This window comes from Monodelphis domestica, chromosome 4, assembly GCF_027887165.1.
Source record: "Monodelphis domestica isolate mMonDom1 chromosome 4, mMonDom1.pri, whole genome shotgun sequence".
NCBI lineage: Eukaryota > Metazoa > Chordata > Mammalia > Didelphimorphia > Didelphidae > Monodelphis > Monodelphis domestica.
The window spans coordinates 417,196,700-417,264,693 of record NC_077230.1 but is presented as its reverse complement, the minus strand read 5'-3'; the positions used below and the strand labels follow the sequence as shown (position 1 = coordinate 417,264,693).

The following is a 67,994-nucleotide window of genomic DNA, read 5'->3' as shown; positions in this document are numbered from 1 at the left end:
AACGTCCCCACGATCGGTATGGAGAACGTCCCCATGATCCGTATGGAGACTGGGGAGCTGGGCGTCCCCGAGCTCGTTCTGTGGATGCCCTGGATGACTTGGCTAGACCCAGCTCCGTTGAATCAGGAAGGACATCCCCTTCAGAAAGGAGCCGGAGCAAGGCTTATGCACCTCTCCGAAGCCGTAGCAGAGATGACCTCTACTCCAGATCTGGGGACCCCCACTATGAAGACTTCAGGTCCAGGGGCAGAGCCCTGGATGACTCCCGAAGGGACCCTCATGAGAACCACAGACGGTCCAGAGACCCAGAGTATGATGGGAGATTTTTGGAAGAGGTGATGAGAAAAAAGGGGGTAGGGGAGAGGAGGAGACCCTACAGAGAGGAGGAAGAAGAACCCTATTACCCCCCAGCTCCACCACCATACACTGAAACTGACTCCCAGGCTTCCAGAGAGAGGAAGCTTCGGAAGGTAAGTGGTTGAGGCTTAGGTGGCTGCCCACTTTGCCCAATGGGAAGATGAGAAAGAGGGTGGCCTGGAGAGTTGGGGGGAAGGGAGCAGGGCAGATCCAGGGAAGGGAGCTCCCAGCCCTCACTGTTCTCCTTGTTTTCCACAGAACCTAGCCCTGAGCCGGGAAAGCCTGGTGGTCTAACTCGATGAGGTGCTCATCACTTTTGTAGTTTTTGTATGTTTTGTAAGGTGTGTTGGGGGTGGGGGGGGTTACTTCTATTTCTGCTCAATAAAGTTTTTAATCACTTGGCTCAGGTCTCGGGGTGTCATATCTTGGGAGGCTGGTGGGAGGGGGGTGGCGAGGGCGACGAAGGTCACTTGGGGATCGACTGGCTGCTTGGGGGTTCCAGCTCCCTGCCGCTGGCTGCGATCCTTGCCAGCCCCGGCCTCTGAGAACGTCCCGTTCCGGCTTCGCCCCGGCCCCGCCCGCTGCGTGCGCGCTCCGGCCCCGCCCCGACGTGCGCATGCGCCCCATGCCTACCCTCTCAATTCGGCACCCCCCCCCCCCATCTCCGTGAGCCCGCGCGCGCGTCCCCAGACCCTCTAGACCGACCCCATTCAAGCCTACAACCTTTTTTCCCCTCCCCAAGCCCTTCGGTCTCCTCCGGCCCTCGCCGCTGACAGAGCGTGTGCAGCCTCGGCTCGCAGCTGCCACGACGTTCCACCTCGGCCGCCTGCCCCATTCCATCCGGGCCCGCGTTCCATCCGTGGAACGTAGTGTATCGTTCTTGCCCCCGGTCCCCGGGTCCCCAGGCACGCCCAGACCAATCCCCTGCCGCGCGGGGCGGGAGCGCGCTGCGGCTGGCAGCGGGGCCCCGGCCCAGGCCAGCGCGCGCCCAGCCCGGCGGAGACAGGCCGAGAACGCGCGCGCGCTCCCCAGGGCGGCCTGCCCCCCCTCCAGCCCCCGCCCGCGTCGGCTCCGGGCTCGCGCCGCCGCCGCCGCCGCCGCCGCTGCGCGCGCGCAGCTCTTGCAAAGAAGGGGAAAAAGGGGGAAAAATAGAAAGCGGCGCCAGCAGCAAGGGATCGGCGGCCGCGCGGGGCCGGGGCCGGGGCCGGGCGGGAGCAGCCGGCAGTGAAAAGCGAGAGCGGGCGGCGGGCAGCGGGCGGGTGCGGGAGGGAGTCCAGGCCGCGGCCGCCGCTTCCCCGGGCCTGAGCCGGGCCTGAGCCTGGGCCGGGCCGAGGCTGAGGCCAGGCGGGTAGCGGTGCGCGGAGCAGTGGGCGCAGCCGCGGCCCCAGTCCCGACAGCAGCAGCAGCAGTAGCAGCAGCTCCAGCAGCTTCGGCGGCGGCGGCGGCGGCGGCGGCATCTCCTCCTCACATGACCCCACTGTTTGTCCCCGTGATCAGCGCGAGCGGCTCCCGTGTCTCCTCCGTCCCCTCCTGCCGCGCGGCGTGAGCTGCGGGCTCGGGCCCCCCCGGCCCCCCGCCCCTCCCCCTTCCCCCTCCCCCTCCCCTCCCCCCGGGCCCCGCGCCCCCCCCGCCCCCGCCCCCCCCATGGACATGCTGGACCCGGGTCTGGACCCCGCTGCCTCGGCCACCGCCGCCGCCGCCGCCGCCGCCGCCAGGTAAGGGCCCCCGGGCAGCAGCGGGCGGGCCCGGCCCGCGGCCATGATCCGGGGCGGGCGGGCGCCGGGGCAGGCACAAGATGGAGGCCGCAGGCGGGCGGGCGAAGGGTGCGGGGAGACCCTCCGAGCTCAGTAGGGGACTCTGACCGGGCTCGGCGGGGGCGCTCCTTCCCCTCCATTCGCCCCTTCCTCCGCGGGGCCCGGCCAGGGCCCGGATCTCAAGGGGCTGGGAGGGTCCTCGCGGGGCGCGCGCCGTCCGGGCCCCAGCTGACCGCTGCCTCCGCGCCCCCGCAGCCACGAGAAGGGAGCCGAAGCGGAGGAGGGCGTCGAGCTCCAGGACAGTGAGTGGGGACCCCCGGGGGGCGCCGGGGGGCGCGGGGCGCAGGGAGGGGGGCGCCCGGGGCGCTGAGCCGGCCTCCCTCTGCCCCCAGCCGGGGAAGGGCCTGGGGCCGAGGAGCAGACGGCGGTGGCCATCGCTAGCGTCCAGCAGGCGGCGTTCGGAGAGCACAACATCCAGTACCAGTTCCGCACAGAGAATAATGGAGGACAGGTGAGGGAGGGGCCGAGGAGGGGAGCAGGATGGGGGTAGGGGGGGAGCGCCGGGGCTCCGAGGGCCCAGGGGTCCAGTTGTCCCGGGGAGCTCTCTTCGGCAGTACTGACTCGGTGCCCTCTGCCGCCCCCTGCTGCCCCCACAGGTAACATACAGAGTGGTCCAGGTGACGGATGGCCAGCTGGATGGCCAGGGAGACACCACCGGGGCTGTCAGCGTGGTGTCCACAGCAGCTTTCACAGGGGGGCAGCAGGCCGTGGCGCAGGTCAGTCCGAGGCGCTGGGGGCTGCAAGGGGTCTGGGCTTCAATCCCCGAGGGAATCTGGCCAGAACCTGGATGGGATCCTGAATCCCCGTTCTCTGTCTCCTGCCTCCAATCAGGGTGGGCTCTCCCCTTGCCCTTGAGAGCACCGCATCCAAGGGGCAGGGGGGGAAACAGAGGCAGTGAGACATTGAGCAGAGCTGAGGAGGGACTGGAAAGGAACAGGGAAGCCTTGCCCCTGCAGCCCGAGGTCCATCCTCCCTCTCTCTTCTTAGGCTGTGATCCAGAACCCTTTCAGCAATGGGGGCAGCCCAGCCGCTGAGGCAGTCAGTGGGGAGGCCCGCTTTGCCTACTTTCCAGCATCCAGCGTGGGTGATGCCACAGCAGTGTCCGTGCAGACCACGGACCAGAGCCTACAGGCAGGAGGTGGGGAAGCACAGGGGATTCTGGGCAGGGGTAAAGAGACCCAGGGGAGTGATAGGGGAATGGAAACATCCAGAAGGGCTTCTAGTGAGTGGGGGTGGAGACGGAAGGAGGTGCTGCTATTATTCCCATTTTACAGGCAGGCAGAGATGAAGTGACTTGGCCAGGGTCCCACAGCTAGGAAGTGTCTGAGGCTGGACTTGAACAGGATCAGAGTTTTCTCCAAGCTGCCTCATGGCTGTACCACTAGGAGAGATCTCACAGACTTAGGCCTGGACAGGTGTGACCTCTAACCCTGACCCCAACCCTGCCTCTCCTAGGCCAGTTCTATGTGATGATGACACCCCAAGATGTGCTTCAGACGGGAACGCAGAGAACTATTGCCCCTCGGACCCACCCGTATTCTCCGTAGGTGCAAGATGCTTGGGCCTCCAGGGCGGTTGAGGCTTCAGGGCCAGATTCTTTGAGCCCAGAAGTGAGGGCCTGAGGAAGGGCTAAATGCAAAAGGGATGTATCTGTTTTGTCTCTCTTCCACTAGGAAAATGGATGGGACAAGAACCCCCCGAGATGAGAGGAGGAGAGCCCAGCACAATGAAGGTGAGGGCGAAGGGTCCCTCTCTGTCAGGTTGTGGACTGAGGTCACCCCTCCTCACTGCCCGTCCTGGGTGCTGGGGTAAGGGGGAGTGGATTTTGTGTCACCTGGAGGGGGGGAGCTGGGGAATGTGGGAGGGCTGGGGTCATTCTGGAAGGGAGAGTCCAGTGAGCTGGGGTAGCATGGGTAGGCCCCCCCAGCCTCTGTTCTCCTGTCCCCTGTCACTCTGGAGGTGCTGGATGGACAAACTTTTGAAGCACTGATTCCCCCATAGCCAGTCTGTGTTGGGCCTCTCATCAGACCTCACCCTGCCCCAATGCCCTCCCTCCCTCGAGGATCCCTTTTATAGCTATGTGGCCTTAGGAATTCTCTTAGGCCCAAATGTGTACGCTGCCTACAGACAGACAGAAACAGGCCAGAGGGATAGGAGAGCCCTTAACTACCCCACTGCTGCCTGCTGACCAAGCCCTGGCCTGGTCTCTTAACTTACCCAATTCTCTCCACCCTTTGAAGCCCAGAGTTCTGCCACCTCTTTATGACCTCCCCCCTCCTTGTGCTTGGAAGCCCTTGTGGACAGGAGCTGTCCAGCCTGCCTGTAATCCTCAGCTCCCAGCACCTTAGGGGCTGCTTAGGCTCTAGGGGTTTGGTGGCCTGGCATGGCGGGGTGGGGGCAGCAGATTGTGTCTCTAATGGAGTCTCATAGAGCTCCCTGGGGGTGGGGAATTCCTTCCTCCTTGCAGTGGAGAGGAGGCGAAGGGACAAGATAAACAACTGGATCGTCCAGCTCTCCAAAATCATTCCAGACTGTAACACTGACAACAGCAAGACAGGAGCGGTGAGAGCTTCTGGCCTGGCCCAGGCCTCACTCCCCAGCCCCTCGGGGCCCTTGGCTAGCTGGGCAAAGCCCTTTCCAAATAGGATCTCCCCCAGCCCCTCAGGCTCCAAGTGCTGGCCCTTGACCCTTCCTCTGAGGGCTCGGCAGACACTGCTGACCCTGACCGACCGCAGAAGAGGCCACAGGGAAGGGAGGAGTGAGGCTGCCCCCCAGGGCAATGACAGTTGGGGTGAAGGGGAAACACTGGAGCTCGCTTGGTCCAGGAAGGGCTTTTCTGATTGCCCTGTTGCCTTCTTTTCCCCTTCTTGCTCTTCAGAGTAAGGGAGGGATTCTGTCCAAAGCCTGTGACTATATCCGGGAACTCCGCCAGACCAACCAGCGAATGCAGGAGACTTTCAAGGAGGCCGAAAGGCTGCAGATGGACAATGAGCTCCTGAGGCAGCAGGTGAGATATGCAGGGGGTGGGGATGGGGATGCCCAGGGGCAAAGACCCAGGACGGGGATTGTGGAGAGGCTGATGGGAAACAGGCTAAGCCGGGGTCTTGGGGCCTGGGAGCCAACTGCCTGCCTCGGCCTCCCCAGATAGAGGAACTCAAGAATGAGAACGCATTGCTTCGAGCCCAGCTGCAGCAACATGGCCTGGAGATTGTTGGGGAGACGTCCCGGCAGTGACACCCCTTCCTGCCCCCCTTCCCTGGGGTCTTTGCTACCCCTGTCCCAACCCTTAGCACAGAGAGGGAGAGAGTCTGCCCCCTCCCCCAGCTGCATTTTTTATAGTAGATTTTTAACAAAAATGGGGAGAAAAAAGCATTTCCATGAATACAGCACCCCACCCCCAACAAAAACCACCCTACCCACCACGTCCACCTTCTCCCATCTCTGTGTGTTGTCTCTGACTCTCTCCCTTTTCCTCTACCCCAATTTCTCCACTTTAATTCAGTCATGACACCTAACGGCTCCCTGCTGGCCTTCCCTTTCCTGCCTTCACCTTGGTGGAAGGAAGGAGGCAGGACACAAGGAAAGAAATCCTTCCTTACCTTGACCCCTTTATGCCAGGCCTGCCTGCCCTCTTTCTCTTTCCCTGGAGGTACAGAGACAGAGCTGCTCAGAAGGGAGGAAGCCATTGGTGGGGACACCCCCACAGCTAGGGGCTGTTTGGACTTGTGGCCCCGGCTTCCCACCTCCTCAGCTCACTTCCTGACACCCTTACCCCTTCTTTGGGTGTGTGTGTGTGTTTTAATTTCTTTATGAAAAAAAGAAAAAAGAAAAAAAAAAGAGAAAGGTATTTAAACTGCAATAAACTGGCCCATGTGGCCCCCGCCTCAACTGTTGGTTCTGATGCCTCCCTAGAGCCATCCCTGGGTGGAAGAGCCTTTCCTATTTATGGGAAACAGGGAATGAGGGCAGGGGCTTTGGAGCGGGAATTTGAGGGCCCATAGCTGGGCCACGTGGGGGCAACAAAGTTTGTGTATCGGGCTGGTGCATCTCTGAGATCCTGGCACTTTGGTTTAGCCCCCACCCTCTCACCCAGTGGCAATAACGATAGCCTTGAGCTCTCTGCCTTACGGAAAGGGGAGGGAGAGGATGATGCCCAGCTTGGCCCGTCTGGCTGTCGCCTAGGGCCCCAGCCCTGGCGCCTCCACAGTGACCCCTGCCCCGAGCCCTGCTGATGATGAAACCTGTCCCGAGGTGGTGGGACAGGCCAGACGGGGAAGGGGCAGCTTCTGTCAGCACCCCTTATTTGATGCTTCATCCTCAGCCATGAATCTGTTTCCCATCCTTGCTCTCCCAAACTAGTGTCTACCATCATCAGTCCTGGAGTGTCCCGTGACCTCTGGGTTATGTCGCCTCCCTCCCAGGCCCGTGTCCCTAGGGTCATTGCCCTAGTCCTGGATGGCTGGGGAGAGATTCTGGCGCCTTCAAGTCTACCTGGCTGGGGGGAGCTGGAGCCAACTGGAGTAAACAGGGGCAGGGGTGGGGACTAATCACATTGACCTGTTCCCTTTGGGGGTCTGGGCAAAGACCTCTTGCTCTTCACTGCGTCCCATACGGGATCCTAGATTTGGATTTGGAGGTGACCTTAATGACCACTGAGTACGACTCCTTCATTTTCACTTGAGGAAATCGGCCACCTCGGGAATGAGTGGCAGAGATGGGAGAGGGGAGGAATGAAGGCACAGAAAACTTCCTTCTGGAACACCCCAGCACTCGGACACTTAGCATTTAAGTTTGCAAAACCCAGGAGCCTCTGGGAAGTAGGTAATGGAAATCTTACAGTGAGGGTCGGAGACATCAAGTCAAGCCACAAAGCATTTATTGTGTCAAGTGCCAGCATGTGTCCAGCCATCATTTTTCTTTTGACCAGGCCTGCGCCCCCCTTCCCCCCCAGCACCCAAGAGAGAACTTGAGTCATTTTAGTCATGTGTGACTCTTTAGAACCCCATTTGGGATTTTCTTAGCAAAGATACTGAAGGGGTTCATTTCCTTCTCCAACTCATTTGACAGATGAGGAAACTGAGGTAAACAAGGTTAAGTGACTTGCCCAGAGCCACACAGGTAGTGCTTTGAACTCCTCATGATCATTTCCACCAAGCTTATTCCTCTTCCTAACGTCCCTATTTGTCTTCCATCTTTCCAGTCATTCCAGTTTAAGACCTTGGAGTCATTGTCAGCTCTGTACCCCATGTCTCATATCCAATCTATTGTCAGAAATCCATTAGACTGTAAGCTCCTTGACGGCAGGGGCTGTCTTTTGCCTCTTCTTGTATACTCAATAATACAGTGCCCAGAACAAAGCAGGAATTTAATCAATGCTTGTTGGCTAACCATTGGTGGTCTTGGGAAAAATCACTGGCCCTCTCTTGGCCTCAGTTTCCTTCTCTATCAAATAATCAGTTGAGGATACCCTCCTGTTCTAAATCGGTTTCCGCTCATACAGCCACCTCTGGAGTTTAGGACCTCATCACCCCTTGCCCGCCCAGCCTACTACAACAGCCTCCAGGCTCTTCTCTCCAAGCCACCTGGCCACCAGACCCATCTTCTTGGCTCACACCAGGGAGTTCTGGTGGTCTCCTGCAGCCTCTAAGACACAATGCCCACCCCTCTGGGACGCCAAGTTGTGAAGGGTTCTATAGAGCTTTCCCAGAGACCCTGCATCACGCACACCCCTTGCTGCTGGCATACATTCTACTTCCCAGGCAAAATAGTCCACTTGTTGGTCCCCCTACAAGGGCTTCTACCCCACTGCTTAGCAGAGACTGGCTCCAATGCTGAGAATGGCTTCTTTCTATCTTCAAAACAAAACTAAACTCAAACCCCTTATTTTCTGTCTTGATAACAACTCTCAAGATGAAAGACAAGGGCTAGGCAAACAAGGTGAGGTGACTTGCCCAGGATCACACTTGTAGGAAGTATCCGAGACCACATTTGAACCCGGGACCTTCCATTTCTGGCCAGGCCCCCTATCCACTAAGCCCTCTACTTGCCCCGAGAAAGAGGTTTCTTTCCTTCTACCTCTGGGAATCCCTAGAACCCTTCAAGGCTCAACCCAAGGGCCACCTTCTACAGGACAAGGCCTCTGCTCATCTTGGAAACTGGCTCTCCATTTCCCTGAAGCCATTTTGGGGTTCTTTTGTGTGATTGTGTTGTTATCCGTAGAACATGTAGAATATAAACTCTGAGGATGACGGGGTTTTCGAACACTGAAGTGCGTGCCTAACATCGCTGCATCCTCCGTATAGCTTACGTAGTAAACAGAATTCCATAATATAGTAGATGCTTTATCTCTCGAATATACTTACGTACGGCCGAGACATACAGCGTAAGGGCTTATTGGTGCCTGAGTTTAGCAGCTAGCAGATGTCAAAGGCACCAGGAGCCCTTCATTCTTTCAGGCAGTCACCCTATGGGCTGCTCCCAGGGACAGCAGAGAGAGGGCTGGTATGGGGGCTACAGAGGAGGAAGTCGTTTTCTTATTGGGGGGGGGGGGACGCGAGGCTGGAACAGCCACTCTGTCACTTGGAAAAGGCTCTTTGGAGGAGGGACCACCAGAGCTGAGAAGCTCAGCAAAGAGATCTTGTGGGCTCTGCTCCTGGGCTGAAACAGGCTTCTCCATCCACCCCAAACCCTTTTTGCAGATGAGAAAACTGAGGTCTGGGTCCCTTCCTTGAGGCAGACGGGAAATAACGTTCGAGAAGACACACGTGTGTCTCTCTTTCCCAGAAGACTCTGGCAGGGTTGGGATCTGAACCTGGGTCTAGAGTATGTCCTGCTGTACCCTGGGGGAGCCTGTGTGTCCGTCTCTCCTGTCCCTGGGTCATGTGTGTGACCCTGGCTGCCCCACCCCCTATACACACCTCCTGTGGGCTGTGGGTGACACAATCATTTGTTCCCCAGAGCCATGTTCCCGCTTATCTCTCCCTCACCCATTGACGACACCTCCTTCTTGGAAAGTAAGTTGGGCCAAAGGGGAGGGGGCTTGGACCTCATAAAAGCGCCGGGCTCAGGACGCCAGACAGAGCCCGGGCTGAGCACACACGGAGACGCACAGAAATGGCACCGACCACCCGAGTCCAGGCTGCTTGCCTCTGCTTCCTCCTGCTCTCTAGTTGGGTTTGCTGTTCTGTTCTCCCAAGCAAGGTAAGACCCCGCGGATGCCTGGGCTCCCAGAGCGCCGGGACGTATCTCTGAGGGAAGTGGGGCGCCCAGAGGCGTGGACAGGACGGCCTAGGAGAGAAGAAAGGGGGCTGGTAGGTGTGTGTGTACTAGATGGGGGCCTGAGGCTGAGGGGTCCCCCCAGAAGCCTGGGCTCCTTCCTCAGGGCTGCTTCTCTCTCCACAGACACAAGACCTCGTGGAGACTCCCTTCCAGGAAGCGGCTCCAGCGGCTCACAATGGCTTGACGGTGAGAGATTTCTGCAAGGCGGGCAGCCCATTTCTCCATCATTCTGCCCCTACCCCCATCAATCCACTGACCTGTCTCTTTCCCTGCAGCCCCTGCTTCAGAGGACAAAGAGGTTCAACTCTCACTTTCCCATCTGCTCCTTCTGCTGTAATTGCTGTCACAACACAAACTGTGGCATCTGCTGCCGGGTATGACCTGAGCCCATCATCTCCTCTCAGGCTCCCCTGCCCCCTTCGCTGTCTAATTTATTCCCTCCCCTCGCCCCTTCCTGTGGTGATTGTCTCTAAATAAAACGGAACGCTTTCTCTGGAAATCTCCAGCATTTTCTCGTCTTTCTTGAAAACGCCGCCTCCATTTTGGCTCCTCTCACCTCCCCGGCCCCCATGGGAAGCCTGGAGCTTCCTTCCACCTGCACCTGCCGTCTCAGGAGGGCAGGGTGGACCCAAATGGCATGTGGAAATCCCGGCAGGAGGGCTGGGAAGGGGGGGCAGCTCTTCCCCTATGACTTTTGGGGACGAGGTCTTTCTTCATATCCGCGTGCTGGGAAATGGGTTGCCTGGTGGAAGCAAGGACCAGGATGAAGCAGGAGAAAGATGCACGCCTCCGCCTTGGGCCCCAACTACCTCCAGCCTCCTGGTCCCTCCACCTTCTCCTACTTCCTCAGCTTTCTGGATCAGGGCACTCCCGAGACTGCCCAGGCTTCCACCTGGGGGCGACCGCCCGTCTCCTCCTCAATCCCCCTTGCCCCGCTGTAGCCACTGTTTCTGTGTGGCTTAATTCACAGCCATTTCCTTCTTTCTCTTTCACCTTCTGTCTCCACGGTGTAAGGATCAGGGATTTTCTATGGTTTGTTAATGATGGAGAAGAGGATCTACAAGCTCAGGAATATTTTGGCCAGGAGGGTCTACAAAAGAAGTCTTCCTAGGCCCAAGCTTGGTGGTCCTAATCTTTTTTTTAATCCTCACCTCCTGTCTTAGAATCAATACTGTGTATTGGTTCCAAGGTGGGTAAGGGCTAGGCAGTGAGGGTGAAGTGACTTGCCCAGGGTCACACAGCTGGGAAGTGTCTCAGGCCACATTTGAACCCAGGGCTTCTTGTCTTCAGGCCTGGCTCTCAGTCTGCTGCCCTCGGGCCCAGTCTTTTTGAGTTGGGGTTCCCTCCTGTCCTCGCTCCAGTGGTCAGGCCTTAGCCAGAAAGGAGAGGGGACACCATCTTCATTTCCCAAAAGCACTCTGCTCGTCAGGCCAGGACCCGCTGGACTCATTCCCTTCTAGCTTCTTCTTCCCGTGAGTCAGTCAGGAAGTGGGCTTCACGGGAGCCCTCCAGCAATCTCACTGGGGATCGGGGTGACTCAAGGTTCCCCAAGGTTGTGCTGGGGGAGCCTGGACTCTGCTTTGTCCTCCTGAGCTGGAAAAGGGTTAGATGAGGCCCGGGGACCGGCTGTGCCTCTGTCATCCCAATTCACAGTGCTGCGGGGGAAGAGGCTCCTCACCAGAAGGTGGGCGCCCAGGGGGTGAAACTTGCTTGGCTGCAGCAACCACGGAGATAAAAATACCCAGGGCCCCCCGTCCACGTCGGGCCTGCTTCCCCAGCAGAGAGCTCTGAAGGGCCAGCTTCGGCTTAGCAGCACACACCTTCCTTGAGGCCATTTGCCAAGGAGGGGGAGGGGCAGTGAAAAGAGTGGGGGAGTCTGGAGTCAGAAGGCTAGGGTGCAGAAGCCCCTGGATGACGCGCTTCCCTGGGCCTTCTGGCCTCAGATGAGGACTTTATGAGCTCCTCTTCCTGGGCCTCTACTGTCTCACTGTAAACAGCTCGGTAGTATCTGAGGGTCCTTCCTGCTCTCCTTACCTGGGCAGCTGACTTAAACCCCGACTCGAGGGGCAGTGGTGGATAGAGAGCCAGGTCTAGAGACGGGAGGTCCTGGGTTCCGATGTGGCCTCAGGCGCTGCATAGCTGGGTGACCCTGGGCAGGTCACTTGGCCCCCATTGCCCAGGACTGACTCTAAGATGGAAGGTGAGGGCCGAAGTCCTATTAGGTGGCAAACTCCGCGAGCGCAGATGATCTTTGCATTTTACTGGGAACGTGCTGCCTCTGCTTCCTCCTCCTCCACTCCAGAAAGGAGCTGCCAACCGGGTGCGGGCAGAGGCCCCGGCGGCTTCACTTCACAGGTGAGGAGACTGAGGCCAAGGGAGTGCGAGCCACATGCTCAGGGCCCGAGGTTGGTAAGGGCCTAGCTGGGACTCGGTCCTGACTTCAAACCCAGCAGCCACCTCTGTTAACGCTGCTCGGGTGCCGTTTCTCCAGTCGGATCTCCGTCCCTCCCGGGCCCCCGTGGCCGACTCCGGGCTCCTGCCCACCTCCGTGACCCAGCCCGTGACCCCCTCTACCCTTCTAGGCCCCGGGAGTTGTCCCCAGCCCCTCCCCAGTTGCCTCCTCAATGGGTCTTTGTCTCTGACTCGGGGAAGGCACGGGCAGCGTCTGACATCATGGAGCCGGAGGTGGGGGTGGCAGACCCAGCACCCCCCATCTCCTTTGCCCCTGGGAATTCCCCACCCCTCACTCAGGGATTCCCTCCTGAGGAGACGGCACCCCTCCTCCCTCCCTGACTTTGGGGAAAGATCTCCCGGGCGGGCTGGCTGGCCACTAGGCTTCCAGTCCCAGAGCCTCCTCCAGTGATAAGTGCCTTTGGAGATGCCCCCATTTGCTGGTGCCTGGGAGGGGGCTGGTACCTGCCAATGTGCCCATAACAGGCTCCAGTTGGCTAAGCACTTCCTGCACAAAAGAACCACAGTCCTGGGAGGGAGCTCCATTTTACAGATGGGGAAGCAGAGGCTCAGAAGCAGGATTTGAATCCAGGCCCTTCCTACTCCTCCCCCAGTGCAGGAGTCCCTGCCAGGTCCTGGGCATGGAGGATCCCGGGCGCTGGGACCTGCCCAGGCTGCAGCTGGGGAGAGGGAGGGGAAGGAGCGAGGGGGAAACAGGAGAGGCCTCTGGAGCCAGCATCAGTCGCCTCACATCCCTCCACTAAGGCAGGACCCGAGCATCCGGCAGCCCGGCTGAGCCCGGCCTGACAAGGGCCCCTTTGTACCCCCACCCCGGGCAGGGAGGAGCCGGGTGCTGGAGGCAGGCGGCCCCTGGCACCCTGGGTGTGTGTGTATGTGTGTGTGTTTGCGGGGGGAGGGGAAGGGCTGGTCCTCGAAGGCCTAGACCCTGGGCCAGGGGAGGGGGAGCTGGATGGGCGAACAGGCTGGAGCTGAGGGGACAGGAGGCAGGTCAGCGCACTGAGCCCGGAAGGCAAGGGAGCAGGGCAGGGGCTGCGGGGCCGCAGGAAGCTCAGGAAGGTGTGAGGAAAGGCAAGGGGGCAAGAGAGGAGGGGGGTGGCGGGGGGGGGGTGTTTCTGTCTCCTCTGGGACCTGGCCTGGGGGCTGGTCTGTGCTCGGGGTTCCAGGAGTGGCGCTGGGGGAGAGCTGGGGTGCCCACATTCCCTGGGGTGGATGCATGTGGATGGAGGAGCCCAAAGAATGGGGGGCTGAATTTGGGCCACTTACGGTCTCTGGGACTCAGTTTCCTCTGGGTAAAACGAGGAGGCGAGGCTTCAGATCCTCTGATCCCGGCCTGGCGGGCTCGCACTCCCACCCCCAGGGGGAAGAAGGGCCTTCTTTCTTGCACACCTCCTATCCCAGAAGCCCCCAGGGGGAGAGGGGGCAGCTGAGCCCCCGGATGGAACAGCACTCCTTTGTGCTGGGGCCAGGGGCCAGGCAGGGGCTGGGGGGTGGGGACCTCGGGGTCCGTGGGGGGGCAGGAGGCGGCAGGAATGCTCCCGGCATTTGGGGAATGTCAAGTTGGTGAAACAGAGTCATTGACAGGATGGTCTCCATGGACCCAGGCCCACCTCACCTCCCACCATGGGAGCCCGAGTTCCCACACCCCCGAGAGGCCACCCCTGGGAGCTGCAGGGTCTCCTGGCCTCCCGTTTCCTCCCAGGCCACCTCTCTCCCTTCCCTCCCACCTGAGGCCTGGTCGGACCCTCCTGGTGTCGGGGCTGGGGGGGCTGTCATGATGCCGGGCGCTGTTCCACCCCCTCACCACAGTCCCAGCAGCTGCCAGCCCTGGAGAGGGAATGTGTGTGGGGGGCCGGCGTCCGGGAGCACGGGGCAGCCAGATACTATGGGCCAGGGGAGAGGTAACTGGCCGTGGGGTCCCAGCTCCGGGGCTTCTCCTCTGTGAGCTCCTCGCTCTTCTTCCAGTCCAGGCTGGAATAAAGGATCTTCTCCACCCGCGAAGGAGGACCCGCGAAGCCCTGATCTCTGAGGCAAGGTGTGCCCCCGCCCGGCTGGGCAGCCACAGCTTCCTTTCTCTCTCTCTAGCCCGGGGCCTCCTATGTAGACAGTAGGCGCTCAATCAATGCCTGTGGGGCTGAAGGGAGAGCCCCGGCAGGCCTTGACCTTCTGCTCTAATCCCCAGCTGCTGCCCTCCCAGTCCTTCCTGGGAGCATCATGAGGTACCTCACGGCTCTGCCCCTTTCTGATTATGATTGCAGGTACCTGGGGAGGCGGGGCTGACGGGATGGCTGGGGGGCTCTGAGTCCTGGTGGGGTGGGGGATGGAGGCGATGGGGCACACAGGGCCCCTGAAGAGGAGGAGGGTTGGGGGGGTGCATGCGTGTGTATATGAGCATACGTGTGTCTGTGCGTCTGTGTAACTCCAGGGCGAGGATGCCCAAGTCCTAGAAAGGGAAGATTTGGGGCTTGACTGCCCCCAGCCTGGCTCTCCTTCCTCTCCGTAAAGCCTCAAGGGGTGGCCAGTGGGGGCTTGGATGCCCTCGTCCATCTCAGCCTTCGAGAGGACTTGTCGTCCATCCCGTGCCGATTTGATTTTCCCGATGAGCTGCGCCCTGCCGTGGTGCATGCGTCTGGTACTTCAACAGTCCCTATCCCAAGAACTACCCCCCGGTGGTCTTCAAATCCGGACCACGTCGTCCACGAGAGCTTCCAGGGGCGAAGCCGGCTCCTCGGAGACCTGGGCCTCCGCAACTGCACCCTGCAGCTTACCCACCTCAGCCCCGAGCTCGGGGGGCAAGTACTATTTCCGGGCAGACCTGGGAGGCTACAATCAATACACCTTCTCCGAGCACAGCACGCTGGACATCATCAGTGAGTACGCTGTGTGGGGGAGAGAGAGAACGTACACGCAGGAAGGCGCTGGCCATCCGGGCTGGGCGTCCAGGGGACAGAAGTCAGAAGGAAATTCTGGGGCGTAAATAGTCTGTGTCCTAGCAGGGAGATGCAGGGAGGCAAGAGGACCTTTGTGACGTTGAGGCTGGGGAGAAGAGATGGAACGATACCATTCCCATGACTCTGAGCTTCCTTTTAGCTCTGAAATCCTATGCACTATGACTTCCTGTCACTCCTGACCCTGAAGGTTTGGTTCAATCAAATAGTCACAGTAATAATAACCAATCCGTGTGTGTGTCGATAGAGGGAGAAGGAGACAGAGAGGAGAGAGGGAGAGAGAAAGAGGGGGAGAGCGAGGGAGAGAGACAGAGACAGAGAGAAAGAGACAAAAAAGAGAGAGGTACAGAGACAAAAAGAGAGAGGACGAGAAAGGTGAAAGAATGAGAGAAGGGAGCAGGAGAGAGAGGGGGGTCAGAGAGTAGAAGGAGGGAGAGGGAGGACGAGGGGAGAGAGAGGGGAGAGAGAGAGAGAGAGAGGAGAGAGAGAGAGAGAGAGAGAGAGAGAGAGAGAGAGAGTAGATAGAGAGAGAGAGAGAGAGAGAGACGAGAGAGAGAGAGAGAGAGAGAGTGGAGGGAGGAGAGGGGAGAGAGAGGGGGGGAGAGAGAGAGAGAGAGAGAGAGAGAGAGAAGAGAGGAGAGAGAGAGAGAGAGAGAGATGAGGAGAGACGAGAGAGAGAGAGATGAGAGAGGAGAGAGAGACTGAGAGAGAGAGACAGAGATATTAGAGATGTTAGTGATCATTTAAGAGAAGAGAGAGAGAGGAGAGAGAGAGAGAGAGGAAGACAGAGAGAGAGAAGAGAAGTGTTTGGTTGCTTTTGGTTTTTTGGTGGTTATGGTTTGTTGTTTTATTGGTTGAGAGAGTTCATTGAGAGAGGGAGAGGAGAGAGAGACAGGAGAGAGGAGAGAGAGAGAGAGAGAGACAGAGAGACAGAGACAGAGAGAGAGAGAGAGACAGAGAGAAGGAGGAGCAGAGACAGAGAGAGAGGGAGGAAGAGAGAGAGGAGAGGGAGAGAAAGAGAGGGAGAGAGAGAGAGAGGAGAGGGAGAGGGAGAGAGACAGAGAAAGACAGAGACAGAGAGAGAGAGAGGGAGAAGAGAGAGAGGAGAGGGAGAGAAAGAGAGAGGGAGAGAGAGAGAGGAGAGAGGAGAGGGAGAGAGACAGAGAGAGACAGAGACAGAGAGAGAGAGAGAGAGAGCACAAGCATTTTAAGGTCAACAAGTCTTTTGTATACATTCTCTCAGCAGCCCTCACTCCTCACTCACCCACGTACTGTTGGCGGTAGATGCTATTATTATCCCCAACAGAGACACAAAGAGCTTGCCCCTTCTGTATCTGTATTCCAGTGTCCGTCTTGGACTGCAGCTTGGGGTCCCCCTTCACACCCTGTCAGGGAGGAAGGTGGTCTGTGTAATTCCTGCACCCTGGCCTGGGCTGTCATGTGTAATCAGACTCAAGGAGATGTTGGTGGCAGGGTTTGTGTTGGGCTGGTGCTGGTGCAGAGAGCAGGCCAGGCAGTCACTAAAATTCGCTAAGGCTTGCTATTGCAAGTATGGTGCTAAGCCCTGAGGATATGAGAAAGGCCACAGACAGAGTTGGTAGGGGGACAGGAATAATGAAAGTCAGACTGTGGTCTCGACTGGTCCTCAGTTAGTAAAGATGGGGGGTGTAGCTAGGTGGCTCAGCAGAGTCAGACCTAGAGACAAGAGGTCCTGGGTTCAATATGGCCTCAGACTCTCTCCTGGGCAATCATTCACCCCCATTGCACTGCCCTTACTGCTCTTCTGCCTTGGAATTCATGCATAGTGTTGGTTCTAAGATGGAAGGAAGGGCTGAAAAAAAAAAGAATGAATGTCGGGGTTCCAAGAGAGGCCTTCCTGTCCTCCAAGCCCAGTGTTCTCTGTCCAAGCTCCTTCTCTGTTTCTAACTACAATAGTCCATTCTCTGGCTGTTTCGCCTGTTCCCATCCAACTCTCCAGCCTCCAAGCATTGCTTCAATTCCCGAATCTCAAAAAGGATGTGTGTGGGGTGGAGGGAGGTAGAGAATTAACTTATCATGACTAAGCCCTTAGCCTGAGCTTGGCTTCTAGGGTCCTGTGTCCAGATTTCTGGGCTTCCTGTTTTGCATAGCGCCATCATCACAGTCCCCAGGGGACCCAGACTTCTAAGACTCTAGCCCAAGAATCTAAAGACAATTTGGGCCCAAAGGGGAGGAGATCACACAGAGCTGCCCCTGCGTTGGGCTGCTGTGAGGGGGGACGTCAGCTTGCAGCCTAGGGCAGACATGCTGCTACCAATACAGACCTCTCTCCAGGGCCAAGAAACAAGTGGGCAGTGAATGAGATGGCTAAGCTCCCCACGTTAGAGGTCAGTGTATAAGGCTGGCTAGGCCCACAAATGAGGAAAGACGAGCATACCTGGGGACACTCGTCAGGCTAGAGGGAGACAAACCACGGGTGGCTCCATCACTGACTCCCCAAACCCGGACAGACACCCCCAGTATCGTGGTGCCCCCTGAAGTCGTGGCGGGCACAGAAGTGGAGATCAGCTGCATGGTGCCCGACAACTGTCCTGAGCTGCACCCAACGCTGAGCTGGTTGGGCCATGACGGCCTGGGGGCTCCGGCTGTGCTGGGCAGGATGCGGGAGGATGGGGGGACCTGGCTGCAGGCCTCACTGCTGCACTTCGTGCCCACTCGAGAGGCTAACGGGCACCGGCTTGGCTGCCAGGTCACCTTCCCCAACACCACCTTCCAGTTTGAGGGCTACGCCAGCCTGGACATCAAATGTGAGCTTGGGGACAGGTCGCGCAGGTGGGGAGGGCAGACCGGAGGTACCCGTCTAAAGAGGGAGGTGGAAACTTTCCCCTGACTCCCAGGGGGGGATTGAATGTGTAGGGTGAAGGTCCCTGGGATCTGGGAGAATAATGGTGGGGTTCCCAGGGTGAGTGTCTGGGTCCTGGGAGGAAAGGGGGGCCTTTGGGAAAACGTGGGTCTTTGGATAACCCCCCACATGCTTGAGTTTCCTGAAACTTCTTGGTGTCCCTGCTCTCAGACCCCCCTTTAATTGTGGAGATGAACACGTCTGTGGAGGCCATCGAGGGCTCCCAGGTGAGCTTGCTCTGTGGGGCAGACAGTAACCCGACCTCTCTGCTGACCTGGATGAGGGATGGGGCTGTACTCAGGGAGGCTGTGGCCAGGAGCCTGGCCCTGGAGCTGGAGGACCTGACCCCTGAAGAAGATGGCATCTATGCCTGCTTGGCTGAGAATGCCTATGGGCAAGACAACCGCACCGTGGGCCTCAGCGTCATGTGTAAGTCATTCCCCCTAGATCTAGGGAGCACGCGCTCCCCCATCTCCCTCTCTCCCTGGGGATGGGGCGGAGAGATAAAGAAAAGAGGGCTAGGGAGCTACTGGGCTCATATCTTGGGGGTGGGATGGGGACTGACTTCTTGAGCTCATAGATTTCTCAAAAGAAATTAAACAGGGGCAGCTAGTAGCTAGGGGCCTCAGGGGATAGAGTGCCAGGCCTGGAGTTGAGGACTTGGGTTCTAATTTGGCCTCAGACACATCCTGGCTGTGTGACCCTGGGCAAGTCATTTAACCCCAACCGCCTAGCCCTTATCACCCTTTTGCCTTGGAACTATTACTTGTATTGATTCTAGGACAGAAGGAACGTTTAAAAAAATTAAAAGATGAGGCTGGAGTTGAGTTGGAGCTAAAATCACAATAGTTAGAAACAAGAAGCCAGAGACAAAAGGATTCGAATTTAGGGCCAGGTTTCTGAACATCAGCTTAGGTTTACAGTTGTCCTAGAAGGCGGCGTTACGTCGGCATTTGGGGCCTGGACACTGGTTTCCAGGACAGTGTGGATGGCTTTGGGGGAGGTCTCTCTGCTCTCCACCCCCTACTCTTTCTCCTCCACTCCCAGATGCTCCCTGGAAACCTTCAGTAAATGGAACCGTGGTGGCCGTGGAGGGCGAAGCGGTGTCCATCCTGTGCTCCACGCAAAGCAACCCGGACCCTATCCTCACCATCTTCAAGGAGAAGCAGATTCTGGCCACGGTCATTTATGAGAGCCAGCTGCTGCTGGAGCTGCCGGCCGTCACTGCCGAGGATGACGGCGAGTACTGGTGTGTGGCCGAGAACCAGTATGGCCAGAGGGCCAGCGCCTTCAACATCTCCGTGGAGTGTGAGTCGTCCCTCCCTGCCTCTATCCTCCTCCCCTGCTCCCCGGACAGTCCAGGCAATCGGAGAACTCAGGGAAAGGTGACTGGCTGGAATGGCACTGCAAGCAGCCCAGAGGCTTGGGTGCCGCGCTTATGGTGAAAAGTAAATAAGAGGTCCTTTGGAGGGAGAGACAGTACTAGCAGGAGAGGAATCCGGTACCCGAATGGGGCTGAAGGAATCTAAGGATTCTAAGACGTTTAAGAAAAAGCGCCTTCCAGGCACGAAGGACAATCTGTGCAAGGTAGTCTGGGTTATGGGGGCTACGTCTGAAGAGGCAGGGTCAAGGCAGGCTGGGAAGGGCTTTAAATGCTGAGCAGAGGATTGCAAGTTCTATCCCAGGGGCAACAGGGAACCAGTGAAGTTTCTAGAGCAGGGGAGTGACTACATTCCAAAGGTAAACCAAGGCGATTGCTTCTGTCACTGTCTACCTGCAAATGAGCACAGCGAGCTAATATTTGTTCTGACTTCCAATCAATTGATCCATCGGTTCATGCTAAGGCCACACCGTGGACACCTTTAAGAACAGTTTGGACCTCTCTGAGCCCATTTTTTCATATGTAAAATGAAGGGGCTGGTTCAGATGACCTCTGAGGTCTCTTTCCGGCTCCAAGGCTGACTTCTCCTCGACAATAAGGGATCAATGGAGCCTCTTCAGCAGGAGACAAAATAGGGGCAGGGCAGTGTCTTAGGAGGATGAATCTTCTTGGTGGACTGGGCAGGCTAGCCTGGGGTGGAGAGTCTCCACTCGGCCCAGGTATGAGAGGGCAGAGAGAAAGGAAAGGAGAGAGGGCACAGAGGTGCTTCTCCATCCCGGCTTTCTTCCCTCCTTGCCAGACTCACACTGGGTGGGAGGGGGCTCTCCTCCAGGAGACGCTTCTTGGAAAAGGCAGGATTTGGGGGTCCCCTGGGCCGAGGGGCAGCTGGCGCGTGCCGAGCATTGCTACTGTGCCACTCTTACAGTTGCCCCTGTGATCCTCCTGGACTCCCACTGTGCCGCGGTGAGAGACATGGTACAGTGCGTCTGTGCCGTCAAGTCTAACCCGGAGCCCGCCGTGGCCTTTGAGCTGCCATCTCGAAACGTGACCGTAAATGAGACGGAACGGGAATTCGTGTACTCGGAACGGACAGGGCTTGTGTTTACCAGCATCCTCACTCTTCGGGGCCAGGTGCAAGCCCCCCCCAGGGTCGTCTGCTCTGCTCGGAATCTCTATGGCACCAAGACCCTTGAGCTGCCCTTCCAGGGAGCCAGTGAGTAAGCCAGATGTGGCGGCAGTGGGAGGAGGAGGGGGGTTTCCCCTTTGGCCATTGTCCCTTGTCCACGAGGAACCTCGGTCTCCTGCCCATTTGCCCTGTCCAGTGACCAGAGGCCACCGTGTCTTTCCGGGCCCCATGCCTCTTCCCAAAGGTTTCTTCCCTCTCCTACCTAAACCTTCCCCACACCATTCCTCCCCCTGATGGGCCTTGCGGCTGTCTGGTTCTCTCCTGGCTCTAGACCGACTGATGTGGGCAAAAATCGGGCCAGTGGGAGCAGTAGTCGCCTTTGCCATCCTCATTGCCATTGTCTGCTACATCACCCAGACGCGCAGGAAGTGAGAGTGCTGGGGCTGGGGGGGGGGGCAAAGATTCAATGCCCCCTAGGTCTTGTCCAGGGCAGGGGGAGGTGGCTTCTGGGAGGCTGGCTTGGGAGTGTGGGGGACATGGAAGGGATTTGACTTTAATGGAACAGAGGTAAATTTTCTTCTGAAGGCCCCTCTGTGTCCGATCCTATGCTGTACGTTAGGAGGGAAGTAGAGGAAGGAGGGAAGAGAGCCCCTGTCCTTAGGAAGCCCCCAGGAGCAGGTCAGGACGTGAACAAATGGCGTCTACACAAATAAATCCAGTCAGAGGGAACACAGCACCCAGTGACCCCCAACTGTCTCTAATGCACGCAATCGACAAGGTCTATGAATAAGCACCCACGATGTATAAAAGCAGGTGCTGGGCAACAGGGACCCAGCGCCCGAAGGAAAACCTCTTTCTAGCCTCCTCTTATGAGGAAGTTGGGATAATTTGAGGAGACAAAGAACCCCAACAAAAGCTTCTTGGTTCATGCCTTTTTGCCTTTGGAATCATTACCCTTAAAACCTTTCCATCCTGGCCTGGAGAGAGGAAGTCCTGGGCTCAAATCTGACCTCAGATACTTCCTGGCTGTGTGACCCCGGGCAAGTCACTTAACTCCCATTGCCTTACCATTCCTCTGCCTTGGAACCAGTACACAGTTCAGATTCCAAGACAGAAGGGTTTGAAGAAAAAAACAAAGAACCCGTCCTATCAAAGGGATTGTCCAACTTTGAACCCCCTGCCCTTCCTCCGGCCTTTGATCTGATATCAAGCCCAGATCAATAAGGCCTGTGAATCAGGCTGGGAAAGGAGCTCCAATTGGTGGAGAGTTTTGTGGCAGGTCTCTCTGGGAGGAGGCAGCTTGCCTCCTCTCACCACTTACCACCAGGGGGAGAGGGAGGATGCTCTAGAGGGAGCTGCCAGGCTGGGTGACCAGAGAGAATCCAAATGGAGACTGAATCCCCAGCAGACTTGAGAGTTCCCTTTCTCACCAACAGAGTCCCCCAGGGAAGGGGTTGAGTGGAGGCTCGGATGGCCACAGAATGGCAAGTCCCTAGGGAAGGGAAGTAGTCAGCTAGAGAAGGGGGACCATTTCCTGTAAATTGAGTAGCCTACATTCACAAGGGGCCAGTGGAGCTGCCAAGAGCTAGAACAAGGATGAGACTTTGCCTCAAGACACTAGTGGGCCAGAGAGGGCAGACAGTTCTTCCCTGGGACGGGAGGGTAGACTTCTTTCCTAGATGCTTCTTGCCTTGTGGTCCTCCCCTGGCTGAGTGGCTGCAGAGCACGCCAATCCCCCCAGACCTCACCAAGGGTGCTACTGCTGGGATGCCTTTTCTCACAGGGCTTACCCCACCCCACCCCACCCCTTGAACCCTAATGACTACATTCACGTCCCTCCACCGTTTTTGCCCCAGCTAAAAATCTTCCTAGTTACAGCTCTGAGAACTGGGATGGGACCTAGTAAAAAGGTAGCTTGCTACCTGACTAGAGGGGAAGGGGCTGGAGACATTGGGGTTTCCTCTGGGCCTGATGGATACTGCCCTCATAGGAAGAACATGACTGAGAGCCCCAGCTTTGCAAGTGGGGAGAATCCCCCTGTTCTGTTCAGCAGCGACTTCCGCATTCCGGGGGTGCCTGAGAAATCTGAGGTGAGGACTAGGGAGTACCAGGCATGGGGGAGGGGCCCAGGGGGTGGCAGGGAAAGTCAAGAACCAGCCTGCACACTATTTAGGGTTGAGGAGAAGGGGTGCCAGCAGCGGCGGGAGGTGAGTGGGAGCTGGAGCCTTGGAGGGAAGTGGGAGATGGAAAGCAGGAGGCCTGGGTGTTTGGAGAGGAGGAAGCATAGTCCTGCCAAGTGTCTGATGGGCCTATCCTCTGGATGAGGAGGGGAGTAGGGGATGGAGTGCTCAGTGCCTGGGCCAGGGGGAGGGGGATGTATATTCTCCCCTGGTCTCCCTGGACTGTGACTCCGTTTCCTTCTTTAATAGTCCAAAGAGGTCTCTACCCTGGGAAGTTACTGAGCGCCCCAGGTAGGTTCCCTGTGGCCTCAGTGTCTCCGTCTCTGGGACCCTTTGGGGGTCTCGGGGCTTACGTGTGTGCATGGGTGCATGTGTCTCAGGATTTCTAAAGGTTAAGGCCAGCCCTGCCTGTAGGGAGAAGGAGGGAGGGAGGGAGAGAGGGAGGGCTGGGGACCTAGAGACAAGCTGCCCCTGTTCTCATGCCCTCTGTCTAGCTGCTGGTCCTCACTGTGGTCTTTGTCTCTGTTTGAGCTATCAGTCAGTACTGTCAGTCGCCGCAATGTCCTAAGCATCCCCCATGTGTAAGGCTGTGAAACGATGGAGGGGGGCTATGAAGGAAGGGGAGCCATTGTCCCCCTATAAGGGAACAGGGAAAGGCCAGGAATAAACACAAAATACCCTGGCACAGCTGCCCAACACTGCATGTCCGCCAATTGTGGAAGGTGAATCCTAGGGCAGTGGGTGTCATCAGGGAAGGCTTGCTGGAGGGGGAGGAGGGAAGGATTCTGTCCTAGGAGAGAGGTGAGGGAATTGTGGAAGGGTCTAAAAGGCATGGATGGAGACCCAGAGATGCCCAGAGCAGGCTGAAGGCTGGGCCCTCCACCACCCAGCAGAGTGGAATAACAGGAACTGAGGCTTAGGGGGCTGGGGGGCCAGGAGAGTCTTGCTTTGACTCAGTAAGCAACAGGAAATGACTGAGATGAGAAGAGATGCAGCAAACTCTTGCCCTCCTGGGCAGAAGCCCTGAACTGGAGGTGAAAGGAAGGAACACCTCCGGTGATAGATGGTCGCCCCCTCCTAGAGTGAGAGGCGCCTGGGCGCTGAGAGGAGGCTGCTGGGCCTTCGAGCGGAACCCCCGGAGCTGGACCTGAGCTACGCCCACGTGGATCTGGGCAAGCGCCCCACCAAGGATAGCTACACCCTAACAGAGGAATTGGCTGAGTATGCAGAGATCCGGGTCAAGTGAGAGGCTGAGGGGCTGCCTGCCTCTTACCCTGCCCTCAGGACCCCCACCCCAGGATCTCCCCAGCCACAGCCGAGTGTGGCGTCTAGGGCTAGCTTCTGGCTCCCCTTCCTCTCATGGCAAAGTCAGGGGGGAAGGGAAGGGAGGGGACCTAGCGGTCTGGCCTCCCCCCAACCCCCCATCCTCCTAGATCCTGGTTCTGCCCTCTCCCTTCCCACATCATGGCTCCCCTCTAACCTCCATCTACTTTGTTCATCAGTCCAGAGGGGAGTTCCTGTCCCTGTTATTTATTACAATGCCCCCCACCTTCTCCCTTTCTCCTCCGTGGCCCCAAGGTCTATACAGAGGGAACACTCAATAAATGTCCTGGAGGCCACCTTCCTTCTCCAGTCTCTGTGATTTTCGTCCTTTCCATAGAGGTCTGGGGAACAGGGCCCTGCCACCCGGTGTCACCATTGCCACAACCCACAGGCACTGAGCGTGGTAGAGCCTGGCACCAGGGGAAAGGGAAACAGCGAGCAAAGAAGAGATGAGTGGCGCCCACGATCCCTGCCTTCGAGAAGTTCCTGGGCTTGAGGGACACACAATATAGGACGCCCAGCACGGGGCTGGACACAGAGTACATACTTCCTAAATCCACTGGGCTTGGCCCAACCAATCAACCAGCATTTACAAGTGCTAACCATGTGCCTGAAGCTGTGTTTGGGGCCAGAGCACAGGGGTTCATTCTGGGAATGAAGCTTTGGAAAAAACTGTGAAGATCTGAGAAGATACAGAAGAAAGGACCTGAAGACCTTCCCTGGTCATTGCCCTGCTCCTATTCACAACTGGAGGAGACTTTAGAAGCACCTAGTCCTAAGACAACTTGGTGGCTCAACGGATAGAGCCAGGTCTGGATTTGGGAGATCCTGGGTTCAAATCAGGCCTCAGGCACTTCCTGGATGTGTGACCCTGGGCAAGTCACGTAACCCCCATTGCCTAGCCCTTGCCTTTCTGTCTGAGATAGGACTTAAAAAAATCAGCTAGTCCACTCCCTTCCTTTACAGAAACTAAAATCCCTAGAAGGGAAAGTCTTGGCCAAAGCTACACAGGCAGGGCTCAGATTGGACATGGGATCTCTCAATGGCTTTTCCACTGTTCGATGCTATATCTTATGATGACAATTACCTGGTTAGATGAGAAAAGTGTCTGACCAACCTCAAAGCCCTGTATAAAGAAAGGTGAGCCACTCTCACGAGGCACCAAGGGATGGGGACATGGGGGACTTGGGAGTGAACCACTGTACTGTGTTTGCTTTGGCCTCTCAGACAATGCCCCAAAAGGCACTCCTTCCTCATCACTTTTCCTGAGCACTCAGGCCAAACTCAGGACAGGGGGAGACCCAAGCCCTGGTTTAGAGGGAGACTCATAGCCTCATGTACACAGCTGCCCGGGAGACAGACTCCCTTAAGAGAAGCCAGGCCTGGAAATAGGAGGTCCTGGGTTCAAATTTGGCCTCAGATACTTCCTAGCTGTAAGACCCAAGGCAAGTCACTTACCCCCAATTACCTAGCTTTTCTGTCTTGGAACCAATACTTAGAATTGATTCTAAGATAGAAAGTAAGAGTTTTAAAAAAGGGAAGAGAAGACACAACTTATCAAGGAGAGCTTATCAAGGCTAAGGCCTGTTTCTTGGGGCCAGAAGAATGAAGGCTGACCTAGGAAGGAACTGGACCCTACTTCATCCTGATCACTGTACTCCTGGTAGCACATTCAATTAACCAACAAATATTCATTCAGCACCTACTTTGTTTCAGGCACTGTGCTGGATGCTGGAGATACAAGTGCAAAGAATGAAACAATCTCTGCTCACCAAGAGCCTGATTTTAATGAAACAAAAAGCACAAAATGAACTCTCTCCCTCTCCCAATCTCTCTCTGTGTGTTTCTCTTCCCACCCCCCCGTCTCTATCTCCCATTTCCCTCTGTCTCTTGTGTCTCTCTCTGTCTCTATCTCCCCCTCTCTCTCTGTCTCCCCCTCCCCTCCCCCCCGTCTCTCTGTCTGTCTCTGTCTCTCTGTCTCTGTCTCTCCACCTCCCTCCCTCCCTTCCCTGTCACCTGGACCAATGAGGCCTCCCACACACCTTAACTGCCTCCTTAAATAAACTTACTCAAACCCCCTACTGTTTCTCACTTTGGGCTACTCATCGGATCACAGATTTAGAGATGGAAGGGACCTCAGAGGGTCTCCAAGTGAACCTCTTTATTTTACAGAGGATGAAACAGGCACAGGTAGGTGATGTGATTTGCCCAATGACATATGGGTAGTAACTGGAAAAACCCAGAACCTTGTCTCCTGATCTTTCATCTGCCTCCCACTGTTTTTGTTTTGTTTCATTTTGAAATAGACCCTTACCTTCTGCGTTAGAATCAATATTAAATATTGGGGGGCAGCTGGGTGGCTCAGTGGACTGAGAGCCAGGCCTAGAGATGGGAAGTCTGAGGTTCAAATCTGGCCTCAGCCACTTCCCAGCTGTGTGACCCTGGGCAAGTCACTTGACCCCCATTGCCTAGCCCTTACCACTCTTCTGTCTTGGAACCATTATATAGTATTAACTCTAAGGTAGAAGGTAAGAGTTAAAAAAAAAAAGGCAGAAGAAGTATAAGGAAGGGGTAGGTACCTGCAGTTAGGTGACTTTTCCAGAGTCACACAATTAGAAGTGTCTGAGGTCACCTTTTAACTCAGGCCCTCCAACAACAGGACCCGTACTCTAGCCACTGGGTTACCCAGCTGCCCCAGCTCTGGCCTGCACGATTCCAGTAGCCTTCTCATTGGGCTCATTGCACCAAATCTCTCTGTATTTAATCCAGAGGCAGCTAGTACTATAGTACAAGGAATGCTGGGCTTGGAGTAAGGAAGACCTGAATTCAAAACTGTCTTCAGACTAGCTGTGTGATCTTGGGCAACTCAATTTCCTCAAATGAAAATGGGAAGAATAGCAGCACTTAAACTCAAGGGGTTGCTGTCAAGATCAAATCAGATGATATCTGTAAGAGAGCTCAGCACATAATAGATTTTTAAAAATAAATGTCCATTCCCTTCCTCCTCCATCAGGCCATCAAGGTGATGTTCTGGCCTGACCATGTCACTGCACTGCTTAATATACTCCACTGTTTCCTCCCATTCTCTCCAAGGTCAACCATAAGCCCCTTTGTTCAGCATTTTTTCAGCTTAAATAAGTTTTTATTAATATTTTGTTTCCCTTATTACCATAGTATCTCTAAATTCCTCCTCTTTTCCCTCCCTGAAAGTCATCCCATATGACAAGTATCTTTTAGAGAGAAAAAAAAATCAGCACAGGGGGCCAATTCTTAGAAAAAATCCAAAATGTGTGCAATGTAGAACATCTGTGGACCTCTTGCTGCCACCAATGGAGTAGGCTGGGGGTGTCTTCTCATCTCTCTTCATTCCAATCCCACTGGATCACATATTTAACTTCTATATTCACTGTTGGGGTTCCATATCTATTGGTTTCTTAGCTTTGCTTTTTCACTCTCAGTTCATGGAAATCTTTACAAGCTTCTCTATACTCATCACATAGATCAATTCTTATAGTGCAGTCATATTCATGTTTCATGATTTATTTAAACATTCCCTAATTGGTGGCCATTTACTTTATTCCCAATCCTTAGCTATCACAAAAAGTGTCATTATAATATTTTAGAGTTTATGGGGACTTTCCGACCCTTATCAGTGATTCCTTGGGGTATAAATTCAGAAAAGGAGTTTCTGGTTTAAAAAGACTAGACTTCTTAGTCGCTTTATTTGCATAATTCCAAATCCAGAATGATGGTACTATTTCACAGCACCACCAACAATGTATCAGTATGCCTTTCTTCCTATATCCCTCTCTGATATTGACTTGCTTTTTATTTTTTATCATTTTTTCCATTTGCTGGGTTGTGTTGATTTGCACTTCTCTTTCTAGAGCATTTTTTCATGTGGTTGTGAACACTTTGCAGTTCTTTTAAAAGAATTGTTTGTTTATATCCTTTGACCAGTCTATTGAAAAATGGCTATTAGTTATACATATATACACATATACACATTTAGTGTTTATATATCTTGGATCTCAATCTGTATCAGAGAAATTTGAAACAAAGTTTTTTCTTCCCTTCTTGTCTTACATGTATTAATGTTATCTGTGCAGAAGCCTTTCAGTTTCAAGTTCCCTCTTCTGCTGTAGTCTGAATATTATGGACTTTGTCACTAATCTTTTTTTTTTTTTAAGGTGGCCCTGATCCTACTGACTCTCTTCACCTCACCTCTGGTCCTCTCTTCTTCTCATTTGATATTCTCCCTTCCTCCCCTCCCTTGTGGCTAGACCTATTCCTTAAATTTTTAAATTTTTTCATTTATTTTTGCTCTCCTTTCCAAAAAGGATTTCTTTTATGCTCTTCATTATCTGCCTTCACTTTCTGTCTATACTAATTCTTCATTCTCTGATTCATGATCTTTAAAATGATCTGGTCTCTCTCTTTTCTCTGTATTCTTCATGCAATCAAAGTTTCCAAGGTATCTGTTCTACATTTTGTCCTCTAGGTACTTTGTTACTGTCTTGTAAGGCTTGCCCCCAAGGACTCCCCATTGTAAGGATCCTGTACACTGCACAGGGGTGGGGAGTGAAGTAGACTGACTGGGAGAGGCCATGAAGGCAAAGAGATGGTGCATGTGAGGTGAGTCCTAGTGAGAAGTGAAGCCTGTAAACCTTAAAATTTCTTAGACTTATAAATGTTGGAAATTTCACTATTGGGAAATTTCATACTTGAAGAATTTCCTACTGATAGTGGGAACTCTATTGGAATGTGAACCCCATTGGCATGGGAGGTTCCTTCTCCTCCCTACTTAAGATTACTTTAGAACAGAAACCTTTTGCTGAACAATGGAAAGGGCTTTGACCTATGCTTAAGCATAGAACAGGAAGTTCTTTGAGTCATGATTGATTTTAGAATTGATACAACAGAGATACTTGGAATGACAGAACCAGGTCTTGGAACTTCCAATCTCCACCCTGCTCAGGGTAACAGGATTTAGGAAGGGCTGCAGCAAAGGATCAAGATTTAATTATTTGAGAATATGACCTTCAACAGACATGTGCAAAGCCACAGACCTCTGGGCGGTCCTGGGTTAAGCTAGAGCCATCATTGGCACAGGGAAGACATGGACAGTGATTGGGAGATGTGAGAACTGAGGGGAGGGAACTTGGATGGTTTCCTTAAAGATAGTGGGGTCTGAGGACTGAAGGTTGGTTGGAGAGGTTTTGCTCTGAGAGGTTGTGCTCTGAGAAGCTTGCTCTGAAGGAAGCTGGAGGTGGAGGCCCCTGAGACTGTTTCTCCATTTTGGTCACGTGAGTGATAGGGACTGATCTCTTTTCTTTGCCTCAGCTATCTAAGGGCTTGGGCCTTTTGGCCTAGCCTAAACAGAGAGGGTATTTAAGCCCTATTCCTCTCTCTCCCTCTCTCCCTCTCTCTCTCTCTCTCTCTCTCTCTCTCTCTCTCTCTCTCTCTCTCTCTCTCTCTCTCTCTCTCTCTCTCTCTCTCTCTCTCTCTCTCTCTCTCTCTCTCCTTTCTCTCTCTCTCTCTCTCTCTCCTCTCTCTCATACCTTTCTTCCTCCTGTTTGTAATTAAACTCCATAAAAGGTTGACTGCTGACTTGAGTTTTCATTTAGGAATTACATAGCTGAATTCCTTGGCGACCTTAAATTAATATATATCAGTCTTTTAAAGTGATTTCCTTGTCACAAGCCCAATGCTGAGGTTTTGAGGACTGGAATGGTAGAACTCTAGATGGTAACAAGACAGGTAGGAAGAGGGAAGGGAGATGCTGTCTCTTCTGATAGAATGCAATCTTTTCAAAATCTCTTCAAAGCCAGGCACTGTTCCATCTTTGTCACTGTATTACCAGCACCTCTTTTAAGCACATAACAATTCTTATAGATAGATGCCTGTTAATTGACTGATTAATTGTAAACACAGACTTCAAGGAGCCCAGGAGTAGAGTTGACAATTCCAAACAAAGGAAATCGTGAATATTCCTTAATTTGGGAATTCTCAAATTCAAGAATTTGGAGTTTTTAGATGAGCCAAGGCAATCCTTTTTTGGGTACTTACTTGGAAGAAGAGGCTTGTCCACATCACCAATGCAAAATCAGGCTCAGGGAGCAAAGTGAGTTCCTGGAATGGTGCAGGTTTAGCAAGAAGGGGATGCCTTGTTCAGTAGCTCAAGGATATTTATATTATTGGGGGAAGATGTTTTAACTACAAGGTGGTATTCGTTATGCCTTGGGAAAACCCTCTTGGACTCTGAAGGAAAAGGGGTCTCAACAAACTTCAAAGGGTTGCTCCAATGACAACCCCAAGTTCAGTTCCTTTCTTGGGGAGGGGGGAGCTGGCAGGCCATTGGAGAGCCTTTGTTTTCAGAATCTGTTCATGCGTTTCTGGGAGTCCTTTGTATCTTCATCTTCTATATTTAGCACCGTGCCGGGAACATTTGTTATTGTTGTTTAGTTGTTCAGTCATATCCAATTCTTTGTGACCTTGTTTGGGCTTTTTGTGGCAGAGATGGAGTGGTTTGCCACTTTCTTCTCCAGCTCATTTGATAGATGAGGAAACTGAGACCAACAGGTCTTGCCCACGGACACACAGCTAGGAGGTGTTTGAAGTTATACTTGAATTTCAAGTCTTCCTGACTTCAGGCCCTACTCCCTCTACACTTCATCACCAAGCTGCCCTGGAATATAGTAGACACCTACTGTTTTGGAGATAGGAGCTGTATAGGAACTATGTTACCCATATTTGGGTAACATAGTTACCTGGGCATACTCTAAACCCAGAGTTTATTGCGATTATTTCCTTGAGCAGCTCCAGGCAAAGTCAATGAGCTAAAAAGATAACCAAAAGGGTGATACTTTGGGGACTGGGAGCTGTTTCATATAAGCCCAGACTTATACTAGCAACTACAGAAGACAAGAAGAGGTTTCACGTATATGAAGACTGGATTTGGCTCTTCTCTGATTGTAACAATGAAGGTACTTAATAATTTAGTAAATTAGTAATTACATCTCTGGTGACCAACTAAAATATTATTCAGAGGGGGAAGCTGGGTAGCTCAGTGGATGGAGAGCCAGGCCTAGAGATGGGAGGTCCTAGGTTCAAATCTGACCTCAGACACTTCCCAGCTGTGTGACCCTGGGCAAGTCACTTGACCCCCATTGCCTAGCCCTTACCACTCTTCTGCCTTGGAGCCAATACACAGTAGGTAGGTATGGTAAGGGTTTAAAAAAATATTATTCAGTCCAACTATAATTTTAACACATAGGAAGTAGCACTTGAGCTAAGCCTCAAAGGGAACTAGGGAATTTAGGTAAAGGTAAATGGGGAGTATATTTTAGTGTAAATTTGTGCCTAATCTCCCCAGGGACCTTATATGTATTTGTGGGAGAGTGTGCCCCAAACTTTTGGGGAGTTGTTCTTATGATGCCATCTAAAGAATCCCTTTATTAAAATCTAATTGAAGCTAATGGCTGACAATCAATGGGGAGCACACCAGATGAGGACTCATGAGCAATGATACTAGAAAATCTACTAACTTTTAGAGTTACCAGATAATAGAACCCTCTGGGGAAGATGGTGGCTGGCTCAAATTCTTTCTCTTTCAATGCCTGCTATCATCCCATGGTTTTCCAACATGCACACCAATGTTCTTCTTCAATTGGAATAAATGTATCTGAGTTCAAGTCCTGACTACTACTTAAATTGTGACTTTGGGTCAGTCATTTTCTTCTCTCTAAGTTTTGGTGTCCTCTTCCAATATGAACAATATTGTATCAGAAAAAGAAGTTGAACAAGCCATCAAAGAACTCCCTAAGAAAAAATTCCCAGGTCCAGATGGATTCACAAATGAATTCTATCAAACATTCAAAGAACAACTAATCCCAATATTATACAAACTATTTGACAGAATAAGCCAAGAAGGGGTTCTACCAAATTCTTTTTACAACACAAACATGGTACTGATCCCAAAGCCAGACAGGTCAAAAACAGAGAAAGAAAACTATAGACCAATCTCCTTAATGAATATAGATACAAAAATCTTAAATAGGATACTAGCAAAAAGACTCCAGCAAGTCATCACAAGGGTTATTCACTATGACTAGGTAGGATTCATACCAGGACTACAAGGATGGTTCAATATTAGGAAAACCATCCACATAATTGACCATATTGTGACAAGGAAATCACTTTAAAAGACTGATATATATTAATTTAAGGTCGCCAAGGAATTCAGCTATGTAATTCCTAAATGAAAACTCAAGTCAGCCGTCAGCCTTTTATAGAGTTTAATTACAAACAGGAGGAAGAAAGGAATTAGAGAGAGAGAGAGAGAGAGAGAGAGAGAGAGAGAGAGAGAGAGAGAGAGAGAGAGAGAGAGAAAGGGGAGAGAAGGGAATAGGGCTTAAATACCCCCTCTGTTTAGGCTGGGCCAAAAGGCCCAAGCCCTTAGATAGCTGAGGCAAAGAAAAGAGATCAGTCCCTATTACTCACGTGACCAAAATGGAGAAACAGTCTCAAAGGCCCCCACCTTCAGCTTCCTTCAGAGCAAGCTTCTCAGAGCACACTCCCACCACTCCGACAAACTCCTCAACCACCCCCCTTGAGTCTTCAGACCCCTCTATCTTTAAGGAAACCATCCAAGTTCCCTCCCCTCAGTTCTCACATCTACCAATCACTGTCCATCAATTTCCCTGTGCCAATGGAGGCTCTAGCTTAACCCAGGACCGCCCAGAGGTCTCTGGCTTTGCACATGTCTGTTGAAGGTCATATTTTCAAATAATTAAATCTTTGATCCTTTGCTACAGCCCTTCCTAAATCCTGTTAACCTGAGTAGGGTAGAGATTGGAATAATTAAATTTTGATCTATGCTGCAGCCCTTCCTCAATCCTGTTAGGACTGAGTAGGGTGGAGATTGATTCCAAGTATCTCCATTGTATCAATTCTAAAATCAATCATGACTCAAAGAAATTCCTGTTCTATGCTTAAGCATAGGTCAAAGTCCTTTCCATTGTTCAGCAAAAGGTTTCTGTCCTAAAGTAATCTTAAGAAGGGAGGAGGAGGAACCTCCCATGCCAATGGGGTTCACATTCCAATAGATTATCAGTAAGAAATTTTCCAAGTATGAAATTTCCCAATGGTGAAATTTCCAACATTTATAAGTCTAAGGAATTTTAAGGTTTACAATATTAACAAGCAAACTGACAAAAATCACATGATTGTCTCAATAGATGCAGAAAAAGCCTTTGATAAAATACAACACCCATTCATTCCTATTGAAAACACTAGAAAGTATAGGAATAGAAGGGCCTTTCCTAAAAGTAATAAACAGCATATATCTAAAACCATCAGCAAAGATTATCTGCAATGGGGATAAACTAGAAGCCTTCCCAATAAGATCAGGAGTGAAACAAGGATGCCCATTATCACCTCTACTATTTTAACATTGTACTAGAAATACTAGCAGTAGCAATTAGACAAGAAAAAGAAATTGAAGGTATTAAAATTGGCAATGAGGAGACCAAGCTATCACTTTTTGCGGATGATATGATGGTTTACTTAAAGAATCCTAGAGAATCAACCAAAAAGCTAGTGGAAATAATCAACAACTTTAGCAAAGTTGCAGGATACAAAATAAACCCACAAAAGTCATCAGCATTTCTACATATCTCCAACCCATTTCAGCAGCAAGAATTAGAAAGAGAAATTCCATTTAAAATCACCCTAGATAATATAAAATACGTAGGAATCTATCTGCTGAGACAAACACAGGAACTCTATGAACACAACTATAAAACACTCTCCACACGATTAAAACTAGATTTAAACAATTGGAAAAACCGATTGCTCATGAGTGGGACAAGCTAACATAATAAAAATGACAATCCTACCCAAATTAATTTACTTATTTAGTGCCATACCCATTGAACTACCGAAAAACTTTTTTACTGAATTAGAAAAAAACATAACAAAGTTCATTTGGAAGAATAAAAGATCAAGGATATCCAGGGAAATCATGAAAAAAAAAGGCAAAGGAAGGAGGACTTGCAGTCCCAGATCTCAAACTATACTATAAAGAAGTGGTCATCAAAACAATGTGGTAACTGGCTAAGAGTCAGAAAGGAGGATCAGTAGAACAGACTTGGGGTAAGTGACCTCAGCAATACAGTCTATGATAAACCCAAAGGTCCCAGCTTTTGGGACAAAAATCCAGTATTTGATAAAAACTGCTGGGAAATTGGAAGACAGTGTGGGAGAGATTAGGTTTGGATCAACAACTCACACCCTACACCAAGATAAACTCAGAATGGGTGAATGACCTGAATGTAAAGAAGGAAACTATAAGCAAATTAGGCGAACACAGAATAGTATACTTGTCAAATCTTTGGGAAAGGAAAGACTTTAAAACCAAGAAAGAGCTAGAAAAAATGACAAAATATAAAATCAATAATTTTGATTACATCAAATTAAAAAGTTTTTGTACAAACAAAACCAATGCATCCAAAATTAGAAGGGAAGCCATAAATTGGGAAACAATCTTCATTACAAAAACCTCTGACAAAGGGCTAATTACTCAAATTTATAAAGAGCTAAACCAGTTGTACAAAAAATCAAGCCATTCTCCAATTGATAAATGGGCAAGGGACATGAATAGGCAATTTTCAGTTAAAGAAATCAAAACTATTAATAAGCACATGAAAAAGTGTTCTAAATCTCTTATAACCAGAGAAATGCAAATAAAAACATATCTCAGGTATCACCTCACACCTAGCAGATTGGCTAACATGACAGCAAAGGAAAGCAATGAATGCTGGAGGGGATGTGGCAAAGTTGGGAAATTAATGCATTGCTGGTGGAGTTGAGAATTGATCCAACCATTCTGGAAGACAATTTGGAACTGTGCCCAAAGGGCAATAAAAGTCTGTCTGCCCTTTGATCCAGCCATAGCACTGCTGGGATTGTACCCCAAAGAGATCATAAGGAAAAAGATATGTACAAAAATATTCATAGCTGCTCTTTGTAGTGGCAAAAAATTGGAAAATGAGGGGATGCCCTTCTATTGGGGAATGGCTGAACAAATTGTGGAATATGTTGGTGATGGAATACTATTGTGCTCAAAGAAATAATGAACTGGAGGAATTCCATGGGGACTGGAACAACCTCCAGGAAATTGATGCAGAGTGAGAGGAGCAGAACCAGGAAAACATTGTACACAGAGACTGATACACTGTGGTACAATCAAATGTAATGGACTTCTCCATTAGTGGCAATGCAATGACCCTGAACAACTTGGAGGAACCTACAAGGAAAACCACTATCCACATCCAGAGGAAACATTGTGGGAGTAAAAATACCCAAGTAAAACAACTGCCTGAATACATGGGTCAAAGGGATATGGTTGGGGATGTAGACTCTAAATGAACATCCTGGTGCAAACATCAACATGGAAATAGGTTCTGATCAAGGACACAAGTAATACCCAATGAAATTACCCATTGGTTGCAGGAAGAGTGGGTGGAAGGGAGGGAGGGAAATAATGTGATTATTGTAACCAAGGAATAATATTCTAAATTAATTAAATAAATTAATTCAAATGGAAAAAAATTTTTTAAATGAAGGGGTTCATGTAGTTCTCTGCCTGTTCCTGGCTGTAGCCCCTTCCTGGCTGCCCTGGCCAGACTGTAGGAGGGGAAATGACCAAGCAGACTTCAGTTTTAGCTGAAGCCTCTCCTCCACTCATTCAGGTCTGGGCTTCTCCCCCTACATATCCCCTTCTCACTCCCCAACTCCTTCACTGAAAAGACTTGCCATCCTTGGGAAATCTGAGGGGAGGAGACTGACCCACAGATACCTAAGAAGATATCTAATTTTGCAAAAAAGAAATGAAGGAAGGAGTCTATGGGGAAGTGTGAGAGACTGGTGTCTACACTGACCCCTACTGAAGTTTACCTTAATCCAAAAAGGCAGTGAGGAAGATAAATCACACAAAAGAGAAAAAAAGACTAAGATGACAATAATAGCTAGCATTTATTCATGTAGCCCTCTTTAGAACACTTGTTCTTTACAGCAACCCTGGGAGATGGGTGATGTTATTAATCTCAATTTATAGAGGAGGAAATGGATACCAAAAGAGTCTAAGTGACTTAACCAGGGTCACACTACTAGTAAGGCTAGATTTGAATTCAAGTCTTCCTGACTTCAGGTCTAGCACCTTAATTGCTGTGCCTTCACCACCTATTATCAGAGGATTTTCCTGTGGAAAATGGAAAAACTAGGGAGCAGTTGGGTAGCTCAGGGACTGGAAAGCCAGTTTTAGAGATGGAAGGGCCTGGGTTCAAATTTGGCCTCAGACCCTTCCTAGTTGGGTGACCCTAGGCAAGTCACTTACTTAACCCCCATTGCCTAGTCCTTGCCCTTCTGTCTTAGCGTTATTAAGACAGAAAAGAAAGAGGTTTTAAAAAAGGCTGTTGAGATAGGCCAGGTGAGAGGTGACAAAGGCCTGAATTAGGGTGGTATCAGTTAAGAGTATTTGCTCATTTATGAATTTAACATTTGTCAACTGTTTATTATGTACCCGCCACGAGATGCAAACCAGGTTGTACAGGTGAAACTTTGACGCCTTATCAGACAAGAGGGAGAGAGAGAAGAGTCAAGGCTGACTCTGAATTTGAGAACTTGGGTGACTGGACAGATAGTGATGTTCTTGACTGACATGGGGAAATCAGGAAGAAGAGAAAGTCTCAGGGGAAAGACAATGAGTTCTTAAAACTCATGAGGTGGCATGAGGTGAGTGTGAGATGGCAAGTAGGCTGATCTCAACAGGGATGAGAATTGAGCCTGTGGGAACTGATGAGATCAACCATGAAATAACGTAAAGATACAGTGGAGGAGAAGCTAGAAAAGTGGGAGAACCAGGGAGGAGGAGGTGTGGGAACTCAGGGAGGACACTGCATTCAGGAAGAGGGAGGGGGCTGGCCAACAGTGTCAAAGGCTTGGGGGGGCAAGGAGGAGGAAGGCTGATTCCCCAGTCATTGTCTCCCCCTGCTTATCCCACCACAATTCCTTTGATCTTCATTATTTTCCTGGCCAAGGGCTCTGTAAGACTTGGCCAAAATTTAGCCCCACATAGAAACACTGATTAGGAAGTTGATGAAGGATGGGGTTTCTACTGTAAAAAGTTTCCCTTCCAATCACCCTTGGCACAAATGACTCTCTCCTTCTAGAAAGTGTAGTTTCAGGGCCAATGAGAAAATGAAAGACACCTACTTTCAACCTCTCCATTATCTACTCAGACGCTTAGAATGTCATAGTTGGAAAAGACCTTGAAGGCCAACAAAATCTCTTCCAAGCCACCTCTGACAGTCACCCAGCCTTTGATTGAAGGCCCTGAAGCCACTGCTACCTTAGGCTGCTTATTCCACTTTGAGGGAGCACTAACCATTCCCCCCACCCCCACCCTGTAATTTCTACCCCACTCTCCTAGTTCTGTGCTGTTGGGATAATGGATAATTTTTAAGTGGTAGATAGCCTGTAATGCAATTTTTATTTGACTTTGGAATGCTACACATGTGCTCGTGTATGTATGTGTGTAATTTTAATTTTTTTAAACCCTTACTTTCTGTCTTAGTGACAACTAAGAAGGAATGGCAAGGGCTAGGCCAATGGGTAAAGTGACTTGCCCCGGGTCACTTAGCTAGGAATATATATGTGTGTGTGTGTGTGTGTGTGTGTGTGTGTGTAAACCACACTGCACACTGGCCTTCTAAGTTTGCTTGGCTTATAGATTGTACTGAAATGAATTTTAGTGTCCTTAGCTCAGTTGGTAGAGAAGACAAGTTAGGGAAAGCAGGGCCAGAGGCATGCTAAGGTGATCGAGGCAATGAATGACCTGATATTGGACACAGTTTGCCCTGTGCAGTCAATCAGTGGAGTAAAACGAGGCCTGCCTCTAAGTAGATTCTGGGTTCTTCCTTTTTCCACTCCAGCAGACCTTTCAGATAGGTTCTCAGTTATCTCTAGAGCCTCAAGCCAGGGGAGGGGACTGCCTGAGTCACAAGTCAGGGCTAGATGTTAAGCAGAGAACTTCCTCTTTCTCTTAGATGCTGTTCTCATCAATGAGGAGGGAGGAGAAGATGTACAAGAAGCAGGTACCATCTCTTCCCTCCTCTATATCCTTCTATTTCTTTTCTCTCTGGTCCCCACCCCAGCCATCCTTGTAACCCTGTTCAAGTTGGCACCAACTTCTCTCTCCTGGGCTACTGCAAACCCTCCATGTCCTGGGATTTCCTGGATCCCGATTTGTCCCCAACCTCCCTGTCTATCTCTGTCCCCTGACCACCGTACAAAGGTGGGAGCTTTCTTGAACGTGAGTTAGCCTGAGACCCTGTGGTTGCCTCAAGCAAGATAATAGCTGGCTGTTCTTCCTCCTCACCCTGGCGTCCTGAGCCACACTCCAGATCAGGGTATAGTAAAAGTGGACCTGGCCCAGGGCTGAGGAATTGGGTGGCATGTGCTGGCTGAGGTTGGGCCTGATGACAGAAAACTAGATCACTTCTCTGGTATGGACCCATTTAGCCCTCGGTTTGGCACCCTGTGGAAGGCCTGGAGGGGGTAAGATTTGGTCACATTCAGCTTCTCTAAGGAACCTCTTTCCACTTCTAACTTTTTGTGTTCTATTTGTCCCAAGGCACAGCCTTGCTCCACTTACCCTATTGGGCAGCTTCCAAATCCTTGTTTGTGCCTAAGTCAGTGTACCTCACCCTAGTACCTATCTCATACCAGCTCCTTTTTGGGAACAACATGGGGAGGGCAGAAATGGTAGAGATGGGGGTGAATCTGATGTGACAGGAGACACACTCTATCAGCACATCCTGGTCATTCCTCAAGGGACCATGCTAAAGACACCTGCCTTGTAAATAGAGACACATTTAACTTTATGCAAATGTTCATCACAACTAGGGGTGACAGAGGTGATATGTGTGCGGATTCAGAAAGTGAAACAGATATTGTTGGGGTGCTGGTGGGGGAGTAGGAAAGCTAAGGGCCAGCAGATCATGCCTCCCTCTCTCATCTCTTGGACTTGGGAAGTCAACACCCTGGAAAGAGTTTCTCTTGTGCAAAATTCTAGACTGAATGTCAAAGGGAAGAGGGAAAACAGGAGGGGAAGGAGTCATCCCCCGACTTTAAGGAGCAAGAGCTCCCCATCCAACAGGGCACATGGGATACATGAACAGAGCTATAAACAGGCATGCCTGCTCAATCATCCAGAGAAGGGATGAACCCAGACAGCTCCCCAGTCACACATGAAGAGGGTCCTCTGGGCATACGAACACCAACGGGATTCAGAAGGAAAGCAATGAATGGTCAGAGCTGAGTGGGAGTAACACGGAACACATCTTAGAGAGAATAAGTGACTGGACTAACTCGAGAACTGATTTTCCCTTTTCAGGAACTCTGACAGGCCAAATGTAGCATCATGAGACTCCTTCAGCTTTCATTTCTGGCTGCTGGTAAGGACTGTTCCTAGGGCTTGGATACCTAAGTTCTGGGAGCAGGAGCTGAGGAGGGAGAGAGGTTTTAGGGAAGAGGATACTATGGAAGAGTGGATGGCAGAGTGAATACTATTTGTCTGTCGGGGTCTCAAGTTCTCATTCTCCATGGGTTCCTCTTGTATATGAATGTGTGTGTGTGTGTGAGTGTGTGTGTGTGTGTATGTGTGTGATTTCCCAACTCTGCCCAGTCTTTGTGTGTAAATGTCTGTTTATGTTCTCTCTCTTATTATTCCCCCAAAGAGAATCATTTCCCTTCCTTGACTCTTACTACCTCTCTCTCTCTCTCTCTCCTCACCAATCTTTCCCAACCTGCCTTTGGGGACCCAGGATGCCTGGTTCTGTGTCTCGGTCACTGGGATGTCTGCCTGCCAAAGGACCTCAATGCTTGGGAAGGCACCTGTGTCCAGATCCCCTGCAAGATCAATATGAATATTGGAAATCTTCGCCGCTTTGTCTTGTACCACAAACCCCAGTATAACAACATGATGTACCAGGGGACTGTCCTTTTTGACAAAGACAATTCTAGTGAGGACAAAAGGACGCAACTTCTGGATCCCCGAAGAGAAAGGAACTGTAGCATGATCATCCGCAAGCTGCAAGTCTCTGATGCTGGAGAGTTAGGCCTGAGGACTATTGACGAGAAAGATGATAAGTGGATGGAAAAAATGAATCTCACTGTCAATGGTGAGGGTCCAGGGCAAGGGAGAGAATGGCATTGAGAGAGGGGGCTGGAAAATCAATCACAGACACACCTCCCCACTAAGCTGCTCATGGCCTCAGCTCTCTAAGCAAACCCTGTATACATGTACTCTTTCGTGTGGGGCCCTAGGAGGGAGCCGCAGAAGAAGGGAGGCAGGTCCTCTGTCATAGGGGATCCCAGGGTCTGCTGGGGAATGGAGCCCCTACCCTTGGAGAATTCTTAGTTGGACAGATGAGCAAGGATATGTAGAGCATTCTTCTCTCCAAAATGGGCAGACTTCTCACTCCACTTCAGTAAGCTACACCTACTGTGTGCCAAGCACTGTATTCAAGGTTGGAGATACACATACAAAAATCAGTTCCCTCTCTAACCACTTGGGTGAGGAGGAATTTCTCAGAGGGCTCTTGGGGCCAAAGTGTCTAGAAATGGAAAGAATTTCTTTTATTGTTACTACTGCTACTACCACTACTACCACAAAGTAGCCAGTAGGAAGTACTTATTTCCATGGTGCCAACCACTGGCTCCTCATAAAGGGGTCACTGAGTAGAGGGGTGGCTGGGGCCAGGCAAGGCTCTTTGGGAAGGAGGCCCAAAAGACTCCAAACCTCTCAGATAAGAGCTAAGAGGCGCCCCCTTCCTCCTCAAGTCCTATCTCTTCCTTTCTTTTCTCCCTCAGCATCTGCGCCTTCACCCCACATTCAGCTCCCACTGCAGCTTGAAGAGTTCCAAGAGGTAACGGTGACCTGCTTCCTGAACTACTACTGTTCTGAGTACCCTGTAAGCTTGCTGTGGTCCCTGGAGGGTCAGAGGCCTCTGCCAGATCAGGTCCAGGACTCATTCTCCCTTGAAGTCCAGAAAATCTCAACGGAGAGCAAGTTCACCCTCAGTCTCAACTGGACTCACCATGGCAAGAAGCTGGCCTGCCAACTCTGGCACTTCCCTGAGAAGCTCTCTGAGGAAATTGTACAGCTGGACGTGAAACGTGAGTCTCCTCCAGCATGTCGTCTCATGGGTCCCCTGCTCCCCGGCCGTGAAAGGGCCACATTTTCCTCACCATTGTAAGGATTGTTAATGAAATAGACTTTGGTGTTATTATATAAAAGCCTTGATGGGTTGACTTCTACTCTCCCTCACTCTTCCTGGGTAATGCTGTCAAGGGGTGCTTCTTGGAAAACTGGGGTTCCCCTGTTGTGTGAAGGTGATGGGAAGATGGAGGAAGGTCTCCCTTCTGAGATGATGTAAGAGGCACCCCAGATTTCCCTAGCATGAGGATGTTACAGAGACAAGCTTCCCCGGGACTTTGACTCAGCAGGGGAGGGGTCTTGGATAGCACTCTGTTATGGCTGATCTAGCCACAACAGATACCATTTCTCTAGCTCCTAGAACTAAGCCACAAGAGAAATATCTGATGACATGTAAGATTTTATGAGCAATAACTACAAGGAAAATTGGGGAGTTGGAAAGAGGAAGTCAGGGTTCCTGATTTATTTCCCCTAATGGTCCTTCACTCGGGCAGCTGTCAAGCCAATCTGACTTTCACTAACCCCTACCCATTAATTCTCTCAAACCTATCTATAATGCTATTGGGCTAAGGAAAAGTCTGAGCAAGTGAAAAGGGCAAAGGGAGAAAGCCGGGCTCTGGGGCAGAGAGTCCACGACCCTCCCAGGTCTGAAGAGTTTTGACATTCTGCTGAGATGTTCCTTGAGGTATTAAATTGATGAAATAACTTGGTGGGAATAATTTCTGGGCTATATACAGATGAATCCTTTTATGGCTCTTGGCAAAGATCCCCAGCAAGGAAATGCTTCCTGCCTGTTCAAGGTCTCCACTCAAAAGCCTCCTGAGTTCTTCACAGAACTTTGCTAAGTCCTCTCTTCTCTCCCAGCATCCTCTGCTCCCAACAGTTTTTGCTATCAATGACCCTTCTGTCACTTCCATCTTTACCCCTTTTGCAACCTGCCCTTACACCATCTTCCTGTGTGATGTGATGAGCACAGAGAGATGACTAATAATTTCTCAATTCCCTCCATTCCGGGATGAGCAAAGCCAGTGGGGGAGCTGGTTTTTCTCCCAGCACAGGCCCATCTCCTGCTGCCCTCTGCACTGCTCAGGGACCACAGACTCTTTTCTCCTCAGCCACAGTTTAACAGAGTTGATGGCAAATAGACAATGGGATACAGTTTGGTTTATATCAACAAACACTTGAGCAGGTTCTGTCCCTTTCCCAGGATGCTTCATCTCTGCAGTCTGCATTTGCATTGGGGTAGGGGTGGGGTGTCTCCTATGCTAGGAAGGCTCTGCTCCTGCTTTTCCTGGGTCCCCCCACATCTAATGGCTCCCTCTGAGATGACCTCCCCCTTCCCCTACAATGTGCACAATTGTTGGCCTGTTGGCTTGCCCAGTGGAAAGGGATCCCCTTAAGGGCAGGGTCTCTCTAGGGTTCTGCTTTTCTCTGTATCCCTGGCCCTTAGTACAGTGCCTGGCATACAGTAACTGCCTGATAACTGCTTGTGGACTCATTTAATTTGAAAAATTTTATTTAATTAATTTGATTTGGAATATTTTTCCATGGTTACAAGATTCATGTTCCTTCCCTCCCCTCCTCCCACCCTCCTCCTGTAGCCAACGTGTAATTCCACTGGGTTTTACAAGTATCATTGATCCAGACCTATTTCCATATTATTAATATTTACACCAGGGTGATCATTTAAAGTCTGCATCCCCCATCATATCCCTGTCGACCCATGTGATCAGGCAGTTGTTTTTCTTCTGTTTCTGCTCCCACAATTCTTTCTCATCAGTCCCTCAGAATTGTCCTGGATCATTGCATTGTTGCTAGTAGAGAAGTCCATTACATTCCATTGTGCCACAGGCTCTGTACAATGTTTTCCTGGTTCTGCTCCTCTCACTCTGCATCAATTCCTGGAGGTCTTTCCAGTTCACATAGAATCCCTCCAGTTCATCATTCCTTTGAGCACAATAGAATTCCATCACCAACATATACCACAATTTGTTCAGCCATTCCCCAATCGAAGGGCATCCCCTCATTTTCCAATTTTTTGCCACCACAAAGAGTGCAGCTATGAATATTCTTGTACAGGTATTTTTCCTTATGATCTCTTTGGGGGACAAACCCAGCAGTGCTATGACTGGATCAAAGAGCAGACAGTCTTTTAGTGTCCTTTGTGTCCTAGTTCCAAATTGTCTTCCAGAATGGTTGGATCAATTCACAATTCTACCAGCAATGCATTAATGTTGTGGACTCGTCTGAATTCAAGGTCTGAGAAATGGAGACACAGATAGAAACAGGACAGTTCTTTCCCTCAAGGGGCTTCCATTTTACTTTTGGTACAACACGTATAAAGGGAGATAGAAATATACTGGAAGATGAGGGAACAGAGAAAATAAACAAGTAAAGGCCACCAGGAAAGGCTTCCTCGAGGAGTCAGAACTTAAGTTGAGCCTTGCTAGGAAGAAGTCAAAAGTCCTGAGCAGTTGTCCATGTCATTGTCCATGTCATCCCCTCTATCCCTAAGTGACATGTGACATACAGACTACATGGAAGGCTCCTAGAGTATAGGCTTTTAGAAGCCCAGTCCCTGACTTGTGAGAAAGATGCTATTTACATCGAGAGAAAGAACTGTGGGAGCAGAAACACAGAAGAAAAAAAGACATGACTAATCATTTGTTTATATGGGTATATGATTTGGGGTTTTGGTTTCAAAAGATTGCTCTATTACAAAAATGAACAATATGGAAATAGGTATGTGATAACATTTGTATAATCCAGTGACAGGGCTTATTAGCTCTGGGAGGGGGAAGGGAAGAGGGGAGGGAAAGAAAATGAATATTTTTAAGAGAAAAAAAGGATTAGGAAAGGCTGGCTTTAAAAAATAGGATTTGAGTTGGAACATGAAGGATGTCAGGGAAATCTGTTGGTGGAGTTGAGGAATGAGAAAATTGCTACTTGAAGGAAAGCCAGAGAGAATGCCCAGAGCAGAGAGCTGGAGTGTCTTTTCTGTGGAATATCCAGGAGATCAGAGACAGGGCAAGGGACAAAGCATAAGAAGACTGGAAAGGTTGGAAGGGCTGGTTTAGGAAGGCCTTTGAAGATTTTGTATCTGGAGGCAATAGAGAGCCTCTAGACTATAGTTTATGTGTCCATTTGTTTCCCCCCTCATTAAACTTCTTAGGGCCAGGCATCAAATGTTGCCTTTCTTGGTATCACTACGTGATAGCAGGTACTTTAATAAATGCTGGCTGAATCACACACACACACACACACACACACACACACACACACACACACACACACACAGAGCAGCCCAGCATCTTCGCAATGAGTCCCCTCTCTCAGCCTTCAGGACAGTCTCTTTTCATTCAATTTGCTCTCTGCCCTTCCAGATACCCCAAAGCTGACTGTTGTGGCTTCCTCGCTAAAAGTAAAGGAGGGAGACTCAGTGACTCTGAATTGCCTGCTCCAGAGCAGCAACCCCAAGATCCGAGGCAGCGTCTTCTGGATCAAGGATGAAATGTCAGATAGGAAGACGGGAGAACCACTGATTCTGCCCAGGGTGACTTGGCAAGACGCCGGAAGTTATCGTTGTGGGGCAGACAATGAAATGGGCCAGGGGACATCTGAGCCAGTGACCCTGCAAATCCTATGTGAGCTGCTCATTGAGGTGGGGACTTAGGGAGGGATCAGAGGACATGGAATTGGGGTTGGGGGTGGAGAGAGCCACTGCTTCACGATGATTTCTTGGCCTTTTGGTGACATGTGTGGGTGCACATGCACGGAGTAGTTGAGGGGGAGACATGGGAGAATGGACTGGGAGTTTTTGCTGGGCGGCGGATCACCTCACTGACCTCATCCCGGCCTCTATCCCCTCCCTGCAGATCCCCCTAAAGATTCCAGGGTTGACCCTGGTCGAGTCGTAAAGTCAGAGAACCAGACTGTGGAGATGACTTGCCAATCCTCTGCCAATCCTCTTCCGACCAATTACAGCTGGTTTCAAGATGGGAAGTTAATGCCAGGAGAGACCAAACAGCAGCTCAGGTTCCAAGTGGTCAAGAGGCAGCAAAGTGGCCAGTACGCCTGCCAGGCTGAGAACAGCGAGGGCCGGGGCCAAGTCTCTGCGGCAGTCAGGCTGGATGTGTGGTGTAAGCTGGCCACTGGGCTGGGGAAAGGAGCTGTGTGCAGAACAGGCCCTGGGCGGGGAGGTGGGTGAAGAACACCTCATTACACTTTCATGAAGACGCTAATTGCTACTAATGATGACATAATAGCTGACGTTTATATAGTATTTCATGGTTTGTGGAAGACCTTACATATATTGTCTCATGTAAACTCTCAACACGGTGCAGGGAGTATGAGGAAATACCCATTTTACAGATCAAGATACTGAGACGCAGAGAGGTTATATGCTTTACTCATGTTCACACGCTTAGAAACACACTACCTTGCGTTGGGCTATAACAAACAAACACCGTAGGCACAGTCCATACTTCAGGAAGCTCCTAGCAATGGAGACTCAGGACACTGATTGAATGCAGCAAATGAGAGATTTCTGCTCTTCTCCTTGTCAAATACCTGAGCAAAGCTCTCAGCTCTCTTCTGGTAAAGTCAAGAGTTCTCTCCAAGATAGAGGAGAGAACAGAAGAGCAGGAGAAGGGTCTTTTAGGTGCTAAATGGGAGAGGCAGAGTACAAAGAGGGACGATGAGATCGCTGGGTCCACTGCTCACTTCGGCTTCTCTTCCAGATCCCCCCACTGGGGTGACCGTGACTATTAATAATCGGACACCAATCCAAGAAGGTGACACTGTGAAACTGTCCTGTTCCTATAATCAAAGTAATCCCAGCGTCAACAGATATTCATGGAGAACACAGTTACCCCAATATGACAGCATCCGTTCGAAATCTCTTACCATCAACAGCATCCCCTGGAATGCTAAGTCAGTCACCTGCACAGCCTGCAGCGCTCACTGTTCCAGCTCATCCCCTGTCCACCTGGACGTACAATGTGAGAAGATGGGGAGTGTGGGAAGAAGGCTGGGGCCCATGAGCAGGAGCTGAGAGCTGGAGGGCAGGCTGCCCAAGGGAGCTCCGAAAGGGGAACAGAGGACTGAGACCAAAACATGTAGGGGTTTGAAAGGCAAGCTGGGCATCAGGATGACTGGGCCAGGGGATGACTCACCAGGGCGGCGAGTGGGGGTGGGAGGACTGGAAGACAAAGTCCTTGGGTTCTTGGAGGAGAAGAGAGTCTGGAAGGGAGGACTGAGAGAAGAGAGAAGGGAGGACTGGGAAGCCTGGGTCTTGGGAGGGCTAAGAAGACAAGACACCTGGTTAATTCAACAGTGAGTTCTCTCTCCCTAGATGCCCCAAGAGATGTTAAAATCATTCTGATAACTCCCCAATCTGACATCCGGTCTGGAGATCAAGTCCATCTTCAATGTGACTTTAGCTCTAGTCACCCCAGAAATGTTGGTTATTCCTGGACTCGAAATGGGAAGCACGTCTATGAGGGGAAGTCCCTGAATTGGAGTTCCATCTCCCCAGAAGACTCTGGACTATACAGATGTTTCATTTATAACTCTGTTGGGAAAACTCAATCTCAGGAATGGGATCTGAAAATCCAGTGTGAGTGGTCGGGGTTGGGGGGAAGGCAGACTAGGACTAAGAGGGGCCAGCAGGGCAACCCTTTGGTCCCGTGAGGGAGAGATGGGATTGGGTATCTAGGTTTCTGACTCCTTTGTTCCCTTCAGATGCTCCCAGACACCTTCAAGTATCCATCATCCCTGGAGACACAGTGATGGAGAAGACCAGTGTAGTCCTGTCTTGTGAGGCTGATGCTAATCCAGCCATTGACTTTTACACCTGGTTTGACTGGAAAGGCCAAAAGATGGATAACTTTGGTCCAAAGCTGACCTTGTGGCCTGTGATGACCCACCAATCCGGGGCCTATTGGTGCCAGGGGACCAACAAGCTGGGCACGGGAGAGTCACAGCCTACCATTCTCACTGTCTATTGTAAGCCACCTCCACTCCCACCCCATTATGTTTCCATCCTCTCTCTTTCCTATGGGATATCCCGGTTCCTCATCCTGGTTTTCAGGTTCCCCGACAGTCATCCCCTCTCCCCACTTCTTTCATTATTCCCCACCAAGCCCGTGGTTCTAGTCAAACTCTCTTGCTTCTTCCTACGGATGAGCTTTCATCTGCCTGCCTGGGGTAGCTTTGGTTCCACAAGCCATGTCTCTCCCTTCCTTTTTGAGGCCTGGTTCAGGGTTCAACTCCTCCCAAGAAGCTCTCCCAGGTGAATCCTGCCTACTACAAGCCCTCCTTCAGGATGGATTTCCTCAGCTTCAAGAACTCAGTTTATATTTTTCTGTTACTCTGTATGTTGGTGGATTGTCTTTTCGCCTCCTCTCTCATATACATGTAGCTTTCCAAGGGGACTGACTTGGTTTTCCCAATAGGGCAGGAGCTCTACATAGGCAGAGGGGCTGTCTTCTTTCTGAAGGGAGCTCTCCAAGTCCCTAGTCCAGGGCGCTGCAAGCTGAAAACAAGGATGGCTGATTGATGGTGCCTTACTGATGACAGAAAGCAGCACTGTGGCACAGCCCAGTGGTTAATAAGCTGCTTCAACAAAGAAGTCTTTCCTTCCTTCTCTAGACAGCCCAGAGACCATTGGCAGGCGAACTGCCTTGGGGTTTGGGGTGTGCCTGGCCTTACTCATCCTAGCCTTTACGGGGTTCCAGTTTATCCGATGGTAAGCTTCCCTTTGGTATCCCTTTCCTTCTTTTCCCTTTAGTCTCAGAATCAATCCTATATATTGGTTCCAAGGCAGAAGAGTGATAAGGTCTAGGCAATGGGGGTTAAGTGACTTGCCCAGGGACACACAGCTAGAAGATCTGAACCCAGGACCTCCCTTCTCTGGGTGTGGCTCTCAATCTACTGAGCCACTTGGCAGTCTCCTGTTGTCTCTTTTCTAACCTTCTCATCACTAATCTCTATACCTAAGCCCAGTCCTTAGCTCACTCTTAGGACCCAAGTGTTCTGGGTCCAGGGATCCATCTCTCACTGAAATTCTCTCCTTTGTCCTACAGCTGGAAGAAGATACGAGGACTGCAAGATCTCCAGGCACAGCCCAGCAGGCAGGGATCTTTCTTTATCAGGAATAAGAAGGTAGGAATGGAGGACAAGGGGCCTGAGGGTAGACAGCTCTGACCTAGCAGAGGACAGGAGGTGTGATGGGGTACTCATTATTAAGGGGGAAAGGGACTTGAGGTTAAAAGATCTAAATTTAGGCCTCAGTTCCAGGAATTATTGGTTGTGTGACTGAACAAACTGAACTTCAGCCACTGAGCCTTAGTTTCTTCATTTGTAAAATGAGGACGAGAACACTTATATTACTAACTTCCCAGGGTTGTTGGGAGGACCAAATTTTCAAAGTATGTACATTAAAGTTGTTATGAGAGAACTGGAGAAAGGAGAGGGCAGACTCCTGGGGTTCAGGCTTAGGAGAAACCATGAGTGGGGACAGGGGCAGAAGGGCTGGAGCTGAAACCTCATTTCTTTTTCAGATAAGGAGGCCCCACTCTACAACAGCCCCCCAGTCCCTGGGCTATTACAATCCTGCAGCTGAGGAGAGGATTGAGTACTCTACCTTACAGTTTCCACCCCAGGCTCAGTGAGTGCCAGGAGCTGGGTACTGGGGAGAAAGGTGAAGAGGAAGAATAACTGGGTTCTAGAAAGAAAATGGGGCTAGGGAAGGCAAAGATAGAAGCTAGGGGAGTTGGGGGGCCTAAAGTGAAATAGAAATAGAGGAGGATGAAAGGGCTACAGAGAGGAGAAAGTCAATGTCAGGAGGCAGCTAGGTAGCTCAGTGGATTGAGAGCCAGGCTGAGAAATGGGAAGTCATAGGTTCAACTCTGGCCTCAGATACTTCCTTGCTGTGTGACCCTGGGCAAATCATTTAACTGCCTAGCCCTTATTATTTTTCTGCCTTAGAACAAGTACACAGTAATGATTCTAAGATGGAAGGTAAGGGTTTAGAAAAAAGAAAGTTAATGCCAGGATTAGAGATTAGAGATCCTTAGGCAGAGGTAGACTGACCCTGTGACACTTGAGGCAAGGATAATGTAGCAAGCCTGGGTAGATGACTGGTAGTTGGGTTAGGCCATGGGCACAAAGGGCTGGAAGGTGAAGAGGAGCTCTCCTTCTACCTCTTTTCGTGTATCTGATCACCTAGGTATCTGGAGAACTCAAGAATCAATCTCCAAACGGAGGATGAAAGTGTTACCTATTCTGTGTTGCAGAAATCCCACAAGGTAAGGAGGCAGGGAGGCTGAGGAGGGTGGAAAAATCAGGAAACTTCCTTAAACTGAGGGAAGTGGTTCTGGGCTGAGGAGGAGTCAAGGCCTGTTCCACAGGTTCTAGAACCCCTCAGCTTAGAAGCTGAAGAGGCCCACCAAGGCCTGTGGGCAAAAGTCATCTTGTCTATCTAAGCAGTTTCTCACTAGCTCCCTCTCTCAGATTCTCTGATCAAAAATGAAGAAGGTGAATTAAGAACACAGAGAGGTCACTTTCTAGTTGTGTGACCCTGGGCTAGTCATTTACCCCCACTGCCTATCCCTTCCCGCTCTTCTGCTTTGGAATCAACACACAGTAATGATTATAAGAGGGAAGGGAAGAGTTTTATAAAAAAAAAAAAGACACAAACAGAACATAGGAAGGACAGGGTGAAGAAAGGGAGAGAAATCACACTAGAGACGGGAGGCTGGGAAGATGGCACCTTCACTGCCCTCCTTTCTCCACAGGGTGACTATGAAAATGTGGCCCCAGTAGAAGTCTCTCCTCCAGAAGAAGAAAGTCTACACTACTCTGAACTGATTCATTTTGGAGAGAGGAAAAGGCTTCCTGCCCAGGAAGGGGTGGAATATGTGACTCTGAAACACTGACCATGGAGGCCAAGAAGCCTCAGGTCTGGAGGGCTGGATGAGAAACAGTGCCTAGAGTCTACATCTGCCAGCTAGCTATCTGGTACCCACCCAGAACTTAGGAGAAGATCCCCTGGCACTGCCACTGGGGTCCCTTCCTTCCTTGTTCTGACAGCCCTCAAAGCCTGTAGCTAGTCCCTTTTGTTCCTACCCACCCGCCCACCTCACACAGAGCACATGTTCTAACCCTCCATTCTCCCCATCTCTTTCTTTCCTAAGTGTAGTCTCAAGCCCTCCCTGCCCTAATTAATCCCTTTTATTACCCTTGGTCCTTTCTTCCTCTCCGTAGCTAAATCCCTAATTCTCCCTCAGCTTCAATGCTCCTATAAAAGCCCTATGTTGAGGGTAGGCCCTACAGAAGAAGGTGCTTGGGAAGAAGATGAGGGAGCTGAGTTCTATCAGCTCTCTCCCTAAAGCCTTAACTCAGTGTTTTAATTCTAAACCAACCACTGCACAGAGATAGCTGCCCAGATCTTTACCCCTCTCATGGAGGACTTTGGGGGATATAGAGAAATAAAGCCCCTAAACTCAAAGAATGGCGGCCAGTGAGCTATTTTCATTCTATCTAGGTCAATGCATTCAGGAATGGAGGGATGAGCAACAAAGACATCATGAGGGTGGGGAGCAAAGAGAGGAGCCTCCAACATTGCATGGGTGGAGAGGAGAGAGGGAGAGAGAGGGAAGGGGAGAGAGAGAGACAGAGAGAGAGAGAGAGAGAGAGAGAGAGAGAGAGAGAGAGAGAGAGAGAGAGAGAGAGAGAGAGAGAGAGAGAGAGAGGGAGGGAGGGAGGGAGAGAGGGAGAGAGAAAGAGAGAGAGAGAGAGAGAGAGAGAGAAAGAGAGAAAGAGAGAAAGAGAGAGAGAGGAAGAAGAAGGAGGAGGAGGAGGAGAGAGACAGAAACAGACAGACAGACAGAGACAGAGACAGAGAGAGGATAAGGATGGAAGTGGGCTGAAACATCCCATAAATCCTGCCAAGGAACTGTGCACAACCAGAAGAACATGTGAACAATACCCAGGTGATTGATATGGGGGGCTGAGGTCTCTGGGCTGCAAGTACAAGTGGCTCAGTTTCCCAGTCATATAGGTAGAGGTTCAAACAATGTTCTATTCCCGTACTCACTGCCTTCTGTGCAGAAAAGAGCAAAAGTGACCTAAAGTTGCCCTGGGGTATTTAACATATCATTAGCATCTCATTTACATTGTGGTTTGCTCACCTCCCCCAACCCCCCCAGCAGGCAAACAGAGTGAACCATAGGTAAAGTGACATCAATTCCTTGGGAACAGCAGGACAACAACTGCCCAAACAAATGAACCCTTCCTTAGTAACTAATCCAGATAAAAAGCATTCCTGAACACCTTTCAGGGCCTTCTATCACCAGGCCTTTCCTATCACTACCAGGGCCATCTTACCACCAGGCATTCCCATTGCCAAGGCCACTCCATCACCAGGCAGCATCCTCCTACTCTCACTAAAGCTTTTTCATTTGCCATGGAGATTGTCTGAGCCAACCTGAGCCATTAACTCTTTGGACAAGACCCCAATCTTACCCCCTACATCAGTAATAGCTAATATTGCCTATGTGTGATTATTTCAATTGTTATCTCATTTGATCCTGACAATACTTCTGTGAGCTAGATACTATTATTATTATCCCCCTTTTACAAATAAGGAAATTGAGGCAGAGGTTAAATGACTTGACTTACACCTTGTGTCTAAGGTCTTCTTGACTCCAGGCCTGATGTTCTAACCACTGCACCATCAAGCTGTCATAGACCAGCATGGCCCCTGACCCCACAGCTGTTGGAAGGAGTAGGTGGAAAAAGAATGGCAGGAATGACAGCCATCATGGTGGGCTCAGGGAAGCCCTGAGAGAGAGGGTACCAGGGCTGTAGGACCCTCAAAAGTGATGGTTCTAGGCCTGGAGAGGAGACCTAGGTCCATTGTCTCTTTTAGGGAAGACAGAAAAGGTGGGCCAAAAGGTGCTATGGAGAGGACATGCACCCCCTAGAGTTCAGTTGTCCCCAGCACTTCATTTAAAAAAATTATTTAGAATATTTTTCAATGGTTACACAATTCATGACTTTTCCCACCTCTCTTCCTTCCCCCCTTTTGGAGCTGACAAGCAATTCCACTGGGATATACATGTATCAGTGTTCAGAACCTATTTCCATGTTATTCATGGAGTGCAAGAGAGTGATCTTTGTACATTAAAATCCCAATCATATCCCCATCGAACCACGTGATTGAGCATATGTTTTTCTTCTGCATTTCTGCTCCCACAATTCTTTCTCTGGATGTGAATAGCATCCTTTCTCATAAGACCCTCAGAATTGTCCTGGATCATTGCATTGCTGCTAGTTGAGAAGTCTATTATGTTCAATTGTCTCTGTACTATGTTCTCCTGGTTCTGCTCCTTTAGCTCTATATCAGTTCCTGAAGGTTTTTCCAGTTCACATGGAATTCCTCCATTTCTTTATTCCTTTCAGCACAATAATATTCCATCATCAACATATACTACAATTTGGTCAGTCATTCCCCAATCAATGGTGTAAGGATGATATTAGAAAATAAGTATTGTTTTATTAGTTTAGGGATAAAAAGTAGAGTGCTGGCTTGAGAAAGAACTGGAGTTTGAAGCAGAGTTGAGAGAGCATGTTGATTTCAGATGTTGATAGTTATAACCATTTTTCTGTGTCAATTACACTCTCTATGGAAGTTGGGAGTTGGTCTCTGGAAGTTGGCAGAGACACTCTCACTCTCTCAAGGCTGGAGGAGGGAACATCTTTGCCTCTCTCTCTGTCTAAAGGAAAGACCTGAAGGAGCTCAGTGTTTTCCTTTCTCAACTTGGGAAACACTATTGACTACCTATTGTGGTTTTTATAGATTGTTTAACTCGGAGAAGACCAAAGAAAAACCTGGTCTTTGTTTTGGACTCTGAGTCTTTTAAGTCTTAAGACTCAGAGTTCTAACTTGATTCTTATTGAGACTCAACCAGCTAGCCTTTGCTATTTTATCATTTGAAGGCGAAGTTAAGATTTATAAGGATAATAGGGGTAGTTTTTTATTTAGATCATCTAAATTTGGGTTAGTCAGATCAGGGAGGATTAGTATAGCCTGTAAAACACAGGAGAAGTGGTTCTTTGTGGAACCAGGGAGTTTATTTGGGTGGATTTGGAATCCTTTAGAAATATAAATCCTTTATTTATCCTTATATATTTCAATAAATATTTTATGTTTATAATAAGAGTCTCTTTAGCTTCCTTGCACCTGGCCCTGAAGGGAAGTTCACATTTGAACTTCACTTCATCACTGAGGATACTTTTGATTACCTCTCTCAAAAGTATCTGAACAGTTTTTGAACAGTTTTGAACAGTTTTCCATCTATATTTATTTTTATTTTTACAATGGACACCCTCTCATTTTCCAATTTTTTTGCCACCACAAAGGGCACAGGTATAAATATTTTTGCACAAGTATTTTTCCTTATTATCCCCTTTGGATACAAACCCAGCAGTGGTATGGCTGGATCAAAGGGCAGGCAGTCTTTTAAAGCCCTTTGGACATAATTCCAAACTGCCCTCCAGAATGGCTGGATTGATTCACAACTCCACTAGCAGTGTAGTAGTGTCCCAATTTTGCCACATTCCCTCCAACATTTATCACTTTCCTTTGCTGCCATATTGGCCAGTCTGCTAGGTGTGAGGTGGTACCTCAATGTTGTTTTAATTTGCATTTCTCTAATCAGGAGGGATTTAGAACACCTTTTCATGTGCTTATTTTTAGTTTTGATTTCTTCATGTGAAAACCACCTATTCATGCCTGTAATAGTTAAAATTTAATTATGAGGCTGTTAGTAGCTTTAATAGTTTTATTACATCCAAGCAATGATAGTAAAAACAGGGAAATGTAGGCAAGAGGTAGAGAACTGCTTAGTTTACTACTCTATATGCAGCCATGATGGACTGTAGCTCACCACCGACATGGGTTCCTTCAGGTTCCAAGCTCCAGCCAGAAAGGAGCAAAGTTTTCTGGTCACACCTTATAAGCTGTTTTCTCCACCCACTAGCTCTCCCATATCACATTTGAGGAACTAGCCATAGTTCCTTAATTTGCCTGGCACCACCTGGGGGAGTGGGGGAGTGCCTGTGGGATCAATTTCTTATCCAGTTGGTTTCAACTTCCTTTCTCTGAGGATTTGTCTATACTTGCACATCTCAGTGGTAAGTGACCTACAAGTTGTTGAATGATGATGTCAAATAAAGCAACATAACGGGGAGAGAAATTCCTTTCCAACATGTCCCTTGACCCGTTGTTGATTGGGAATGGCTTGATTTTTGGGGGGGGGTAAATTTGACTTAATTCCTTATATATTTGGGACATTAAATCCTTGTTAGAGAATTTTGTTATAAAAATGTTTTCCCAGTTTGTTGCTTTCCTTCTAATTTTGGATGCATTGAATTTTTTTGTACAAGCCCTTTTTAACTTGATATAATCATAGTCATTCATTTTTCATTTTGTAATGTTCTTTATCTCTTGCATGATCTTAAATTCCTTCCTTCCCACAGATGACAGGTATACTATTCTGTGTTCACCTAATTTATCTATGATTTCATTCTTTATATTTAAATCATTTACCCATTTCGAATTTATCTTGGTATAGGGTGTAAGATGCTGATCTAAATCTAATTTTTCCCATACTGTTTTCTAATTTTCCCAGCAGTTTTTGTCAAACAGTGAATTCTTGTCCCAAAGCTGAGATCTTTGGGTTTATTGAACACTAGCTTGCTGAGGTCATTTACTCCTAGTCTATTCCACTGATCTACCCTTCTGCCTTTTAGCCAGTACTATATTGTTTTGATGACCACTGCTTTATAGTATAGTTATCTGATACTGCTAGGCCCCTCCTTCCTTCACATTTTTTTCATTATTTCCCTTGATATTCTTGATCTTTTTTTCTTCCAAATGAACTTTGCTATAATTTTTTTCTAATTCTAGAAAAAAGTTTTTTAGTACTTTTTGATAGATATGGCACCAAAGTAGATTAATTTGGGTAGGATTGTCATTTTTATTATATTAGATTATCCTACCCATGAGTAATTAATGTTTTTCCAATTATTTAGATCTAGCTTTATTTGTGTTAAAGTGTTTTGTAGTTGTGTTCATATAATTCCTATGTTTGTCTTGGCAGACAGATTCCTAAATATTTTATATTGCCTAACATGATTTTAAATGGAGTTTCTCTAATTCCTGCTGTTATGTGGGATCTGCATCTCTCTTAAAGTTGTTGATTATTTCCATTAGCCTTTAGTTGATTTTTGGGGATTCTTTAAGTATAGCATCATATCATCTGCAAAGAGTGATAGCTTAGTTTCCTTATTGTCTACTTTAATCCCTTCAATTTCTTTTTCTTCTCTAATTGCTACTGCTAGCATTTCTAGTAAAATATTAAATAATAGAGGTGATAATGGGCATCTTTGCTTCACTTCTGATCTTAATGGGAAGGTTTCTAACTTGTCCCCATTGCAAATGACACTTGCTGATGGTTTTAAATATATACCATTTACTATTTTGAGGAATGGTCCTTCTATTCCTATATTTTCTAGTATTTTCAATAGGAATGGGTGCTGTATTTTGCCAAAGGCGTTTTCTGCATCTATTGAGATAATCATGTGATTTCTGTTGGTTTATTGATATGGTCAATTATGTGGATGGTTTCCCTAATATTAAGCCATCCTTGCATTCCTGCTATAAATCCCATCTGATCACAGTGAATAATCCTTGTGATAATTTACTGGAGTCTTTTTGCTAGTATTCTATTTAATATTTTTGCATCTCTGTTCATTAAGGAGATTGGTCTGTAGGGTTTTTTCCTCTGTTTTTGGTCTGCCTGGCTTTGGAATCAATACCATATTTGTTTTATGAAAGGAATTTGGTAAAACTCCTTCTTTTCTTATTTTGTCAGATAATTTGTATATTATTAGGATTAGTTGTTCTTTAAATGTTTGATATAATTCACTTGTGAATTCATCTGGCCCTGGAGATTTTTTCTTAGGAAGTTCTTTGATGACTTGTTCAATTTCTTTTTCTGATATGAGATTATTTAAGTATTTTATTTCCTCTCTTGTTAATCTAGGTAATTTATATTTTTGTAAGTATTTACCCATTTGACCTAGAGTGCCATATTTATTGCCATATAATTGAGCAAAATAGTTCTTAGTAATTACCCTTAATTTCCTCTTCATTAGAGGTGAGATCACCCTTTTCATCTCTGATACTATTAATTTGATTCTCTTTTTTTTTTAAGATTAACTAGTACTTTTATCTATTTTATTTGTTTTCTCAAAGTACCAGCTCCTAGTCTTATTTATTAGTTCAATAGATTTTTTACTTTCAATTTTATTAATTTCTTCCTTAAGTTTTGGGATTTCCAATTTATTTTTTATCAAGGAATTTTTAATTTGTTCTTTTTTCTAATTTCTAAAGTTGCAAGCCCAATTCATTGATGATCTCTATTTTGTTGGTACAGGCACTCAGTGATATAAATTTTCCCCTGAGTACTGCTTTGGCTGTATTCCTTAGGTTTTGATACATTGTTTCCTCATTGTCATTCTCTTCAATGAAATCAGTAATTCTTTTCTTTGATTTGTTTTTTGATCCATTAGTTTTGAAGAATTCAATTATTTAGTTTCCAATTAATTTGAAATTTGCCTTTCCATGGACCCTTGTTAATTATAATTTTTACCACATTATGATCTGGAAAAGTTACATTTGTTATTTATGCTTTTCTGCATTTGTTTGCAATATTTCTATACCCTAATATATGGTTGATCTTTGTGTATGTACCATGCATTGCTGAGAAAGCATATTCCTTTTTATCCCTGTTCAGTTTTCTCCAGATATCTATTAACTTTAATTTTTCTAGCATTTCATTTACTTCCCTTGCGTCTTTCTTATTTATTTATTTTTTTGGTTTGATTTATCTAGTTCTGAAAGGGGAAGGTTGACATTCCCCACTAGTATGGTCTTGCTATTTATTTCCTCCTTGACCTCCTTTAATTTTTCCTTTAGAAATCTAGATGCTATACCATTTGGCGCATAAATATTTAGTGATGATATTACTTCATTGTTTATAGTACCCTTTAGCACAATGTAATTTTTCCCCTTATTTCTTTTAATCAGATCATTTTCTACTTTGGCTTTGTCTGGTATCATGATTGCTATTCCTGCTTTTTTTTTACTTAGGATGATGCATAATAAATTCTGCTCCAGCCTTTTACCTTGAATTTGTATGTCATCCTGCCTCAAATGTGTTTCTTGTAAACAACATATAGTAGGATTCTGGTTTTTAATCTTCTCCACTATCTGCTTCTGTTTTATGGGTGAGTCCATCCCATTCACATTCAGCATTATGATTACTAACTGTGTATTGCCCTCCACTATATTATCCCCTTTAGATCCTGTTCCTCCCTTTCACTCTGCTCCTCCTCACCAGTATTTTGCTTTTTGTCAACCCCCATTTCACCCTCCCTTCAATTACCTCCTCCTTCCCTTGTCTTATTCCCCTTCTACTTCTCTGTAGAGTGATAGAATTCTATACCCCACTGACAATACTAATTTTTCCCTCTCTGAGCTAGTTACAATGAGAGTAAAGTTTAAGCATTGATCACCCTTATCCTTCCTTCTCTATAATGATTTTTCACATTTCTTTTAAGATATATAATTTACCCTGTTCTATCTCTTCCTTCCCTCTTTTCTCAGTGCAAACCTCTTTCAGCCCTTGATTTATTTTTTACATATCATTCATATGCATTCATATCATACATACATATCATTCCATATCATCACATTTACATAAATATCATATCATCAGATATCATCATATCATCATAATCAGCTTACTTCTCCACCCTCTTTCTGAGCAAATTCCTTCTATCTTCTCTACTACTAAGAGTAATTTTTGATAATTACAAAAATATAAACATTTTGACCTTAATGAGTCCCTTAAATTTTCTCTTTCTTATTTAACTTTTTGGGCTTCTCTTGTGTCTTGTGTTTGGACTTCAAATTTTTTGTTTAGGTCTGGTTTACTTCTCAGCAATGCTTTTAAATCTTCTATATTAGTGAATGACAATTCCCCCCCCTGAAAGAATATACTCAGTTTTACTGGATAGGTGACTCTGGGTTGTAAACCCAAATCTTTTGCTTTCCTGAAGTTGCTAGGTCCTATGTGATCCTGATTGTAGCCCCATAGTATTTGAATGTTTTTTTTTTCCTGGCTGCTTAAAGTATTTTTCCCTTGGCTTGATGGCTCTTGAATTTAGCTATTACATTCCTGGAGGTTGTCGTTTAAGGATTTCTTTCTGGAGGCAATCTGTGAATTTTTTCAATTTCAATTTTATTTTCTTGTTTGAGGATCTCTGGGCAGTTATCTTTGATAATTTCTTGTAATATGATGTCCAAGGTTTTTTCCTTCATCATAGCTTTCAGGTAGTCCAATAATTCTCAAATTTTCTCTCCTAGATCTACTTTCTAAGTCAGTTATTTTTTTCAGTAAGATATTTCATATTTTCCTGTTTTTTCATTCCTTTGATTCTGCTTTATTATTTCTTGATTTCTCATGAAATCATTAGTTTCTAGATGGTCAATTCTGATTTTTAAGACCTGGTTTTCCTCTTTCAGTTTTTGGTTCTCCTTTTTCAATTGGCCAATTTCTTCTTGCATCACTTTTCTTTCTCCCTACATCACTTTCATTTCTTTTCCCCACTTTTCCTCTGCCTCTATTAATTGGTTTTTGAAGTCTTTTTTGCAGCTCTTCCAGACTCTGTGTCCAATCCATATTTTTATTTTGGACTTTGAGTGTGTTTCCTTTGCTTTCATTATCCCCTTCTGTGTCTGTACCTTGCACCGTGTCTCCATACAAATTCTTTAGAGTTAGGTGTTTTGTTATTTGCTCATTTTTCCTATCTAATTATAGGTAGGCTCTGTTTTTCTGGGAAGTTGGGGTACCCTCTTAAACTTCAGTCCTTCCTTGATGCTATTTTCAGCTTATTTTCTGGGTTGTTACTAGTTTACCAGATGGTTTGAGGGATGAGATCTCTGAGAGCCCCCTCCCTGTGCTGATTCAATTGACCCTTGAGATGCTGATAGCCTAAAAGACTTTCCTCAGGCTTGGGTGTAAGCTTTTGATCTCACTCTGAATGTGATCAGGTCAGGGGCTGATTGAATTCTAGCCCTAGGCTTGGGCTCAAGTTTTTGGTCTCACTGTGTTCTTGATTCAATCAAACACACCCTTGATTGCCCTGCCCTGGATCTCTGCCCTTAGTTTTGGGCAAAAAGATGGGGGGGGCTCCCCATGAACTGTGTCCTCACCACAAACTATGGATTATGTCCTCATCCCAAACCCAGACTAGGATTTCTGGTTTCACTCTGGGTCCCTATGGATCAGTTGCCTTTAGCCCAAATTGTCCTGGGTCAGGACTCCAGACTTTTCCACAGGTTTGAAATTTTAAGGGGTGTGAGTTGGCTTGGACCCCTATTTGCCCAGGCAGGTTCAGCAGATGGACAAGTAGGGGTTGTGCTTTGCTCTTAGCTTGCTCTTCACTCCTTGCTAGAGCCTCTTGCTGGCTCTGCTCCCCTCTCACCCCAGTTCCCTAGATGGTCTCTGCCTTCTTTTTGGATTTTTCTTTTCTTGAAAGTTGTTTCACTCTGTCTCCTTGTTGGTTCTTTCACTCCTGTATTTGTTTTGTGGTGATATTTTAAACTTGGTCATAGAGGATTCTCCTGGTGAAACGGAGCTACTTCTCTAGTTACTCCTCCATCTTGGCTCCACAAACAGTCATCCTCAGCACTTCAAGAGAAAACCTTCATTGTCCCATGTGATTTACAACTTTAGAAGCATTGACTCTTCTCTAGTCAATCTGGAAATATTCTATATTGAAGTAGAGGGCTAGTGGGGTGAAAGTAGAGGTTTGTCAGGTTGATTCCTGCCAGCGACTTTCTCATATCATTCCTTTTTTGAACCATCAAATTTTTTTCTTTTCTTTTTTTTTTGAACCCTGACCTTCCATAAGAGAAGGTTATTCTTCCATCTAAGAATAAATACTGTGTATTGGTCCCAAGCCAAAAGAGCAATAAGGAATAGGCAATGGGGGTTAAGTGAATAGCCCAGAGTGACAAAGCTAGGAAGTGTCTGAGGTCAGATTTGAACCCAGGACCTCCCTTCTCTAGGCTTAGTGCATTATCTCTTAAGCCACCTAGCTACCCCCATCAACCTTTTTTCTAATGTACCGTCTGGAGAAGGCAAGATTTTTAAAACGTCATGAAAAAGGGGTCTTGAAAGAGGACTTCCATGTCATAATCCCCATTAGGGATCCATTTGTGGAACTTGATAGGGAATGAGTTCATAGGTTGAAAGGAGGGATACATCTGAGAAGAGGAAAGCAATTCCTAAGGGACTATTAATGGAGCCAGAGTTTCCCCAGCAACCAGCTGTTGCCTTCTCATCCCATCTCCTGCCTTGGCTATTGACATAAGCCTGCTTCACGGCTAATTGACTGGGTGATGTGGTTGTAGATGAGAGCCACTGAGGCATGAGAAGTCAGAATGACTCATGTTGCCTCCCCCAACATGGACAGCCCCTGGTCCACCTCCTAATCATCTCTACCTTTAGTTCCCTCTCAAAAAAAAGGGTACTCTGCCTCTAGCTTCAACAGTCTCCCAAGGTCTTCCTTCTACATAGAGTTAACTTGTCTTCCCTCCTAGTCCCTAGCTTTCCCCACAAATACTCTGCTGCCCACCTACAACCCAGGAGTCCTGCTACAGTCCTAGCTATCACTTTCCAGCTAGATACAAAGCACTGGGCCTTGAGCCCAAAGCTCTCTCCCTAGGCTGCTCCTCCCCTCCTCTAGTTTAAACCAGAGATGCCCCATTAGCTGCTCACTCAGGCTGCAGGGTCACCTGTGATTTATGACCCTGACCACCACTCCCTCTGCTCTTGCCTTTTGGCTTGAGGCCCAGCTTGCTGCTACATCCTTCAGCCCTTGAAGGCTGCTCCTCAGAGGCACCCCAGAGCTTCCAGAAGGTGAGTGCCTCCTTTCTGCCCCCCTTCAGCAGTCCTTCTAAATTTGGCATTTCCCAAATTCGGAGCCCCAAGTTCTTTCCCACCCCACTCCTCACCATTTGATCTGATTCCCTTTCCCCTCCCCCTCTAACTGTTATTCCTCTGGCCCTTGGATCACCCATCACCTTGTTTCCCTCACCTGTGCCTACCACATTTTCCTGGTGGCTTTTCACTTTTCCCAGACATATATCTATGCAACTCTGCTTCTGTTTCCAGAGTCGAGTCCCTCTTCTCCATTTTCCTAGTTGTCCTCTGGGCAGTCAACTGGGAAAAGCAATCGGCTCCCCAAAGCTTTTTTTCAGATAAAGTTCCAGGTGAGTATTCACAGGTACCTCCTGTCTCCTTACTGCTCAGGTAAAGGCCTAGCTGCCAGAAGCCTGAATTGGGAGTAAGTCTGGGCTATACTCAGAGGACAATGCCTGGCTTTGTCTCTAACTGGAAGCCAAGATGAGCATACTCTTGACTCAGGCTTGGCTTTTCCATGCCTTTGACTGAATTGAGCTGTTTTGTACTTCAATGGTGGCTTGTCTTAGAATCATGCAGGCCTATTTTATCCTGAGACATGAATTCTTCTCTTCATTTTAAAGACCAGAAGCTGAGGTCCAGAAAGTCTAAGTGGTTCCCCAGGTCACTCAAGAAGGGCTGGTGGAAGTGAGGCCACTAGGATCCCATTCTCCTGCCTCTCAGCGCCATGGACTTCTCCCCACAGCTATCCTTTGCTCTCTATGCTGCTGCCTTTACACTGGGTCTTCCCCTCAATGTCATCCTTCTTAGTGAGGCTGTGTCCCATGCACGGCTCCGCCTCACCCCAAGCCTCGTCTACATCCTCCATCTGGCCTGTTCTGACCTGCTGCTGGCTGCCTCCTTACCCCTAAAAGCAGCTGAAGCCCTGGCAGAGGGATCCTGGCCTCTCCCAGCCTCATTGTGTCCAGCCTTTGCCTTGACACATTTAGTCCTACTCTATGCTGGGGGTTGCTTCCTGGCTGCCCTCAGTGCTGGTCGCTACCTTGGGGCAGCTTTCCCATTGGGATACCAAGCTATTCGGAGGCCTTGTTATTCCTGGGGTGTATGTGTGGCCATCTGGGGGCTGCTCCTTTTCCACTTGGGGCTGGTGTTTGGACTAGGAATTCAGGAAGGCCTAGAGGACAACAGTACAAACTCCTTCGGAATGACCATTCCAATCAATGGCTCCCCCATCTGTCTGGAAGCCTGGGACCCAATCCGGTCTGGCCCTGCCCGTCTCAGTATTTCCCTTCTGCTTTTTTTCCTTCCTTTGACCATCACTGCCTTCTCTTACATGGGCTGTCTGCGGGCCCTGGTCCACTCAGGCCTGAGCCGGAGTCGGAAGCTGAGAGCTGCCAGAGTGGCTGGAGGAGCACTGCTCACTCTATTGCTCTGTCTGGGGCCCTACAACATTTCCCATGTGGCCAGCTTTGTGAAACCAGATGTTGGGAGTCAATGGAGGCAGCTTGGGTTGATCATGGGAGCCTGGAGCACTGTCCTCAACCCACTGGTGTCAGGGTACCTGGGGAACAGGGCTGCCAAGAGGGGTGGTACAGTAGGTACTCAAGGTGGGACAGCCCAGAAATAGTGACCTCTGTAGAGAAGAGGTGTGGGACAGGAGAGTCCTGGGCATCTCCTCAAGGCAAGAGGGCCTCCCACGTCCTGAGGCACCAAGCCAGAAGGAACTACAGCTCAGCCTCAAGGGGACTCACTGGCTGGCCATTCTTTGTCTGCTCCATGGGAGATCAAGCATCAGCCTCCTTTCAAATCATGAAGAGCCCACAGAGGAGACAGAGCCCAGCAAGCTGGAGAAAAGCCTCGAAAGGAAAGAGGTAACCTCCCCCTTGAGCTCATTTGACTATGACCCCTACCCCCAGGCCCTTCTCATTATCCTGAGATATAGAAAGAAAATCTTTTGGTTGGTGGGGAGAGAGAGTGAGAAGGGGAGAATGTAGGGAATTGGAAGAGGAGAAGATGTAGATTCAGAGCCAGGACAGGAGCTGTGCAGGACCCATAGAATCTGGGCTGGGCCCAAGTGGGCATCCCCTATCTGACATCCCAACGACAATCTTATAGCATCCAGATCTGGAGAGCTCCTTACCTTTTCAGGCAGCCCACTGGGACAGTTCTAAATATCAGGAAGGTTTTTCCTCCTGTTGAATCTGTCTGCCTTCTCCCCCATCTGTCAGAACCAAGAGAAGCAAGTACTATCCCTCCTTCCCCATGAGAGTCCCTCAAATACCTCAAGAAGGCTCTCATACCCCAACAGCCCATGCCCTCAGGAAAGGCTTGGGAATGTATGTGTAAAAAAATGAATACAGTGTAAACTAGGTGCCCAAGTTGGAAGGTGGGAGATGATGGGTGCCATTGGGGAAAGCTTCCTTAAGAGAAGAGAAAGTAGGATGACATACCCTGGATAGAGTGTCCTTCTCCTATATGGTCACCAAGGGATAAAACTAAGTGGGCAGGGCAAGATGCCTTGGCTACCACAGGGGATAGAAGATCAATCTCCTGAGACAGGGTGAAATGGTCTTGAGTTTTCTACCCAGAGAGCATCTGTGACCTGAGCCCCTAAAAATGACCCTTTGGGGGAGATATCCATTAAGGCCATTGATAAGCCCCTCCTCCCTCACCAGGACAGTCTATCTTGTTTTAGCTTTGGAATTTGACTGCCTATTTGCATATTTCCATCTCTTACTTTAAGAGGTGAATGAACTTCTTGTGTAGCCACGGAACAGTGACCTCACTGCTCAGTGTTTATGGTGCCCAAGAGATAAGTAGCTAAGCACCCTCCCTGCTCTGATGGTCCTAGCAAAGGGAAAGGACACTTGGATTCTGGAAAGGTGTAGGCTGGGGCTGAGGTGAGTTGGGGAGTTCTTGGGGAGTCCCTAGAAAAAGGACAGTCCTGGATATTTGTGAGGACTAAGGGTCAGGGGAATGAGAAAAGGGGCCAAGAAAAAGACAGCTGTTCTGATGTCTTGGAGTGAGGAGAGAAGAGGAAGTTTCCATGGAGACGGTTTACAAGGCTAGTAAAGGGAATAGAGGGGGAGGGAGGGCAATGAGGAGCCTAGGAAGCTACAGAAGATCATGGCACTCTAGGAGAATAGGTTTAAAGCTGGAAAGGACTTTCCCTTCCTTCTATGCATGAGGAAACCAAGGTCCAGAGAGTTCAGGAGACTTGTCCATGGTCACACAGCTTGTTTCAAAGGGAGGATTTGAACCCAAGTCATCTATCACCTACACAGCAGACTCTTCTCTGAATCCTTTTCTCTTCCTCCCCTCAGAAACCACTATGGACAAACTTGCAGTCGAAGGCTACTTCCCTGGCAGCCACTGGCTCTACTTCTCTGCCTACCTCTTCATCTTCCTCATTGGCCTTCCTCTCAACATGGTAGCCCTGATTGTCTTTGTGGGTAAACTGAAGCGTCATCCCCTGGCCGTGGATGTTCTTCTGCTCAATCTGACCCTCTCTGACCTGCTGCTGCTAGCCTTCCTGCCTTTCCGAATGGTGGAGGCAGCCAACAGCATGTCCTGGCCTCTGCCCTTCATCTTATGTCCACTCTCAGGCTTTCTCTTTTTCACCACCATCAATCTCAGCTCCCTGATCCTCACAGCTGTGAGTGTTGAACGATTCCTGGGGGTGGCCTACCCTCTGTGGTACAAGACCCAGCCAAGACTTGGTCAAGCTATTTTGGGGAGTGTGGTCTGTTGGCTGCTGGCAGGTGCCCACTGCAGTGTGGTCTATGTGGCTGAATATTTGGGGGATACCTACCAGCTCCAATATACCAATGGGTCCTGCTACCTGGAATTCAGAGAAGACCAGCTGGACTTCCTACTACCTGTTAGGTTTGAGATGTCAGTGGTTTTCTTTGGCATCCCATTGGTTCTCATCAGTTGTTGCTATGGTCGAATGGTATGGATCCTGAGCAAGGGGGCCAGGTGGAAGAGGAGAAAAAGGGTAGCAGGACTCACAGTGGCCACAATGCTCAATTTCCTACTCTGTTTTGGCCCTTACCATTCATCCCACATTGTTGGTTATGTCCAGAGCAAGAGTCCAACTTGGCGTGGGTATGTGTTGCTGCTCAGCACCCTCAACTCCTGTGTTGATCCCCTTGTCTTCTATTTCTCTTCATCTGGCTTCCAGAGGGATTTCCACAGGCTGTTCACAAGACTGATGGAGCTCGCGGGTCTTGGTGGGGGAAATGCCAGAAGTGGGTTGGAAACCCAAAAGAGAAATGGCCAGGAGAAGGAACTGTCTAACTCTTCAAAGTGAGAATATGAAGTCAAAGCTACAGAGAGGGAGTGATATATGGGAACTGGAGGGCAAGCTGGGCTCTCATGAGAAGGAAGACTGCTGACTTACAAAGTCTCTGGAGCTAGAGGGGCAAGGATGGGCTAGAGTGGGTAGAACATGGGAAATCAGCAGGGAGGGGCTCAGTTGGGAATATAGTTTTCTCACAGATTTAGGAATGACATGGCATAGACCAGCCAAAGAAGTGTTGATTTGAGGGGTCAGTCATAGCCAGCTTTCACAGGAATCTTTTTCAAATTTCCACTTGTGGCAAATATCCATTATTTCCTGGGACTCTTTCTGGGAGGGGGCAGAGTGCTTTTTTTGGGGGGGGGGTAAAAAGATAAGTACAACAGTAACTTTACATGTAATAAAATTGTTGATTAACAACAACAGTAACAGTAACTAGAAAACTGCCCAGTGTCCTGGTATTTGGAAAAAATGCTATTTCTAGAGATCATTACTGAGTGGGGGTGGGGGGGATAGGGGGAGGTAGCTCCATATATGCAGGCCAGTCCCATTCCCTCCTAGTGCCCCTGTAGGCATCCAGGGATGCTGGAGAGAGTCCAATTCCCCAACATACTTTTTCTAGGAGTTTCTGTTCATCCAATGAAATCAAGATCCCCACCAACCTTTATGTAAAATTATAAAACCTATGTAATTACTATATCTGTGTTGTTTCCCCTGAGAGAATGTAAGTTCCTTGGTATTTAATAAATGCTTAGTTGATTGGTTTATGTGTGTTGTCTACCAGTGGAGATCAAGAGTTAGGGAAGTAGTCCTAAGGAAGGAGGCCCTGGATTCAAATCTGACCTCAATTTCTTTAAAAAAAAAATACAATTTTTTTTTTAAACTTTCCATCTTGGAATCAATACTGTGTATTGGTTCCAAGACAGAAGAGTGGTAAAGTCTAGGCAATGGGGGTTAAGTGACTTTCCCAGGGTCACCCAGCTAGGAAGTTTCTGAGGCCAGACTTGAACCTAGGACCTCCCATCTCTGGGCCTGGTTCTCTATCCACTGAGCCACCTAACTGCCCCCTGCCTCAGATACTTTCTTAGCTGTGTGACCCTCGGCAAATCATTTAACCCCCATTGCTTAGCCCTTGGCACTCTTCCACCATGTAACTAATACGCAGAATTGAATCAAAGACTGAAGGTAAGGATTTTTTAAAAAAGTATCCAAATCCTCATTTTCATAGTCTATGTTAGAGTCGGGGGATTTCAAAGAAGAGGAAGCAGAATGCTTGAGTCTTTGAAATTAAGCAAGATTTAAAGAGTTTGGGATGAATTCCCCTCCAGAGTTCTTGAAGGGAAATTAATGAAGTTAAGAGTTACTACAAGAGCAATTTCCTGTCACTGTACAGAAGAAGAAGGAAGGATATGGGGGTGAGAGGAAGTATTCTCTGGGGAACCCAAAGAATGATAAGGACTAGGCAACTGCGGTAACTAAGGTCAAACAACTAGGAAGTGTCTGAGACTACATTTGAACCCAGAACCCCCAAATTCTCTATTCCCTTGACTCTTTAATGTATCTCACCCTTCCTCACTAGTGTCCCTGACAAGCTCCTGGTCATTTGGACCTTTCTGCTGCTATCCAATGCCTCCTATTAAGTTTCCCATTGGTGGACCTCTTATTGCCAGCTCTCCAAAGAATTGTGAGGCAATGGTTGAATTTCATTGGATCTTGCCTGACACAAGCTTGTGTCCTCTTTAGCTCTGGTTTCTACAGTAACATATGTAGGAACAGGTAATGTAGAACAGTGGAAAGCATGATGGTTTGAGATTTTGAGGACCTAGGTTCAAATCCCACCTCTATCATGTATTTTGGAAGCAGTAAAGTGGTATCTGTTGTAGATAAAGTGATAGACTTGGAGTAAGGAAGACTCGAGTTGGAATCCTGCCTGAGACAGATACTAGCTAGAAGTTGCTTAACCTTTGTTTTTCTCAAGTTTTCTCATCTATTAAATGAAGATTAACAAGAGCACCTACTAGAGGCAGTTGGGTGGCTCAGTGGATTAAGAGCCAGGCTAGAGACAGAAAGTCCTAGGTTCAAATCAGGCCTTGGACGCTTCCTAGATGGATGACCCTGGGCAAGTTATTCCACCCCCACTGCCTACCCCTTACCACTCTTCTGTCTTGGAACCACTACTTGGTATTGATTCTAAGACAGAAGGTAAAAGGCTAGAAACCAGAACCAAAATCCAGGAGCACCTGCTGCAAGGGTCCTTGGGAGGATCAAGTGAGATGCCATTTGTGAAGCTTTTTGAAAACTTTAAATGTTAGAGAAATGTCAGCTATTATCAGCTGACAAAGCCTGGGGCGGCCAGGAGATACCTGGTTGTTCAGATTTCTCAGTCAGGCCTCATCCTTCCTTTTACATTTTCTATGATCTCAGCTCGTGCTGATCCTTGAGGAATGAGCCAGAGACCTACCGAATGAGGGCTCTTCTTTTTGATTCCCTGGGAAAACGAGGCTGAAGAAATGAACTAGGGAGGAAAGTCAGGCAGCAGGAGCCCCCATTTCTAACCTTCACTTATGACTGCACTTTTGGCAAGTATTCCAAG

The 67,994-nt window shown here is 48.9% G+C and overlaps 7 protein-coding genes across 10 annotated transcripts in view; all 7 read left to right on the top strand.

Annotated features, from left to right (window-relative positions):
* Window positions 1–759, top strand: part of LSR (lipolysis stimulated lipoprotein receptor) — an 11,806-nt gene extending 11,047 nt beyond the window's left edge. For both annotated transcript variants that reach the window (XM_007491820.3, XM_007491819.3), the window contains 2 exons: window positions 1–470; window positions 616–759. The exon at window positions 1–470 is cut by the window's left edge and continues 129 nt beyond it. In XM_007491820.3, the coding sequence (XP_007491882.1) occupies window positions 1–470; window positions 616–651 (506 nt within the window). In that variant the 3' untranslated portion in view covers window positions 652–759. The remainder of the gene's footprint in view (window positions 471–615) is intronic.
* Window positions 760–1,862: 1,103 nt separating this feature from the next.
* USF2 (upstream transcription factor 2, c-fos interacting) lies at window positions 1,863–9,371 on the top strand. Of its 2 annotated transcripts, none has more exons than XM_056825323.1 (10): window positions 1,863–2,072; window positions 2,367–2,413; window positions 2,504–2,622; window positions 2,768–2,887; window positions 3,159–3,309; window positions 3,627–3,714; window positions 3,845–3,903; window positions 4,639–4,733; window positions 5,050–5,178; window positions 5,316–6,059. In XM_056825323.1, exons 1-10 carry the CDS (start codon window positions 2,002–2,004, stop codon window positions 5,403–5,405), a joined length of 969 nt encoding a protein of 322 aa, XP_056681301.1. In that variant the 5' UTR covers window positions 1,863–2,001; the 3' UTR covers window positions 5,406–6,059. The 2 variants fall into 2 exon arrangements, with proteins under 2 accessions (XP_056681301.1, XP_056681302.1); XM_056825324.1 differs by lacking the exon at window positions 5,316–6,059 and adding an exon at window positions 9,129–9,371 and having other exon boundaries at window positions 1,987–2,072.
* HAMP (hepcidin antimicrobial peptide) lies at window positions 9,215–9,948 on the top strand. Of its 2 annotated transcripts, none has more exons than XM_007491824.3 (3): window positions 9,215–9,371; window positions 9,573–9,635; window positions 9,725–9,948. In XM_007491824.3, the coding sequence occupies exons 1-3, from the start codon at window positions 9,285–9,287 to the stop codon at window positions 9,827–9,829; spliced, it is 255 nt and encodes an 84-aa protein (XP_007491886.1). In that variant the 5' UTR covers window positions 9,215–9,284; the 3' UTR covers window positions 9,830–9,948. The 2 variants fall into 2 exon arrangements, with proteins under 2 accessions (XP_007491886.1, XP_007491885.1); XM_007491823.2 differs by having other exon boundaries at window positions 9,351–9,481.
* A 4,368-nt stretch (window positions 9,949–14,316) lies between these two features.
* On the top strand, window positions 14,317–24,053 carry MAG (myelin associated glycoprotein). The gene is given in 12 exon segments (XM_056825306.1): window positions 14,317–14,485; window positions 14,488–14,541; window positions 14,544–14,601; window positions 14,603–14,705; window positions 14,707–14,788; window positions 17,356–17,652; window positions 17,919–18,176; window positions 18,795–19,055; window positions 20,054–20,341; window positions 20,586–20,682; window positions 22,245–22,344; window positions 23,516–24,053. Coding segments are annotated over 12 exon segments (1,797 nt in total). The 5' UTR covers window positions 14,317–14,451; the 3' UTR covers window positions 23,681–24,053.
* Window positions 24,054–37,604: 13,551 nt separating this feature from the next.
* CD22 (CD22 molecule) lies at window positions 37,605–50,690 on the top strand. The gene is made up of 14 exons (XM_001369696.4): window positions 37,605–37,913; window positions 39,215–39,275; window positions 39,645–40,001; window positions 40,693–40,998; window positions 44,422–44,682; window positions 44,914–45,177; window positions 45,778–46,038; window positions 46,392–46,655; window positions 46,781–47,044; window positions 47,690–47,786; window positions 48,124–48,202; window positions 48,601–48,707; window positions 49,269–49,347; window positions 49,837–50,690. Exons 2-14 carry the CDS (start codon window positions 39,242–39,244, stop codon window positions 49,975–49,977), a joined length of 2,514 nt encoding a protein of 837 aa, XP_001369733.3. The 5' UTR covers window positions 37,605–37,913; window positions 39,215–39,241; the 3' UTR covers window positions 49,978–50,690.
* A 10,998-nt stretch (window positions 50,691–61,688) lies between these two features.
* On the top strand, window positions 61,689–62,728 carry FFAR1 (free fatty acid receptor 1). Its single transcript, XM_003341050.4, has one exon. The coding sequence runs from the start codon at window positions 61,829–61,831 to the stop codon at window positions 62,726–62,728; it is 900 nt and encodes a 299-aa protein (XP_003341098.1). The 5' UTR covers window positions 61,689–61,828.
* A 1,565-nt stretch (window positions 62,729–64,293) lies between these two features.
* On the top strand, window positions 64,294–65,432 carry FFAR3 (free fatty acid receptor 3). The gene has a single exon (XM_001369733.5). The coding sequence runs from the start codon at window positions 64,325–64,327 to the stop codon at window positions 65,411–65,413; it is 1,089 nt and encodes a 362-aa protein (XP_001369770.3). The 5' UTR covers window positions 64,294–64,324; the 3' UTR covers window positions 65,414–65,432.
* Window positions 65,433–67,994: the final 2,562 nt, after the last annotated feature.

Coding starts and splice junctions, on each gene's coding strand:
- FFAR3 (XM_001369733.5), top strand. CDS start 64,325: ATGGTCACACAGCTTGTTTCAAAGGGAGGATTTGAACCCAAGTCATCT.
- FFAR1 (XM_003341050.4), top strand. CDS start 61,829: ATGGACTTCTCCCCACAGCTATCCTTTGCTCTCTATGCTGCTGCCTTT.
- USF2 (XM_056825323.1), top strand. CDS start 2,002: ATGGACATGCTGGACCCGGGTCTGGACCCCGCTGCCTCGGCCACCGCC. Junction 2,888..3,158: donor GGCAGCAGGCCGTGGCGCAG/GTCAGTCCGAGG, acceptor CTCTCTTCTTAG/GCTGTGATCCAGAACCCTTT. Junction 3,310..3,626: donor CCAGAGCCTACAGGCAGGAG/GTGGGGAAGCAC, acceptor TGCCTCTCCTAG/GCCAGTTCTATGTGATGATG.
- HAMP (XM_007491823.2), top strand. CDS start 9,386: ATGCCTGGGCTCCCAGAGCGCCGGGACGTATCTCTGAGGGAAGTGGGG. Junction 9,482..9,572: donor GGAGAGAAGAAAGGGGGCTG/GTAGGTGTGTGT, acceptor CTCTCTCCACAG/ACACAAGACCTCGTGGAGAC. Junction 9,636..9,724: donor CGGCTCACAATGGCTTGACG/GTGAGAGATTTC, acceptor CTTTCCCTGCAG/CCCCTGCTTCAGAGGACAAA.
- CD22 (XM_001369696.4), top strand. CDS start 39,242: ATGAGACTCCTTCAGCTTTCATTTCTGGCTGCTG. Junction 40,999..44,421: donor TGTACAGCTGGACGTGAAAC/GTGAGTCTCCTC, acceptor CTGCCCTTCCAG/ATACCCCAAAGCTGACTGTT. Junction 45,178..45,777: donor AGTCAGGCTGGATGTGTGGT/GTAAGCTGGCCA, acceptor CTTCTCTTCCAG/ATCCCCCCACTGGGGTGACC.